The 62,854-nt window shown below is 31.6% G+C and overlaps 7 protein-coding genes, 1 long non-coding RNA gene and 1 other non-coding gene across 9 annotated transcripts; 5 read left to right on the forward strand and 4 right to left on the reverse strand.

The window, feature by feature from the left end:
• The first annotated feature begins 1,138 nt into the window (after positions 1-1,138).
• On the forward strand, positions 1,139-4,074 carry LOC105781322 (putative disease resistance protein RGA4). The gene is made up of 3 exons (XM_052627161.1): positions 1,139-1,780; positions 1,843-3,709; positions 3,889-4,074. Exons 1-2 carry the CDS (start codon positions 1,139-1,141, stop codon positions 3,706-3,708), a joined length of 2,508 nt encoding a protein of 835 aa, XP_052483121.1. The 3' UTR covers position 3,709; positions 3,889-4,074.
• Positions 4,075-6,742: 2,668 nt separating this feature from the next.
• Positions 6,743-6,814, forward strand: TRNAG-UCC (transfer RNA glycine (anticodon UCC)). The gene has a single exon. It is a non-coding gene; the product is annotated as a tRNA-Gly (tRNA).
• A 1,187-nt stretch (positions 6,815-8,001) lies between these two features.
• Positions 8,002-11,091, forward strand: LOC105781323 (putative disease resistance protein RGA4). The gene is made up of 2 exons (XM_052627221.1): positions 8,002-10,720; positions 10,896-11,091. The coding sequence occupies exon 1, from the start codon at positions 8,109-8,111 to the stop codon at positions 10,611-10,613; it is 2,505 nt and encodes an 834-aa protein (XP_052483181.1). The 5' UTR covers positions 8,002-8,108; the 3' UTR covers positions 10,614-10,720; positions 10,896-11,091.
• A 261-nt stretch (positions 11,092-11,352) lies between these two features.
• Positions 11,353-13,049, reverse strand: LOC105781331 (GDP-fucose transporter 1). The gene has a single exon (XM_052627223.1). It carries the CDS (start codon positions 12,659-12,661, stop codon positions 11,624-11,626), a length of 1,038 nt encoding a protein of 345 aa, XP_052483183.1. The 5' UTR covers positions 12,662-13,049; the 3' UTR covers positions 11,353-11,623.
• A 513-nt stretch (positions 13,050-13,562) lies between these two features.
• On the reverse strand, positions 13,563-14,962 carry LOC105781332 (probable histone H2A variant 3). Its single transcript, XM_012605872.2, has 2 exons — positions 14,695-14,962; positions 13,563-14,001 (listed from the first exon to the last, which is right to left on the reverse strand). The coding sequence occupies exons 1-2, from the start codon at positions 14,800-14,802 to the stop codon at positions 13,705-13,707; spliced, it is 405 nt and encodes a 134-aa protein (XP_012461326.1). The 5' UTR covers positions 14,803-14,962; the 3' UTR covers positions 13,563-13,704.
• A 1,579-nt stretch (positions 14,963-16,541) lies between these two features.
• On the forward strand, positions 16,542-20,575 carry LOC105781328 (26S proteasome regulatory subunit 8 homolog A). Its single transcript, XM_012605867.2, has 9 exons — positions 16,542-16,843; positions 17,721-17,818; positions 18,047-18,271; positions 18,417-18,479; positions 18,575-18,738; positions 19,078-19,234; positions 19,348-19,446; positions 20,024-20,134; positions 20,251-20,575. Exons 1-9 carry the CDS (start codon positions 16,648-16,650, stop codon positions 20,389-20,391), a joined length of 1,254 nt encoding a protein of 417 aa, XP_012461321.1. The 5' UTR covers positions 16,542-16,647; the 3' UTR covers positions 20,392-20,575.
• Positions 20,576-24,263: 3,688 nt separating this feature from the next.
• Positions 24,264-26,347, reverse strand: LOC105781123 (uncharacterized). Its single transcript, XR_001129506.2, has 3 exons — positions 25,960-26,347; positions 24,573-24,725; positions 24,264-24,493 (listed from the first exon to the last, which is right to left on the reverse strand). It is a non-coding gene; the product is annotated as an uncharacterized LOC105781123 (long non-coding RNA).
• Positions 26,348-33,961: 7,614 nt separating this feature from the next.
• LOC105783146 (uncharacterized) lies at positions 33,962-37,183 on the forward strand. The gene is made up of 7 exons (XM_012608394.2): positions 33,962-34,006; positions 34,207-34,416; positions 34,672-34,757; positions 34,876-35,022; positions 35,857-35,980; positions 36,146-36,432; positions 36,674-37,183. The coding sequence occupies exons 2-7, from the start codon at positions 34,236-34,238 to the stop codon at positions 36,764-36,766; spliced, it is 918 nt and encodes a 305-aa protein (XP_012463848.2). The 5' UTR covers positions 33,962-34,006; positions 34,207-34,235; the 3' UTR covers positions 36,767-37,183.
• A 359-nt stretch (positions 37,184-37,542) lies between these two features.
• On the reverse strand, positions 37,543-42,890 carry LOC105783145 (potassium channel AKT1). Its single transcript, XM_012608393.2, has 11 exons — positions 42,545-42,890; positions 40,959-41,324; positions 40,803-40,860; positions 40,390-40,710; positions 40,056-40,301; positions 39,869-39,967; positions 39,756-39,788; positions 39,484-39,669; positions 39,098-39,292; positions 38,870-38,945; positions 37,543-38,604 (listed from the first exon to the last, which is right to left on the reverse strand). Exons 1-11 carry the CDS (start codon positions 42,706-42,708, stop codon positions 37,721-37,723), a joined length of 2,628 nt encoding a protein of 875 aa, XP_012463847.1. The 5' UTR covers positions 42,709-42,890; the 3' UTR covers positions 37,543-37,720.
• Between the last annotated feature and the right edge of the window lie 19,964 nt (positions 42,891-62,854).

The following is a 62,854-nucleotide window of genomic DNA, read 5'->3' on the forward strand; positions in this document are numbered from 1 at the left end:
CTCACAAAATTATATTGACATCAAGTTAAAAAGAATTTGTTGATTCAGTATTGATAAGCATACAGTTGGAAATATCGAGTTGATCTTTTATCGTATTCAATCTACTCAAGAACACATTGGCATGTCCAATATTAAGTAGTTAGTTAGATTTTGTTAGGAGGAAATTGCAATCAGTTTTGAAACGGTTGGGCCATTTTAGTTCGCAAGGTTATCGGAGTTAAATCGTAGACTCGTGTTTCGTAGTTATTCATTCAATAAAGGTTAGTTGTTGGACATTCTTGCAATAAATTTACACATAAAAAGGTTAATAGTCCAATATATCCTCGATTATTATAATTGACTTATCGATTAAAGAAGAAAACTTGCTATTAAAATACTTATCGTAAATTTAGTTATATATGAACCCTAAATAAAATACTTCTTATACCCATTAAAACCAAACCATTTATTTATCTAACTTATATTTATTTTGGTAAAAGAAGACTTATATTTATTTACTTTATTCCTAAAACTTCAAACAAACCCATCTTTATCTTTTAAGTTTCAAAAGAGGCTTGAATTTTATTTTTCAACCATTTAATCTAAAAAGATATTTTCTCAATCCAAAACAAAGATTTAAATTATATTACCATATATAATTTATGAATTTAATTTAAATAATATTTTTAATCTATATATACCTTTTAATGGGTAAACTATCAAAATAATTACTTTTGTTTACCTCAAGTTACATTTTAGTCACTATTACTTGAAATGTTACCATTAACATTTTTTTGAAATAATTACTCTACCGTTAAGATTTGTTATTTCTCAAACAATAGTCCAATATGACAATTAAAATGGGTTTTAAATGTAACAATAGAGTGATTGTTTTCTTTATAAAATGATAACAAAAGTAACCAAAATAATATTTTAAACATAATAATTAAAATCTACCTAAATCAAATAAAAATGTTTATTTTGATAGTTTACTTCTTTCTTTCTTTAATTTATCAACACAGCGTAGTTAAGTTCCAGCCAAGTCAACAATCAAAAGCAGATATTTGGTTGAAAAAAATAAAATCATTATTGAATGCCTCAATCATTCATTTGCCTTCCTTCCCCTCAATCATTCTAGCTTTGCTCTAGAAATTCAATTATGGCGGAAACGTTTCTGTTCAATATTGCAGAAAGGGTTCTCGCCAAAATTGGCAATCTCTCTGTAGACGAAGTTCGCTTGGCGTTTAATGTCAAAACCGATCTGAAAAAGCTGGAGGACACCATGATCAGCATTAAAGCTGTGCTCTTGGATGCCGAGCGGCAACAGCACCAAAATGAAAAGCTGCGCCTCTGTATGTGGAAGCTCAGAGACATCTTTTACGATGCTGAGAACGTTATTGACGATTTCAAGTGTGAAGCTCTCCGGAAACAGGACGCCATCAATCATCCCGACATCAACAACTTAAAGGTGCGACTTTTAGGTTCCTGTTGTTTGCCTCTTTCATTCTCTTTAAAAATGAGTCATAAAATCAAAGACATCAATGGGAGACTAGGCGAACTTGCCACTGAGTGGAAAAGCTTTGATCTAAGACAGTGTAGCGACAACCGACATGTTTTTCGCAGAGAGACCATCTCTTTTGTGGATTCTTCTGATGTTATTGGTAGAGATGAGGATAAAGAGAACATTATTAGTATGTTGATGAAACCAAGTGAGGATCGAAATGTCCCTGTCATTCCCATTGTTGGAATTGGGGGTTTAGGAAAAACCACGCTCGCTCAATTAGTTTACAATGATGATCGAGTTACTAGCCTTTTTCCTTTGAAGATATGGATCTGTGTTTCTGAGAAATTTGATCTTTCTAGATTGCTCAGGCTGATTATTCAGTCTGTAAGTACAGGAGAAGATGTGATGATTCAACACTTGACGCCTTGCAAGCTCGTTTGAGAAGCCTTTTGACTGATAAGAAGTTCTTGCTCGTCCTGGATGATGTGTGGAATGAAAATAAAGCAAAATGGGTTGAGTTAAGAAATTTGTTGAGATCGACGAATGGATTTTCTCCAAGCAAAATTATTGTCACCACTCGGAGTTTGAACGTGGTCTCAATAATGAGTTCAATTCCCCCTTATATTTTGGAAGGTCTCCCTCTTGAAGACTGTTTGACCTTGTTTACAAAATGGGCTTTTAATGATGGTGATGAGAGACATTATCCAAATCTCATTAGAATCGGGGAGGAGATTGTGAAAAAATGCAAAGGGGTTCCTTTGGCAGTAAGAACATTGGGAAGGCTACTGTTTCAGAAAACGGATGAATCTGATTGGATCTATATAAGAGAGAGTGAAATATGGAGAGTTGAGCAACATGAAAACGATATTTTACCAGTGTTGAAGTTGAGTTACAATCATTTGCCATCTCATTTGCAACGATGTCTTGCTTTTCTGTCCTTGTACAAGAAAGATGAGATCTATTATAGTGAGAAAGTCATCCGTCTTTGGATGGCAAATGGACTCCTTGAGCATTCAAAGCAAAATCAAGAGCGGGAGGTTGTTGGCAAACGATATTTGAATGAATTACTGTCAAGGTGCCTCATCCAAATGGAGCAGGATTATTTGTTTTTTTTTACCTTCAAAATGCATGATCTGGTACATGATCTTGCATTAGATGTGTCTCAAAAAGAATGTAAAACAGTGAATTCCGAAACAGAAACGGTTGATGAAAATGTTCGACATTTATTATTATGTGATGAGAAGTTGGTTGGAGTTCCACGTGTTTTGGAGGAAATGAAAAATGTTCGAACGGTAATCATCCAAGATGCTTCAAAGAGATCAGAGTTTGTTGATAAATCTCTTCTAAATCTTTGTGTTTCCAATTTCAAGTATCTACGAGCATTAGAATTAAGGAAGTCACCATTGATGGCTTTACCAAATTCCATTGGTACCTTGAAGCACTTACGAGACCTTGACTTGGTCGGATGTAGTAGTATACGTGAACTCCCGAGGTCTTTCGATAAGCTTCGCAGCTTGCAATCGTTAAATTTGGGAGGTACTAGTTTGAAGCAGTTGCCTGACAGCGTGCAAAGGTTGATTGAGCTTAAACATCTAGTAATAACCATTGAAGCTTCGCATTTGAAAGAAATACGAGCAGGATGTTGGACTTCTCTTCAATACTTGGGATTGAGGAGCTGTATGGAATTAGAATGTTTACCTGAAGGAATGCAGTATCTGAAGTCACTTCGGACACTTGTCCTGAGTTATTGTTATGAACTTGTCCCATTGCCACGGAGCCTGAAACTCCTAACCAAGTTAGAACACCTTGCAATAAAGAGTTGCAAGAGCATGAATTTGAAAATGGAACCAGAAGAGGAAGAAGACAATGATCTTCAGTTGAGCCTTAAAACTCTCTCACTCTTGCGATTAGATGCCTTAACAGATTTGCCTCGATTGCTTCTTCAAGGATCTTCTTCCAGTTTGCAGCAATTACGAATTATAAGGTGTCCAAATTTGTCCGTTCTACCAGCATGGCTACTGAATCTCACTTCTCTTCAAAAACTTGATATTGTGGATTGCAGAAAATTGTCAGCTCTACCGGAGGGAATAGACCGCCTCACCAACCTTAGAGAATTGAAAATTCACGGATGTCCGGAGTTGAACAAAAGATACAGAGAAAATGGGGGTGAAGATTGGCACAAAATTGCTCACATCCAAAAGGTTGTTATTACGGATGAAGAATGAGGTATGTGGTAAAATTTTAATTTCTCTATCAGATTCGATTCCATATTAGAGTAGAGTAGAGACGTGGCTTTTGTCCAGAATAGTCCGTTCTACTAGCATGGTTTTGGTTAGAAATTTTGTATGTTTAAAGTTTATTAAGTACTCATTGTGTTTTAAAATTTGCATGTATGAAATGTGAAGATGGTGATGGAAGAATGAAGCAGAGGTTGAGGCAGGGCAGGGAAGACTTTTACTTTATTTGCATTTGGATTTCAGTTGTAATTCTAGTAAGTGAGCTTTTGCTTTGGATATATCAAATGGCTTCATGGGATGTTTATTTGCATATGTATCAACTTTTAGCTTTATGCATTTTTATCTTTTCTCGTCCTTCCGTTTAGCATCAACTCATTGTGTTTGTATTTTTTAGTTTAATTTTATTATTTGTTTATTTTGTGATGTAGAAATGATGCGATTGTTATAAAATTAATATCATAACATATTTAATTTTTAAGAATTACATATTTTATCTATTTGATCATGATTATAAAAATAATTCTAAAGAATTAAAATATATTTATAAAATTACAAAATACAAATTACAAAATAAATAAAAAATAAAAAATGCTATTCTTACATATTAGTAATTTCTTTTAAAATTTTAAAACATAGTTTGTAACTTGAAATTTCTAACCCTAAATATTGACATCAACATTGTTTCTCTTTTTTTTTTTTTTTGCTCAATGCTTGCTTGGTAGACCGGAAAAAATTGAAGTGGTAGGAAAATTGAAAATATAATTTTTCTGGTAGGAAAGAAAATTTGATAGAAGAAGTAATTATCTTTCTAACCATTGCTTAGTAGAGTTGAGAAATGACAAGAAAGAAAATAAAATATTTGAAAAAATTTGTATAATTTTGAACTAGCATACACATATGTCTTTCATTTTTCTCCATTCACCATTCCAATTTGAAAGAATTAATTTTCCAAAAAAAGTACTAAGGATCTAAACACTATGAAAGTATCCTCATTCGCATTGGTTTTTTCTGAAGATTGAACATAATTTAGTTAGTTTATTTGGAACAAATTGTTATTTTGAGATTGTCTTAATCTATAGTATATATAAAAGTAAGAATTTTAATTTTTTTGAATCGACGATAATATCATTTAATGTTCATTTAATTACTAAATAACCATTAATAAATAATTTTTTTTAAAAAGTAATAGAATTTTTCTTCATTTGACCTACATGGTTAAAAATATAGATAAAATCATATCAATAATTTTTTATAATAGAGTTCTTATTGGCTTGAGTTACACAGTTGAGTATATTAATTATTAATTATATATATTATTTTAAATTAATTATCATTTAAATAGTTTTACAATTATATTATCAATTTAATTTAAGATTTATCGTTATAAATAACATTCACATTATGGTTATAAAGTATATTTTCTCTTTTTACCATTAGTTGGTTTGAAGAATGATAATGGCATTAAACCGAATAAGTCTCTGAAACTAATCCGAGATCGAATAATCAATAGCTATACCAATATAGAAACCAAGAAAATGCATATTCCTCAATTGTAAATGATTGATAAATGGTTAGTACATGAAGCAACAAAGAATGTCATGATACTGTCAATGATGTTTACCTGGCATTTTCTTATCTTTGATTGTCTTCATGTTCATCGTTATCACTCGCATCACCGGTTTGCTTGGATGCTGTTGAATCACGAGGTGGTAGTCTGGTAACCGACAGCTGATAAAGAACCCCTACGGACAGCGTAAAGAGGAGGCAAACCAAACCGAAAGGTGTGGCATGCTTATCCCAAATCAATACATTGATCATAACTGTGAGGAACTTGTTAACCACGATGGTCACAGTAAATGCAGTGGCGAAGACGGCCTTCCTAGCCGCGAATCCGAAGAAACTAATGAGCAAAGCGAACAAGCACGACAACGATACAGCAGTCAACAATCTAATTCCTAAGAACAAATTAACAAAATATAAATGTCAATTAAATAATATACAGCAAAGCACAAAATTATATGAATTATTAATATATCTAAAATTTATAAATATGTATTGATTAAGTCTTAATTTGATTGTTGTTAATGTAAGAGGACGTGGATCTGAGGGCGCTAAAGCGCTTTATCTTCTAATCTAAAATTTGGGGAGGGACTCAATGAAGAATTATCCTAATTATAATGTAAAGTATTTAAAAGTTTTAAAAAATATATTTTATTATATTTTTTATTTCAATTTTTTTATAAACTAATTTTTTTCAATAAATAATGCCGAAATTAGTTAAAGTAATAATTTATTATTAATCCAAATAAAATCAAACATATTAAGCTATTTTGTAGCAGCTGCATTTGTTAAGATTTTGGAGGAAATTTTAGAGTTGACAAAAGTTTATATAATTTAAGCTTAATATCTTGTAAATAAATAAAAATCAATTAAGTTTATAGAGAAATTTACCTTATCGAGCTATTAATGGCAAGAAAAAATTTAATTAAACTCTTCTATTAATAGAAATTGTTAGTTGATCGGTTTAACTATTAATGGTAAATATATATATCTGCGTCTAGAATGAACTCGAACAACCAAATTATTGTCCGGTTCATTTAAATCTAGACAACCATTTATTCAAATTCATTCTATATGAGTGTAAAACTATAAAAATTTAAAATAATAAAGATTATAAAAATATTCAAATATGTAAAAGATAAAAAATAAAAATATTAATAATTTATAAAAAATTAATAAAAAACACATTTAAAATGAACTTGAGTCGTCCTCTAGTGTCTTCTTGTAGTGCCATGTATTGCGCCGGGTGAGGGTATAACAACACTAATCAATCAAAATTATATATAATTACCAAAAAAATATTTATTGTAATTAATTGCTTTTATTTTCTGATTTTCAAAATTGATAGAGTATAAATTGCTCAAAAATTTTGAAAAGGACCAATTTTCTCAATATCAAAATTGAAAGGGAGTGGAGAGATGTTTTTACCAATTTATGTTTACTTTGTAAGCTGAAGCACCAGGCGTTTGTAGTCCAACGGTTAGGATAATTGCCTTCCAAGCAATAGACCCGGGTTCGACTCCCGGCAAACGCAAATGAATTTTTCATTTCAAGCAATTTCCTTTTTTCCTTGTTCTACGATGGAATGAAGGTGATAACAACATGAGAGCCATTTGCCTACCAAAAAAACCACACACACAAAAAGAGAAACATTTGTGATATTCAAAAGAGTGTGCTAAAATCTGTAGTAGAACCCCTTACCCCTACCCCTACACATCAAACCTTTAAACAATTTGTCCTTTTTTTAATTCATCAAAGCTTCACCATTTAATTTCTCTAAGAGAGATATGAAAAACAAACAGGGAATGTGATAATTTTCAAATTTAAACATGAAATAATAGTTGCTCTTACTCTTCAGTTTTCTTTAGATATTTATATTAACATTCAATAAATATCCAAATAAATGATAAATCTATAGTAAACTATATGTCATGATTCTAAAGAAGAGTCATGAATCACACATTAACTGTATATTAGAATTGATATTGAGATATAAATGTTTAAATCAACTTGTAAGTTACTTTTGTGGACAAAGTTATAAAACCGAATAGTTTGAAGAAAAATATATCTTCTATCATGACACTATAGCATCTGTTATCTTTAGTATAATTTTTTCTTTATTTCCCATACCTTTTTTCGTAAATTGGCATTGAAAATAAAATGATATTAAATTTTATTTTTGAACATTCCCCATTTAATCTAAAAAAATCCTTCTCAATCCAAAACAAATATTTAAATGATATTACCATATATAATTTATGAATTTAATTTAAATAATATTTTTAATCCATATATTTTTAATAGATAAACTATCAAAATAGTTACTTTTATTTACCTCAAATTACATTTTAGCTATTTTTGTTTGAAATGTTACGTTTTAATTACTTAAGTTATAATTTTTTAATGAAATTATCATTCGCCATTACAAACAACATTCCAAGTATGATAGTTAAAATAAGTTTTAAATGCTAACGGTAGAATGATCATTTTCTTCGTAAAATGATAACATAAGTAATTAAAACATAATATTTTAAATATAAACAACTAAAATGTAACCTAACTAATAAAAATAAAAATGTTTATTTTGATAGTTTACTCTTTTTTCTTTTTTCTAAATTTATCAACACAGCGTAGTTAAGTTACAGCCAAGTCAACTATGAAGCCTAGTCAACTACCAAAAGCAGATATTTGGCTGAACCACAATCACAAAATTTAATGAATGGCTACTTCGATAAGAAAAGAAAAAATAAAATCATTATTGAGTGCCTCAATCATTCATTTGCCTTCCTTCCACTCAATCATTCAAGCTCTGCTCTAGAAATTCAATTATGGCGGAAACGTTTCTGTTCAATATTGCAGAAAGGGTTCTGGAAAAACTAGTCCATCTCTCTGTACAAGAAATTCGCTTGGCGTTTAATGTCAAAACTGAACTGGAAACGCTGGAGGACACCATGAGCAACATTAAAGCTGTGCTCTTGGATGCTGAGCGCCAACAGCACCACAACGAGAAATTGCACCTCTGTATGTGGAAACTCAGAGACATCTTTTATGATGCTGAGGACGTTATTGACGATTTCAAGTGTGAAGCTCTCCGGAAACAGGACGCCATCAATCATCCCGACATCAACAACTTAAAGGTGCGAGTTTTAGGTTCCTGTTGTTTGCCTCTTTCATTCTCTTTAAAACTGAGTCATAAAGTCAAAGACATCAATCGGAGACTAGGTGAACTTGCCACTGAGTGGAACAGCTTTGCTCTAAGTCAGTGTAACGACAGTAGACATGTTTTTCCCAGAGAGACCATCTCTTTTGTGGATTCTTCTGATGTTATTGGTAGAGATGAGGATAAAAAGAACATTATTAGTATGTTGATGAAACCAAGTGAGGATCGAAATGTCCCTGTCATTCCCATTGTTGCAATTGGGGGTTTAGGGAAAACCACGCTCGCTCAATTAGTTTACAATGATGATCGAGTTAATAGCCTTTTTCCTTTGAAGATATGGATCTGTGTTTCTGAGGAATTTGATCTTTCTAGATTGCTCAAGTTGATTATTCAGTCTGTAAATCCAGAAGTAATATGTGATGATTTAACACTTGAAGCCTTGCAAGCTCGTTTGAGAAGCCTTTTGAATGATAAGAAGTTCTTGCTCGTCCTGGATGATGTGTGGAATGAAAATCAAGCAAAATGGGTTGAGTTAAGAAATTTGTTGAGGTCAACCGATGGATTTCTTTCAAGCAAAATCATTGTCACCACTCGGAGTTTGAATGTGGCCTCGATAATGAGTTCGATTCCCCCTTATATATTGAAAGGTCTCTCTCTTGAAGATTGTTTAACATTGTTTATAAAATGGGCTTTTAATGATGGTAATGAGAGACATTATCCAAATCTCCTTAGAATCGGGGAGGAGATTGTGAAAAAATGCAAAGGGGTTCCCTTGGCGGTAAGAACATTGGGAAGCTTATTATTTCAGAAAACTGATGAATCTGATTGGATCTATATAAGAGAGAATGAAATATGGAGACTTCAGCAAAATGAAAACGATATTTTACCAGTGTTGAAATTGAGTTACAATCATTTGCCATCTCATTTGCAACGATGTCTTGCTTTTTTGTCCTTGTACAAAAAGGATGAGATCTATTATAGTGACAAAGTCATCCGTCTCTGGATGGCAAATGGACTCCTTGAGTATCCAAACCAAAATCAAGAGTGGGAGGATGTTGGCAAACGATATTTGAATGAATTACTGTCAAGGTGTCTCATCCAAAAAGAGAAGGATTTTTGCTTGTATTTTACCTTCACAATGCATGATTTGGTACATGATCTGGCATTAGATGTGTCTCAAAAAGAGTGTAAAATTGTGAATCCCGAAACAAAAATGGTTGATGAACATGTTCGACATTTATTATTATGTGATGAGAAGTTGGTTGAAGTTCCATGTGTTTTGGGGGAAATGAAAAATGTTAAAACAGTAGTCATCCAAGATGCTTCAAAGGAATCAAAGACTATTCATGAATCACTTATAAATCTATGTGTCTCCAATTTCAAGTATCTACGAGCATTAGAATTAAGGGATTCACCATTAAGGGCTTTACCGAATTCCATTGGTACCTTGAAGCACTTACGAGACCTTGACTTGGCCAAATGTGAGGGTATACATGAACTTCCGAGGTCTTTCTATAAGCTTCGCAGCTTGCAATCGTTAAATTTGGGAGGTACTGGTTTGAAGCAGTTGCCTGACAGCGTGCAAAGGTTGATTGAGATTAGACATCTAGAAATAACCGTTAAAGCTAAGCGTTTGAAAGAAATACAAGCAGGATGTTGGACTTCTCTTCAATACTTGAAGCTGCATAGCTGTTCCAAATTAGAATGTTTACCTGACGGAATGCAGTATCTCAAGTCACTTCGAACACTTGTTCTGGTTGGTTGTGCTAGACTTGTCTTTTTGCCACGGAGCCTGAAATTCCTATCCAAGTTAGAAAACCTTAAAATAACTAGTTGCCGGAGAATTAATTTAAAAATGGAACCAGAAGAGAAAGAAGATGACCTTCAGTTGAGCCTTAAAACTTTCTCACTCTTCAGATTAGATACCTTAAGAGATTTGCCACGATTGCTTCTTCAAGGATCTTCTTCCACTTTGCAGCAAATAGAAATTACGTGGTGTCAACAATTGTCCTTTCTGCCAGCATGGCTACTGAATCTCACTTCTCTTCAGGAACTTCGGATTGGTGGTTGCAAGAATCTGTCAGCTCTACCAGAAGGAATAGGCCGCCTCACCAACCTTAGACAACTTACAACTGTGGGATGTCCAGTTGAGCAAAAGATACAGACAAAATGAGGGTGAAGTTTGGCACAAAATTGCTCACATCCTAAAGGTTCATATTCATCATGTTTCTGCTGATGAGGAGGCAAGTACAGATGCTGAATTTACTGATGAAGATTGAGGTATGTAGTAAAATTTTAAAATTTCTATAACATTTTATTTCATATTATCTCTCTTTTCCTTTTGAGTAGAGACCTGTTCTTTGCTTCCTTTAAAAAGCTGGGTTTTGGTTAGAAATTTTGCATGTTTCTTGTTTGTGAAGTACTTGATCAAATTTTGAAACATTACATGTATTAGATGTGAAGATGGATGAATCAATCAAAGCTTGAGGCAGGCCACAGAAGAGTTTCTACTTTATTTGCATTTAGATTTCAAGTTGTGAGTTGTAATTCTAATAAGTGAGCGTTTGCTTCAGAGATTTCAAAGTTTTGCTTTATAACTTTTTATATGTAATATTTATTTGATATGTATTTTCATGGTTTGTTTGTGTTTATTATCACTTGTCTTTCATTTATTTTTCAATCTATTACCTTATTTTAACTTCAATGAGTGATCTGAAAATACTCATATCCAACACTCATACTATAGTCCAAATGACATAGCTAATTAGAGCATGAACTAATGTTCTCTATGCCATTACAAATCAAGCTTGCCTGAATTCAAGTTACAAAATAAGTCCAGAGTTGACTTTCTTTTCTCCTTTTTCCATTAGTTAGTATGAAGAATGAAAATGCCATTAAATTAGACAAGTCTCTGAAACTAATCTGAGATCGAATATCCAATAGCTATACCAATACAGAAACAAAGAAAATGCATATTCCTCAATTGTCGATGATTGAAAAATGATTAGTACATGAAGCAACAAAGAATGCCATGATACTGTCAGTGATGCTAAATCACCCAAATGCTAAAGGGCTAACCATGTTTTAAATTCTAATATGGGAATTGTGAGATCTACATAAAGGTACATTCAAAATTAGGGAATGCTAGAGATCATAAATCCCAACAGTTTTCTTCAGTGTGGCTCAAATAGAAGCATGTTTACCTGGCATTTTCTTATCTTGATTGTCTTCATGGTCATCATTATCACTCGCATCACCAGTTTGCTTGGATGCTGTTGAATCATGAGGTGGTGGTCCGGTAACTGACTGCTGATAAAGAACCCCTCCAGACAGCGTAAAGAGGAGGCAAACCAAACCGAAAGGTGTGGCATGCTTATCCCAAATCAGTACATTGATCATAACTGTGAGGAACTTGTTAACCACACCAGTCACAGTAAATGCAGTGGCAGAGACCGCCTTCCTAGTCGCGAATCCGAAGAAACTAATGAGCATGCCAAACAAGCATGACAACGATACACCAGTAAATGCCACAGGTTCGAACCAATTCCCACCATTGGCTATCAAAGCTGCAAACACCTCATTGTATTCTCCAGTCAAAACCCAAAATATAGGTGCCATCATCAAGGACAAGAAGTTATTGTACAACACAAAACCCCAAGTATTCAACCCAAGGTTCATCACCATATGCTTAATGTAAACCATTTCAGTAGTGATGGTCACCAAATACGCAAACGCCCATGAATATGCAGTCAAAGTAAAAGCCGAATCAGTAGCTACATACCCAACAGCCCCACCCAAAATGATCAAAAGAGACATAAATGTGAGCTTTGAAGGACAAGGTTGCCTCCTAAAGATTGTATCAGCTAAGGCAACCAAAAGGGGTGTCAAGGATCTAAACACTATGAAAGTATCCACATTAGCATGGCGCAAAAGATTCGTGTTTGTGAAGATTGCAAGGTAAAACACAACAGCAGCAGGCAAAAACTTGTTGGCAATATCCAATTTGAAAGGATCATGATGTAAAAATCCAAACTTGCCCAAGACCCAGACCCCTAAAGCAGAAGTTATGTACTCTAATGCAGTCAATAAACCTGGGTAATTGAATTTGGTTATTGCAAATTTGTTTATAACAGCAAGAAAGCTTGAACAAAGCGCATATCCAACTACTAAACTGGTTGTAGCATAGTATTGTTTAGTGGGTTCAAATCTAATGGCTGACATTTTGATAACCCAGAAAGATTATAAATTTATTCTCAAAAAATAACAAACACCTAAAGTTAAAAGCAACAGATCTTCAACGAAATTGACAACGGCAAATGCATTAATGGGAATTATAATAGGATGTGGATAGTGGAGAATTTTATATCATTTGACGAGGAAAATCAAAGAATAAGCAAATTTGAAAGCATAATGATGAAATTATAAGGGATCTATAATGGAAACAGAGTAGTCACCGACATGGAAACAGAGATCGAAATGAGTGCCTGTTGGAAGAGCTGAAACGAGGTTTTATGGAGAGATGAAAGGTACGGGGTTGGCCATGGAGGCGTACGTGTTTGATTCGGTAATACCGGTAAGAGGGGACAGCTCAGCGATAGTGTTTCGGAGGTTGTTTCTCTACGTCCCACTTTTATAATGTTTTGTGATTAAAATAATATGGGTAAATTCACCACAGGTCACCCAACTATGATTTGTTTTTACAATTAATCACCTAACTAATTGAGTTTTTTTTTTCATTTCCATTAAATGCTAAATTAGCAGTTTAAAAATTGGTATAATAAAAATTTAACCTTTTAACTTTCACATATCATTTCTATTTAGTTATGATTTTTCTAAAATTAACCCTTAAAAATTACAAATGATCTCAATTTGATCCTAATTCTAAAAATTCATAAATATATAAAAATATATAAAACAAATTTATCTCTTTTAATTTTACCCTTAAAATTCTTTGACCCTCAATTTTGACATTAAACAAATTTATTCATCTTAAAAAGTCAAAGCAAATTAATCCGACATTAATGTTATAATTTACTGGTTTCAAAATTTAAAAGGATTAAATTGCATTAATTTTTTTAAAGAGATCAATTTACTCAATTTCAAAAATAGATATTCTAGAAAATAATCCCAAAAAAACAAATCCATTGATATAAACTGTCATAGTTGAACCTAATGAATCCACAATTTCAAATTCACTAAGGCAAGCTCAGAACAGAGACCAGGCAAATCTCAACAAGCAATATATATATACACACTTATATAGTCTACTCCTTGGATGTTTTGTTGATGAGCGACTTATGGATATGAGGGATCACACCACCACCAGCAATGGTTCCCTTGATCAGAGTATCGAGTTCCTCGTCACCACGGATGGCGAGCTGCAAATGCCGGGGAGTAATACGTTTCACCTTGAGATCCTTGCTTGCATTACCGGCCAACTCCAACACCTCTGCAGTCAAGTATTCGAGAATAGCAGCGGAATAAACTGCGGCGGTGGCTCCCACTCGCCCATGTGCAGTGGTCCTTAACTTTAGAAGACGGTGGATACGACCCACCGGAAACTGCAGGTTGCATATTATATAGAATGAAACTCCAACTTCTACTGATGTCCAAATTAGTGATTTATGAACAATAATAGACAGAAGAGTTACTAATCAATTTATGTTACCACGAATCATAATTCTTGAAGTTTTCATATCTAATAATATATCGGACACATATGCTCATGTGCCTACTTATACATATAACATATGCTCGTATTTCACACTTTACCATAACACGGCCAAATATCTTCCAAATCCATGGAAAATTTTAATAAATCTAAACATACTCTGTCAAACACATATATGAGAAATATAGCTACACATCCATCCATCCATCCATACATATGTGTGTGTGTGTGTGTGTGTGTGTGTGTGTGTGTGTGTGTGTGTGTGTGTGTGTAAAACTCCATTGAAGGAGAGGGATAGATATGGTATTAAGACAATACTATTAACAAGCCATCCTAATGTCTATCATGAATGAAGAACACTGAAAATAACAGTGGGGAACATGAACTCAGGTGTTATAATTAACTTGTTCCTTAAAACACTATGAACATTCAAAGTACTTAATAAACCAAACACTAAAACAAAGATCGTATCATATTGATAATGTAGCTTAACTAGATCAACACCAATCTTTCATCAAAGAACAGCCCACAAGTTTTAAAGGCAAAAAATCAACATCCATTAGCAAAAACAGGATATATATACCTGGAGACCAGCTCGAGAAGAACGAGAGATGGGTTTTTTCTTGTCTTTGTCCTTGTTAGAAGCCGAGTTTTTGCCCATTATCAAACCTTTGGCTCCTTTCCCAGACATACTTCCCCGCCAAAAATCGAAACTTACCCTAAATATTACAATTAAAAGAAACAGAGAAGCTTAATGGGGAAAAACAATGGAAGACGAAGCTTTGGGGTCTCTCAGGGATTGGGAAAAAGGAATGCCCTTGTTCGAAGAAACAGGTTACTTTGGAATAAAGGGGTGGAAATATAGATATTTATAGTGAGCTCCTTTACTGAATAAACCCTACTGTTTTTGTAAAATTACGATACTGCTAATTTCTTTCTCTATGATTCTTTTGGAGGATGTTTTTGCAAGTGCTATAAAATGTTTGGGGTATAATCGTATTGAAAACCAAAATATATTCGAAGAAAAAACTAAATCTAGAGAAGAATCGAAACATTGGAAATAATTACAACATATAATGGAATTCGAACTCAAATGATTTAACTTTAACATTAGAATTGCAGTCTAATTGAATTTTTTATAACTACATGTGTCCTGTAATAGTATTTAAATTTTTCTTGTATCATATTGGTATTTAAAATATCTCTTCGTTATAGTTTTTAATCCAAAATTTAAAGCATTAGAAAGAGAGTCAATCAATTGTAACACTCCATAATTAAGAGATACTTTAAGTACAGATTTAGGACCAAAAAATAGGTATTAATATGAAAATGTATAACTCGAGGGTTAAATCGTGATATAAACTTTTAAAAAATATTATCAAACATAATTTAAACCGATCTCTAAACTTAAAAATGTTATAATTGAGTTTTCAAAGTATCCATTTAATAAGTTAATCAAGTCATTCCGTCGACTTAAGGGTCAATTTAGATGTTAAATCTGATTGGGATAAGATATTAAACATATTTAAAAACATGTGGATTAAATTGTGAAGATATTTGTGTTGAATATCTACTATATTAATATCTTGGATTTGCCTTTTGAAAAAAAAGTGTCAATCAAATTTAAGAGAACCATTTTTGTCAATTTTACAATTAGCCCTTATATTATGTGAAAGTTATGGATTTAATCTCGCATTCTACATTCTAATTTTGAAAATTTAATCATAAGTTAAAGATAACCGTTAAGTTTTGTTATTTTTAAAATCTTATGCAGTAAACATATGTTGTTCACAATAAGTCACATTGTTTTAGTTAATGAATTTAACAAGTATTACTTAAGTCAAAATTAAAATTTCAAAACTCGAAAAATATATTAAGAAAATATCAAACTCAATAATAGGTAAGAAATAAAAATTTAATTTACAGCCAGTAAATTTTGTATACATTTTTTGGTTAATAATCAACTAAATTTAATTTATTTTTTTTTACATTGAATTGAGTTTAAACATTAGGTTATAAAATTGCTTTTCGAAATTTGAGAGTTTGGAGATTATTATATTAAATCTAAACGACATTTTATTTAGAAATTATCATCTTAATCATTCACATAAAAATTTCATTTTTATTATAATTATAAAAACTTTTTAATTTTAGGAAATAAATTATGAATTTTCAATTTTTTAGAATTATCACTAAAATTTTAAAATATCAAATTGATATTTACTTATAGGTGAGGTTGAATTAACATGTCAGGTCATCATTTCAATGTAACAAAAGTTAAAGAATGACAACTCGATAACACGAGTAATTAAAAGGTAATTTTTGATAGTTAGATGACCAAAAGTTAATTTTAACTTTTGTTTAGTGACTATTTGTAGAATTAGCCCATTTTGGATACATAGAATAAACACAGCCGAAAACATCTTTTTTATTGGAATCCAAATCAAAACTTGTTGTTAAAGAAAACCTCATTGATAAAGTCCCTGAATGCGATTTTAGTAGCCAAAAAGGAAGAACCAAAAAGAAATCAAGAGTCATGGCGACGGTGGGTGTCGAGAGGAAGCAACCGGCAACGGCGGAAGAGATGTGCACTGCCAAGAGCGGCGCCAAGCAAGGGGAAGGCCTCCGCCAATACTATCTCCAACACATCCACGAGCTCCAGCTCAACCTCCGCCAAAAAACCCACAATCTCAATCGTCTCGAAGCCCAGCGCAATGAGCTCAATTCTCGAGGTCCTTTAACCCTAATATTGTTTTTCTTGCATTGATTTATTGTATTCATTTCCTTTTTCTGTTTTTTTTTTCATTTTTGGGTTTGTTTAGGTTGCCGATTTGGGATCAGGACTTTTATTTATTTGAAGAGATAGTAGTTAGTTCTTTATCTTGGTGTTTTCATGTTTTCATCCGTAAGAAAACATTAATTTAGGCGATGGCGGTGATTACCTCTGCTTATTACTTTGAGAATTGGGCTGTGCAGTTGTTGTTCAAATAGCTGAGTTTGAGTTTTGTTTGGCTTCGTTCTAGATCTGAGAACTTTGTGGTTGATGCAGTGGAAGTAAATTGGGAATTTCATTACATATTGTAATTCAACACTCCTGGAAAACTCTCAACCCAAAGTTAATTGTAGATTGTGCAAAATATTTGTTGAATTTTGAAGGATTCAACTTTTGTAAGTAAAAAGTAGTATCAGAAGTTATCACTTGATCTTGTGAATAGAATGTGCATTGATCAATGTGTTATCTCTTTCTGTATGGGTGGAAGTTTATGTGTGATTTGAATGGAATGGTCATTTGCTCTGTAATCATCTTCTCTTGTTATTGTCGTTATTTACCTGTTTTTGTATTTTTTTTATTAGAGAAAGTGATGGGGGATATTTATTTGAACTTCATTTTACTTTTCTTCTATAGTGCATCTAATGCTTCTCACATGATTGCGCCAATGGTTATGGGCCTTCTGTTTATGATAGTCTTTACTGGGAAACATTTGCATGTATGTAGCTTTAATTTGTAGGGAAGATGCTTTTTGGGAGTGTTATTTTCCATCTTGGAGTATTCTTTATTTTATTCTATTTCTTGTGTAAAGTACTTACTATGTTGCATATTGTGGACAGTGAGAATGCTTAGAGAGGAACTGCAGCTGCTTCAAGAGCCTGGATCCTATGTTGGTGAGGTCGTGAAAGTTATGGGTAAAAACAAAGTTTTAGTCAAGGTATGTGATCTTTTTATCCCTACTTAGTTTGTAGCTCTCTCTTTGACTTTACATTAATGGAAGTAACCTTTTTTTATGGACTAAATATTTGGTAGCTATAAAATGTACATAAAACGTGAGATAGTTCATAATCCTTTTTCTTATTCTGCAATTCATGGTGTTATTTATGGAGTGTGTCTTTCAATCTCACTCTGCTGTTATTTTGCAATTTGGTCATGTCTTCCCCAGGTTCATCCTGAAGGAAAATATGTTGTCGATATTGATAAGAGTATTGATATCACAAAAATCACTCCATCAACAAGAGTTGCTCTTCGCAATGACAGCTATGTCTTGCATCTGATCTTACCAAGCAAAGTTGATCCCTTGGTTAATCTTATGAAAGTTGAAAAAGTTCCAGATTCTACATATGACATGATTGGTGGGCTTGACCAGCAAATTAAAGAGATAAAAGAGGTTTCTCTTGCATTTTCTTAAGTTTTTCATTAACGGCTTATCATTTTTTGGTTTTCCCTTTTCTGGTATGATTCTCCGTTATTAATATCATGTTTGCCTGTGGATTGGTTAATCCTTTACACCTGCTATGTGGTAAAATTTGCAGGTCATAGAACTTCCTATTAAACATCCTGAATTGTTTGAAAGTCTTGGAATAGCCCAGCCTAAGGTACTATCATGCTGGCAATTGATAGCCTTTTGTGGATTTACTTCTCATGTGATAACATCTTAAGGCTAAATCTTGCTCCCTGCTATAAATTATAGGGTGTTCTGCTGTATGGACCACCTGGTACAGGAAAAACTCTGTTGGCTAGAGCTGTGGCCCATCATACTGATTGTACTTTCATCAGGGTTTCTGGTTCTGAATTAGTTCAGAAATACATTGGTGAGGGCTCTCGGATGGTTAGAGAGCTTTTCGTCATGGCCAGGTTTGTTTTTCTTCCTTGCTTGTCCTCGTTCATTTAAATAAATACAAATGCATAGGCATAGTAAACCGTGTTATATATTATAGTGAGGTACTAATATACAAATTTGATTTCAAAGCCCTTTTTGGTTTTGAGTGTATTGAAGAAAAGAATACATATTTTTAATATATATGTGGATAGTTGTGTGTCATCCGTGATTAGTCGTTAGCTAATAGCCAGACATGTAGCCTGAAAGACAAAGTACTTCCACTTCTGTCTGATTATCTACCATGCTGTTATACTTTGGTTTTGTACTTCTTTGTTTGCTTAAGTGGTTCCTTCTCCTTCCTCTCACCTCTCTAGGGAGCATGCTCCATCAATCATATTTATGGATGAGATAGACAGTATTGGATCTGCTCGAATGGAATCTGGAAGTGGCAATGGTGACAGTGAGGTGCAGAGGACCATGTTGGAGCTTCTCAACCAGCTGGATGGATTTGAAGCATCTAACAAGATCAAGGTATTAATTACTTTACTGGATGGTGATTTGTCAAATTAGGAGGCTGTCTTTTAGTTTGCCTGCGGCTAATTTTTTTTTTGCTTCTTTTACCTACTTTGGTGCATCGATGACAGGTTCTGATGGCTACAAATCGGATTGATATCTTGGATCAAGCTCTTCTTAGGCCAGGCCGAATTGACAGGAAGATTGAATTTCCAAACCCGAACGAGGAGGTACATGCTTTTGTGGTCATTTTTATGTTCCTGCTAGCATTCTAGTGCTTTTGTTCATCCTCTCATGTTAGGGGCATATATTGTGACTCCCTCTTTGCCACCTTGTTCTTAATACTTGTTTGAAGAAGAAAAGGTATGCAGGGAATTGTTTTTGAATTGCAAAACCCACAAGCTCATGAATTCTTCTTCTTGATTATGCGGCATTGATTGTTTATGTGCCTATTAAACTAAATTGCGTAGTCAATCTCTCTAGGGGAGACTAATAATCATTTTCATGTTGTGGTATTAAGTAATTCCTGGCGTTTTGATTTGTGAATATCTGTTGTAATGCCATCCTTTTTGTCATTTCTGACTTTGTTGTAAAGGCAACATTTTCTGTAAGGTAGTTTTGTTCAGATTCTACTGCCACTGTTATCAACCCTTTTTGGGTATTATGAAGAACCTGCAATTATAGAGCAATCATTTAATTTCAGTATTTTCCTGCTACACGGTTGTACCATAGTTTCTCTGTTTTCAGAGAGTGTGGTATGCGATGCTACATGGGTACTTATGTCATCTATTATTCAATTGTATGCAGTCTCGTCAGGACATCTTAAAAATACATTCTAGAAGAATGAATTTGATGCGGGGGATTGACCTAAAGAAGATTGCTGAGAAGATGAACGGTGCTTCTGGTGCGGAGCTTAAGGTATGTTTGCCAATAAGTTGTATAATTTGTACGCTCTGCTTTTGCAAGACCATATGGTTTTGATTCATCGAATGTTATGACAACATAGCCATGTTTGTTTGTGCTTGTTTTTGCAGGCGGTTTGCACAGAAGCAGGGATGTTTGCTTTGAGGGAAAGGAGAGTCCACGTAACACAGGAAGATTTTGAGATGGCAGTAGCGAAGGTGATGAAGAAGGAGACCGAGAAAAACATGTCCTTACGAAAGCTGTGGAAGTGATTAAGCTTTATTTTCATTATTGTGCTTTGTTATGGGCAAAAAGTGGATGGAACGTGTAAAACTAGACTTATACAGTGACATTAGAATACCGAACGCCTGTTTTCTTTGACAAAAGCCTGTCCTACAAAATTTGCAGGTAAAGGACTTAGATTTTTATGAAAAAAGCTTGGTTCGGATTTAATCATTTTCGAGTGGAGCATGAGCAATTCTCAAGGTTCTAAATTTTTAATTTGAACTGAGTTTTTCTTTTTTGACCCAACCATAAATGGCAAGAAAAGTTAAGTTCACAACTATTTGCAGGTTAGTTAAAAGACTCAAAAGCCACCAAATTATAGCATAAATCTAATTAACATGGTTTTAAGACACTCTTTGTCACAGACATGACAGCAGTTTCTCCTTCCAAGATCAAGCTGTCATCAAATATGTAGTCTTTCGAGGTATCTTTGAGATCCTTCGATGTTATTATGGGGTTAAAACCCCTATTCTTACTTGGGCCGCAGAACCGCCATTTACCTGTAATAAGTGTCGAGACACGGGTACAGTAAAATTGTTCATGTTCAAAGTTCTTTATTTATGGTTCATATTTTTATATCCACATCCAAATAAGTGTCGAGACACGGGGATATCAAATGATTCCATATAGAAAATGCAAAAATCAAAGCAATAAAAGGAAAGTAGTTTTACCTGTAAATTCCTGGTTATACTTGAGATCAAGCTGACTCTTTACCCTTAATTTGAACTCTGCATATACTTTCTTATTAGATGTTAGACATCCATCTTGCTAACTGGAACTCTTCAATGTTGTCGACTGGAGGTAGGCTCACCATGATCAAATCCGTATCATCCTGCTTGCCCAGGTACTATATGTCGCTATTCGAGGTGCTGGTAACAGCTTGCAATAAAAGAATTCTGTCCAATTTTCTGTGGGGAGGCACTGAAGAGGTGAAGAAGACTCGTTGGGTTAAATGGAGCGAGGTATGCTTGCCTAAGCTACAAGGAGGGCTTGGGTGTGACAATTTCTTGATTAAGAATTGTGCCATGCTTAACAAATGGCTATGGAGGTACGGGAATGAGAACAATAGCTTATGGAGGAGAGTCGTTCATAGGGCTCTTCCCTCCTCTGTATAACCAAAGGAAATTCTCCTCGATGTGGAGCTTCTGATCATACCAGCTTGGCATATACTTCTTCCATTGAGATCAAAGTGGGTAAAGGATAGTAAGGTTCTGGGTTGATAAGTGGGCGAGGCCGTTCTCGTTAAAAAAAGCATTCCCAAGAATTTACGCGCTGGCTCTGTCAAAGAAAGGAAGTGTTGCTAACTTCGGATTCTTTTGACAATGGCTTGTGGAAATGGGGAAGTAAAACTTAGGCGCAATCCTCTCGGGTGGGAAATGCAACAGTGGAATAGGTTCTGCCAACTTTTGGATAGTGTACAAATTCGCTCAGATGCTCATGATTGCCTTGTATGGACCGAAGCAAAATCCGGCATTTACTCTCCTAAAGTTTTCATCGAATGGATTCTTTCAACTAATATGGTTGTCGAAGACATTTGGAAGAGGGTATGGACTGCCCTTGTCCCTCCGAAGGTCGAGTTTTTTGTTTGGCAACTTCTAAAAGGTTGGATCCCCACAAAAGTGGAACTCGCAAAGAGGGGGCATTATCTCGTTGGAATCCACTGCTTGCACCTTGTGTCACGTGGAAATAGAAACAACTGAACATCTATTCTTCACGTGTGAGTTCGCTTGGAAACTATGGATGCATTGGAGCTCACAATAGGAAATCCAATTGGCCCTTCCGAGGGACTCAAGGAGTTCTTTTATGCTCTAGCATCATGCGAGCCGAACTACAGCAATATCCTTGTATGGAGAATGGGTTTCTTTGCTATTTGCTGGTCCTTGTTGCTCTTCAATAAAAAATCTTTTGACTTTTTTGAACAACAAGATATGGTGAAATAGAGAGTGGGGTGGTGGTGCCATGCTAAATGGCCTTCCGTTTATGTTAGTGTGCAGGAGTTGTTCTTATCACCCTCAAATCTTCATCCTCGGGTCAAATCTAAGAAAAACGGAACCAAGTTTAAACGGAACCAAGTTTAAATGGATCCTTTTCTAAACAACAAGCTTATGTAGGTACTGGTAGCCTTTACCGCGACAATCGTGGAGTTGGACTAATCGTTTTCTCTAAATCTGTCAAGGCCAGAAGTGCAATATAAAGGAGGCAACTCTCGTCTTTAAGGCGTCAAGGTGGGCTTCCCCTTCGAGACGAGATTCGTTATCGAATGTGATTGCCTACTATCTATTGACTGGTTTAAACTTTTCAGTTTAAAATTTTAGTAACATTTTTAAAAAAATAAACAAACACACAAAATTTATTAATTTACGTTCAACTTGGTCCTGATTTGGAATTCTAAAGTGATTTATTTTTTTAAGAAAAATTGAATTTTGGAAGTTAAAAACCACTCAACATTGTTAGAAACCCTTCAAAATTATGTGGAAAATAAATTTCTAGGAGAAGAGGAAGCCACGTGCAAAATAAAACTTGACTTTAAGAGGAGATTGAGGCGATGCTATGAATGGCATCACAAACCTGTCCGATGTTGTCCGACATCGCTCTGGTAAGCAAGAACCGGTAGAAGAGTAGATGGGAGGCGGGGCAAATTCAAACAAAGGTGGCCCTTAATGCTTGAATTCAAGGCGGCGACTAGAGTTTCATTGGAGAAGAAAAATTAAAGATAGGAGAGTAAAATTAGAAAGTGAAATAACGAAGGAATAAAAGAATTGTTTTTAGGGAAAAATTATTAAGTTATTTCATGAATGGATCATACAATTCGGAAAAAAAATAATAAACATTCGTCGTTGGCAATAAAGGACAACCATCATCAACACAACAAATGCTTCAGTTTCAGCATCAATAAAACATTATGGCATGCTGACAACTGATTTTGTCACAATTCAAGTACAAGAAATTATCATGATAATTAGAAATTGGTCTTGAATAATCCAAAGCAGTAGGCAAAATCGACAAAAGAATTGAGTATCTACCAAATTAGAGAAAAATGAAGGCTGACTCCGCCACTAACAAAACAAGACAAAAGAAGCAAAAGGCTTGACAGGTAAAAAAAAAAAAAAACTTATAGGGGTTTTAGGAATAAAAGGAAATTGAATTAATAAATAAGTCTAGAAACCATGGGCGAATCCAGGTAGGGTGGCAGGGCCCCGGCCCCCTAATTAAAAAATTTTTCATTTTGGTCCTTTAAAATTTTAATTTAAATTAATAAAAATAAAATTACACTTTGCTCTTCCTTAAAAATGATAAAATTTTGATTTAATCTTTTAAAATTTATATTTTTACTATCATAAAAAATACAATTTAATTTCAACTCCTAATAATTTTTCTAACTTCACCCCTACTAGAAACCCATTAGGGATTCACATGTCAAAGAAAAGGAGGAAGAAAAGGGAATTATCTTTTATGCAATTAATATTTTTATATCTTATTAATAAAATAAGTATCAATATTTTCTCAATGTATAAATTAAATATCTATTTTACATTTGTTTCAACAACCTCATTTATCAATTTTAATAGTTTTATTTTTATTTTAAAAATATTATGTTGAAATCTAATTCAAGATTATAGGATTATCGGATGGGAAATTAAATTACAAAATCTTCCACCTTTTACTATTTGCTTCTATGGTTTTGGACATTTTAAATTTACTCTTATAATCCTTACAAATATAAAATTTTAACCAAAAAACAAAAACATATAAATTCCCGATTATACTCTATATCAAGTTGACGCTTTACCCTTAATTTGAACTCTGCATATACTTTCAGATTAGATGCAAAACATCCATTTTCACAGTAACACTGGTAGACAGCAAGTGCAAAGATTATTCATTCTGGATTATGATTTATAAATAGTTTACCAAACAATCCCTTGTATGGTGAAGCCTAATCCAATACCGAAAACTTTTCGATTTTCCAAATGTAAATATTGTTCAATGACGAAAACTTCTGACCCGGATATGCAACAGTCATCAACGAGATATCCCATAGAACACCCCATTCGGCCTTCGACTCATGATAACGCCTTATAGTTCCATCTGCATTGGGTTTGCAAGTACGATTTATGTAAAAATGTTCATTCATCATATATGCATGCAATTGTGCATAACATTTTACCTTGAATGGTCAAGTATTTGTCACGGAGCTGATCCAACACCAAGAATGAGAGAACTGTGCATTAACTTCCCAACCAAAGGGTAAAGATGTCGTATCAACGACTGATCCTTCCTATCATTTTTCCGGTTTCCATTCGGGTAGAAACACATGTTCCTGTAACAAACACGACATTCATGTTCGATTCTAACAAATGCTACTCATTTTGGATCTAAATGTTTAGATAATTAGAAGTTGCCCAATTAAATGCTTGAAGCCCCATATCAACAAACCAGAACAAATTACCACAAATCTCGAGAATAGACATACTCAAAGAAAATATGGTTTCGAGACTCAGAAACATCAGAACACAACAGACAACAGCAATAAAAAATCATACCATGAATAAACAATCTGTCGCGAGTAAAAAGTCTGTTTAAGATAACCATCCAAGCAATTGTAGAGTGTAAAGATTAATAACTTTACATTTACTGTAGTTTTCTATTCCTATATTAATTTCTATATAAGCATTTCGCTGTTACACAGATTATTGATTTAAGCAAGTTTAATTCTAATTGGTAAATACTAACATTCCATTGTTACGAAAACCTTAATAAGTTTTAACTTATTTACCAACTCATTACTACAAAATTAAAGTTGTTTTGTAATTTCTATTTTCAGTATAAAATTATGTAGACCTATTCAAACCATATCATACACCATTGTTATGGTGTCACAAATCTATGATGAGCAAGAGCTCGGAGGAAGAACCGGTAGAAGAGTTAGATGGGAGGGGGAGCAAGAGGACCACTTTGGCGGTGGATTCAAATAAAGGTGGCCCTTCATGGTTGAATTCAAGGCGGCGACTAGAGTTACATCAGAGAAGAAAAAATAAAGATGGGAGAGAAAAATGAGAAAGTGAAGTAAATAAGGAATAGAAGGATTTTTTAAAGGGGAAATTTATTAATTTATTTATGAATGGATTATACAATTTGAAAAAAAAATAAACATATTTCGATCAAGGACAAAGGCATATTGACAATTAATTTTGTCAAAACTCAAATACAACAAATTTAGAGTAATTGCAAGAAATTATCACGATAAAGAAATTAGTACCAGATAGTCCAAAGCGGCAGGCACAATCAACAAAATAAACGAGCTTTCATCACTAAATTAGAGAGGATGGTGAGAAAACCCCTTAAATTACTTGCAAAAGCAATACTATATGCATAAGCAAGATTAAAAAACTTGTACAAGATCAAACAAAAACTTTTAAAAGTAAAGACTTATTAAATAATAGAAAACAAACTTGAAAATATATAAACCTTAAAAGATAATACGAGTCCAAATCGACTCATGAAATCATTTATTATTTCAAAATAAAATCAAATTAAGAAGTCGGTGAACCTACTTTTCAAGAGAAACTACTGATAGTCGGTGAAGGTTCAACGACGACACCATAATTTGTCCATCACAACTTGGGTTGACAATGAAGATGTCCAGACACATGGGGTGAATGGGGAGCTCGCAAAATAGATCTATAGCAAAATGGGGAAAAAAAAGACACATGAGGTGAATGGGGACCTTACAGAATAATTGAGGTGAATGAGAGCTCACAAAATAAATCTGCAAACTGAAAAGACAATTGAGGTGAAGGAGAGCTCACAAAAAGAAAGAGAGAATTGTGATAGGGAGAAAAAGGCGAACGGTAGCCAGCCCGAAGGCTGACTCCGCCGCTGAGTAAAACAAGAAAAAAGAAGCAAACGACTTGAAGGGAAAAAAAACTTTTAGGGTTTTTAGGAATAAAAGGAAAATTGAATTAATAAAGAAGTCTAGAAACCCATTTGTGGATTCATATGTCAAAGAGAAAAGAGGAAGAAAAGGGGAATTTCTAGAGCGATCCTTATATATTTTGGTGGTAAATTACTTTTCGTCCTGTTTTTATTGTTTATTTTTATTGTTTCCATACAAAATTATCTTTTTATGTATTTAACATTTTTATATTTTACTAATAAATTAAGGATCTTTTGTTTCATTGAAAATGACTTCGAAAAATAATTTTTAGAAAATGACTTTACTTTCTTGAAAAAGTTAATATTTTCTAGTGTTTAGATGAATCTATGTAAAATATTTTCTATTATTTGAGATATCATAAAAATATTTCATAAAATTGTTTTTAATAAAACAAACATACATTTGAGTTTTTATTATCTTTTATTATTTAATTGAGTTTATTTTATATCTATAAATGTTTATTTTACATTGTTTTTGCATATATTAAAAATATTTTGTTAAATTTAGGTTCATTATAACGTCATTTTTTAGTTACATGACCACGAAGTGAGTATTTTTTATTTAAAATATGACATCAACAAAATTGACAAAAACAAGATGTTTTCCATTGACCAATATGTTTTCTATAAAACAAAAAGCGAGCGAACCCTAAGTATCGATATCTTCTCAATGTATAATTGAAATATCTATTTTACATTTGTTTCAATAATATCATTTATGAAATTTAATATTTTATTTTTATTTTAAAATATTATGTTTAAATCTAATTCAAGATTCATATGGACAATGTATAAGATCATCGGATGGGGAAATTAATTTATAAAATCTTTCACCTTTTACTATTTGCTTCTATGGTTTTTGGCATTTAAAATTTACCTATCCTTACAAATATAAATTTTCAATGATTAAAAGTTTCACAATTTTATTTTACAACATTAGTTCAATAATTTTAAAATTTTTAATTTTTTTTCATAATTTACATGAATATAAATACAAACATAACACCTTGTTTTAAATTTTACTTGATCAATACCTCCTACAATACTCTATTCGCGAGGCACAACTAGATTACAGATGATGTCTTCTCAGTAAGCTTTTCTCACTCTACTTGATCTAAATTCTTAGATTTTTTTCCCAATAACGACCTTTATTCAAGCCGGTTTGAACTAGAATTGACATTATCCGAACTTATCACAGAATGAAATTTGTGACACCATTGAACTTCTTAATGTCAAACCTTGTTATTGCCATCTTTGAATGGGTTAATCTACGAAAACTGAACTAGCTTTGATGCCACTTGTTGGGGATCGACCCGAGTAAGCAACGAGCAAGTAAAAAATAACGAAAGAAATTAAGAAATTGAACACACAAATTTAATGTGGAAAAACTACTCCAAAGAGGATAAAAAACCACGGGTAAAGATAAATTTTCTATAATGGCAAAATAATGAAGAGTACAAAAGATAGATATAAAAACTAAACCCCAAAACCCTAAAAGAAAGAACCCTCAAAACGTAAACACAACTTTCTCCAAAAGTGTTATGAGTTCTAATTTTTAATAGATGTATTTTCTAAGGTTATAAAAGAGTCTATTTATAGGCTAAATTGTAGGTTAAATAATAAAAATAATCTAGACTAATTAAAGTTGTACTAAAACAAATAAAGAAGGTTTAACGGGAGATTATCTCAAAATTTGACTGAAATATGAGTCATACTCAACAATTTTAATTGTTTTATATTTCATAAAATAAAAATATTATTAAATAAAATTAATTGATCATGCATTTTAAATAATAATTATTTATATTAATGAAATAAAATAAATAATAAAATTTATTTATTTAAAAATATTCTTTTTGGTATTTTTCATATTCGTTTTACGGTCCATGTTCAGGATTCATCATTGCCCTTCTCAACAATGTTAACTCCAATATTTGAACCAACATCTCTTCTTGAAATACAATGTGCCTTACCATTACATCTAACCGTTGTTAACATTTTATTTAAATAAATACGAAAAAACAGTGAAGCAAAATAAAAGCTAAATAGTCATCTAAAACACATTCAAGGTTAATAAACTTACTTTACATTTATTGTAGTTTTTTATTCTTATATTAATTTCAATATAATCATTTCACTGTTACACAAATTATACTATGAATGTTGATTCAACCAAATTTAATTCTAATTTATAATTACTAACTATTTATATACAATATCAACAGATGTGGAGATGAAGAGGAGACAGAGAAAGAGAAGATAGTAAAAAATGGGATGGTTAGAATGTCGTCTCTTCAAAAGAATTTTTAAATTTTATTATATAAAAGAATTAATGGGGTGAAATTCCGAGTCGAATTATTTTTACTATAATTATACCAAACTATTACTACAAAATTATTGTTTTGTACTTTCTATTTTCAATATAAAATTATGTAGAACTATTCAAATCATATCATACACCATTAATACCACTGAAATCCAAGATATATTTTATATCCTTATGTGAAAATTTTTAAATTGGTCACATTTTTAAAGAGATAAATCTTATTATTCTACATAAACTTTGATTTAATGTGCAATTGTATATATAAACTTTAATTTGGTATAATTATAAACGTGAAACTCTAATTGTGGTTCAAATATATACTTGAAACTTTAATTTTATTTAATCATATATACTTAAAGAAATAATTACATCAATTTATTTTATATTGGATAAATATAATTATTTACGTATGCAATTTATAAACATAAAATGATGTTATATCAATAATTGTGTTAATAATTTCTAAGAACTGAATCAAATTAAAATTTCATTTATAAAATTGCATAAAATCAAAGTTCATTATACAATTACACATTAAACCATAGTTCATATATAGTTTTGTATTTATCTTTTTTTAAACAAAGACTCAAAAAAAATATTAATTTACGTTAAACTTGGTTCTGATTTGGATTTTTTTTTTAAAGTGATCGTCACAATTCAAGCACAACAAAATTGGAGTAATTGCAAGCGATTATCACTATAAGAAAATCAATGTTGAATGGTCCAAAGCGGTAGGCAGAATCAACAAAAGAATCGAGCATCAACCAAATTGAGGAGGATGAACCCCCTAAAATCATTTGCAAAAGTAAGCAAGATTAAAAAAAAATTATACAAGACAGGACAATAACTTTCAACAATGAAGACTTATTAAACAATGAAAAACAAACAAGATAATATATAAACCTTGAAAGACAACACGGGTTTAAATTAACTTGTGAAATCATTTATTATTTCAAAACAGAAACAAATTAGAAAGTCGACAAAGAGCCACTATTCGAGTATCTACAATCAACTTACTTTTCAAGAGAAACTACAGGTGGCCGGTGAAGATTCAACGACGACACCATAATTTGCCTTTAAAAGAGAAAAGACAATTGGAGTGAATGAGAGCTCACAAAAAAGATCTATAAACTGAAAAAAGAGAAACACGGGGCGAATAAGGAGCAAAAAGAAAAAGAAAACTTATGGGATGGAGAAAAAGGCAGATGGTAGCCAGCCCGAAGGCTGACTCCGCCACCGAGCAAAACAAGAAAAAAGAAGCAAGAACCAAAAGAAATTTTAGGGTTTTTAGGAATAAAAGGAAAATTGAATTAATAAAGAAGTCTAGAAACCCATTAGGGGGTTCACGTGTCAAAGAGAAAGGAGGAAGAAAAGGGGAATTTCTAGAGCAGTCCTTGTATATTTTGGTGGCAAATTGCATTTCAGCCTGTTTTTATTGTTTATTTTTATTATTTCTGTACAAAATTATCTGTTTATGTAATTAACATTTCTATATCTTATTAATAAAATAATTATCAATACCTTCTCGATGTATAACTTAAATATCTATTTACAACATCATTTATCAATTTTAATATTTTTAAATATTATGTTCAAATCTAATTCAAGATTCATATGGACAATTTATTGGATTATCGGATGGGAAATTACATTATAAAATCTTCCACCTTTTACTATTTGCTTATATGGTTTTCGATATTTTAAATTTACCCTTATAATCCTTAGAAATATAAAATTTTCAATGATTAAAAGTTTCACAATTTTATTTTACAACATTAGTTCAATAATTTTAAAAAATTATTTTTTTGTTTCATAATTTACATGAATATAAATACAAACATAACAACTTGTTTTAAATTTAAAACTTACAATTAAATAAAAGGATTACTATTTAGTACATTGATAGTATATTTTATTTATTCCATAAAAAGCTTTAGAAAATTAACATGTCTCTTTTAAATTTTTATTTTATTTTTAATATTTTATTATACTATTATAGAATATTTGTTGATCACATTTATAGGACACTTGTCATCTAACTTCCTCGATTCGGATTATACTTTATGGATTATAATCTATAAATAATTTACCAAACAATCCCTTGTACGGTGAAGCCTTGCGAGTAGATACACTAATCCAATGCTGAAAACTTTTCGATTTTCCAAATGTAAACATTGTTCAACGCAGTTGCGAAGCCTGAAATTTTTTTTTGGCGGAATTAAATTGTATATTTTTATGATAGTAAAAATGCAATTTCATCTTTTTAATAGCCGATATTTTTATAATTTTTAAAGGGAGATAAATCAATTTTTTATCATTTGGGGGCTAAAGTGTAATTTTACCATTACTATTTTAAAATTTTGTAAATTATAAAGAACCTAAATTACAAAAATTACCATTTTAGGGGGCATATCCCCCTAGATCTCTACTATGCTCCACCACTTATTCAATGGCTTCTTCACCATGGACAGGCATTCCATTCTACCGCTATGTTTGATGACGAAAACTTCTGCCCCGAATATGCAACTGTCATCAACGAGATATCCCATAGAAACATCGTCGGAAACGTCGAGGGAGAGCAACCGGGACACGCCCCATTCGGTCTTTGACTGATGAAAACGCCGTACACTTCCATCTGCATAGGTTTTGCAAGTACAATTTACATAAAAATGTTCATTCATCATATATGCATGCAATTGTGCATAGTGTGTTACCTTGAATGGTCAAGTATTTGTCACGGAATTTTCATCATGGGTTGGGTCGGGTAAGGTTCAATTCAGATTAAGGTAAAACTTTTAGCCTGTTGTTTTAGGTTCGGGTTTAGCTCGATCCAAAAAATGGACTTAAGATTTTACTCAAGCTCGACTCCAGCAAAAAATGCTAAAACCCGAGCTTGACCCGACCATATTAATTCTTTTATGTAAAAATAAATTTAAAATACAATAGAAATATTAAAATAAATGTTTCCCACCAAATTGAAAATAAATTTAAAAAATCTTTATACTTAAATAATCCTAAGATGAGTGCAACTTAACAAGAAAATGTCTCAAAATAGTACCAAAATTAATAATAAAATAAGAGTTATACAATATGCGAATAATAACAACAAAATAGTAGTAGTATAATAGCGGAATGACAGGACAAAACAATAGAAGTTTTGTTTTGCAACTTCAAATTAGGTCAAGGCTAGGCCAGAAAAACTTAGTCAAGGCGACACATTTAGAAAACAAACTTTATTTTTTTTTGTTCAAACCCATTTTTTTGAGCTTATATTTTTATTTAAACTCTTCCATTTTTCGATACAGGTGGCACTTGATCAAGTCTATCTCAGAAATGTGCATTAACTTTCCAACCAAAGGGTAAAAATGTTGCATCAACCATTTTAAATAAAGCGAGATGCATGTGATCGTTCTCGTCGTTTTTCCATTTCCCCTTCGAGTAGAAACACAGGTTCAATTCTAACATATGCTACTCATTCTGAATCGAAAATGTTGAGATAATTGGATAAACCAGCCATTTATAGCCCCCGACTTCGAAATCTCCAGATTCATATGATTCGGCTCCGGTGTCACACAATTCTTTATCTTAAGTAGGAAGTCTACCAGCCGAAGATCCCTCGTCGACCTTATAGTATTATTATAATGTTAATTTTTTCTAATAAAAACTAAAATTCATATAAACTAATGTAGTAAATATAAAAAAAAAATAGATTAGATTAATTATCACTTACTAATTAAATTAAGACTTAACTTAATAAGTAATATCTTATTACAAAATATTTTAATGATTTTATATTTCATAAAATAAAATATATATTATTAAATAAAAGTAATTGATCATGTATTTTAAATAATAATTATTTATATTAACTAAATTAAATAAAATATATAACTAATTTATTTAAAAAGAAACTAGTTTATATAAATACGTAAATTTGAATTATTAAAATTTTATTTATTACCTATGTTATTTATAAAATAATTGTTAAAATAAATAATAAATAATTACATCAATATTAAAATTAAAGAAAAACATTATGATACATATTATTATTTAGATTAAATTATGGTATTAGTCCTTGTACTTTACAAAAGTTGTAAATTTAGTCATTGTACTTTTATTTGATCAATTTTAATCCTTGTGCCTTTCGAATTGGTCAATTTTAGTCTCTATACTTTTCAAATTTTGGAATTTAGTCCTAACCTATACAATAACAGTTAATTTTTTTTGGTTAAATTGAATTACTAGTCATGTGCTATGCATACAGGTTGTAGATTTAGTCCATTTTCTCCAATTGGATCATTCTAAGTTCCCATACTTTTCAAATTTTGAAATTTTAATATTGATGTAAATGACAATTATTAACCCATTAATTGGATTTTTGTGAGTAATTTATGAAAATAATAAGTTGACATGGCATTACGCATATGATAATATGTTTGACGATTAGATTTTGAAAATAGCATAAGTTTACTTGATGAATTTAACAATTCTTGTATGATTGAAAATTTAAAATTTAGAAAGTGTAGGGAGTTAGGGACTAAAACGACAAAATAAAAGTACAAGAATCAAATCTACAACTTTTGCAACTTATAGGAACTAATAGTAAATTTTAATCTATTATTTAAGCTTATTTTTCAATTTTTGTTCTCAAGTTCTAGCTTGAACTCGATTAAGATCATTCTTATTCGAGCTCGAACTTGTTCATACTTAATATCTTCTTATAGATAAAAATATAATATAATAAAATAAAAAGCTTGATTAGGTTCGCAACTCGTTCCAATTAAGTATTACGGAATTTAAATTCAACTCAATTAATAATTCGAGTTGTTAGAGCTCGGCTCGATAATTATGAAATTAAATTACACCTTGGTTGAGTTTAACTCAAATAACTTAGTAGCAGTGGCGAAGCCAAGGGTCTGGTGGGAGCCCCGACCCCTGTAAAATGAAAAAAATTTCATTTAAGTCCCTTTATGATTTATAAAATTTTAAATTAGTAATGATAAAATTACACTTTGTCCCCATAAATGATAAAAAAATATTTAATCATTTAAAAAATTATAAAAATATAGCTTATTAAAATGATGAAATTACACTTTTAGTATTTATATCCCATTTACATCCTAGGTCCTCACCCTCCAATCTAATAAAAAATGGTTTATTCAAGAAAAAAAAGTGACGACCGGAAATAACAGTTTTGGTTGGACCCGATTTGGCCCATATTGAAACCCATTAATCCGATTTGGCCCATATTGAAACCCATTAATCTATCTTACTATAAAATGAGATAAACATGAAAAAAAAAACCATCAAATTCCCAAAGAAAACGAAAATACAAGGTACGCAAATTTTTTTTTTAATTATCCGCCATTTTTGGACCCTTTCAACAATTATACCTAATTTCAGTTCCTTCAGGGCAAGAAGATGAATTTTTATTTCGCGAAATTCTATATTTTCTTTTTGTTGATTTAAAGCGTTGATTTTTTTTAATGATCGATTCGTTTGATTGCTGAATTTTTGGAATTTGATATTTGGCTAGGTTTGTTTTTGGGTTTTATTATTCGATCAATGTCGGGGGAATTGCAGTTAGAGCCAGCAGGTGCTCGAAACCCTAGTGATTCTGATCCTCTTTTAGGAAACCAGATCGATTCGCCGTCGCCGGCGAGTTCGAGTGAGATTCGGAGTGAAGATATCGAGAATGGTTCGGCTCCTTGTTGCCGCATTTGCCTCGAGTGCGATGGTGAAGAAGGTAGAATTTTTTTCCTTCTTTCCTTTGATTTTCTTTTTTGTTTGTAATTATCGATCTTAAGTTTTTAGCTTGAGTTTGTGAACTATGAATATGATGATATTAAATTATTTTTAAGGTGTAATCAGAGTAGGAAACCAATTCGGACATTGATACTTTGGCAACATATTTCGTGTTGAGTTTTGGCATACTGTTGAATTTAAAAATTTTATGTTATATACAAAACTTGACCTATGTGTTTTTGTTTTGTTTTTGCAGATGATGAATTGATATCTCCATGTATGTGCAAAGGCACCCAACAATTTGTTCATCGTGCTTGCCTTGATCATTGGCGTTCGGTAAAGGTAAATAAACCTGATTTATTCAACCTGAATTCGAAGGCTAAGTTCTAGAGTTTCGTATGGAATTTATGTTTTGGTACTTAGTAATTGATCTAATGTGATCTTCCTTCTGTTTTGATAGGAAGGGTTTGCTTTCTCCCATTGCACGACTTGCAAGGCTCAGTTTCACCTTCGTGTTGAATTGTTCGAGGACAACTCTTGGCGTAAAATAAAGTTCAGACTTTTTGTTGCAAGAGATGTCTTTCTCGTATTCTTGGCCGTACAAACTGTAAGTTTTCTTACTCTTCTATATGTGCGTTCAACTGGCTAATATGATTGTTACATACCTTTTAATTAACAACCTCTTATTCTTTGCATTCATCTGTTATTGCTAACTTTGATATGTGTGTATGGTGCTTACTTGTTGGGTTAAGTTTGCACCTACTCATAGAAGAAATTGCAGCCTTTTATGCATTTGAGTTTGGTCTATTTTTTATGGTTGGATCCATGAAGCCTCATCTCAGCACAAGTGTGTGGATGCTTTAGAACAATTCCATATCTTTTTTGCTGATACATTCATTGTAAAAGAGAACTTTGTCAAAATTCCTAACCCAAGTACGGTTCTAAGGGAAGGAATTGAACTGCCTATTTTGAGCAAGGAGAACAGTTCATTCAACAGGGGGATTCTGAAATAGCAGAGGCTTGGTTTGATCAAGCCACTGACAACCGGCTATAGCGCTTACTCCTGGTAATTAAATTGAAGCGCAGAATTGGCTAAAGATCACGTGGCGTTTCGAATAAGAACAAGGGCTCTCTGTTTAATTTTTTATTATTATTTTATGATTCGAAATTCAAATTAGAAAATTCTATTACTATTAAATTCTATTCTTATTCTATTAAATCCATTTAATATTTCTGTTGCCTTCCTATTTATGGAAAAAAGAAGGGAAAATTTTATTCCAATGAGGGCTCTGGCAGAGTGGAAGAGGCCGATATAAGGATCTTTCTTATCCAAGGCTTTATTCATGCTTAATTAGAAGATTGAGGACCGAAACTAAGCTGATTGATTCATTTTCAATTGCCTTGAGATGGTTATCTTATGATGTATTTATCTGTTCTTCAGGTCATTGCTGCAATGGGAGGCTTTGCATATGTCATGGATAAAGATGGGGCTTTTCGGAAATCATTCAGTGATGGTTGGGATCGCATACTGTCAAACCATCCTATACCGTTTTATTATTGCGTAGGTAAGTTTCCCTGATTTTTTGCTCGTCTTTTTCTATTGTATACTGCAGGTACCTCATCTAAGCATTCTTTGTGCATTGATAGTGTTTAATGCATGAGTTAGCAGCATATGCCAATTTCTGTTGTAGCAAGATGATAAACTCACCCATTTTTTCCATGTTTCTTAGGGGTGCTTGCCTTCTTTGTGTTGCTTGGATTTTTCGGGCTCATATTGCATTGCTCCTCTCTCAATAGCAATGACCCACGAATGGCTGGATGCCAGAATTGCTGTTATGGGTGGGGTATATTGGATTGCTTTCCTGCATCTATGGAAGCATGCTTTGCACTGGTGGTCGTTTTCGTTGTAATCTTTGCCATTCTGGGGATAGCTTATGGTTTCCTTGCTGCCACAATGGCAATTCAGCGGATCTGGCAGAAACACTACCACATTCTTACTAAGAGGGAGCTTACTAAGGTAAATATCGAGAAACACTAGCCTTATAATTATTTCTTTGGGCCAATCATGCCACTGGTTCAGTGGCAAACTTGTGTGTGTTCCATGTTGATTGGCATGAGGTTCAGGGTTTGATCCCTATGTTTGTAAACCCTTTTTCCCTTTCACCATTGTAATGTAATTGTTCACTTGTATGAAAAATAATAATTATTTCTTTGGTCCTATTATCACTGATTAAATCTCTTACATTTGTCTTTCACAGGAGTACATTGTTGAAGACCTTCACGGCTCTTATACCCCACCTAAACTTGATCCGGAACACGAAGAGCGCTTGAAAATGATGAAGCTTTTGTAGTTAGATGAAGTAAAGGAGGTGGTGAGGAAAGCCATAAGAGGTATTTGAGTCTTTCCAAATTATTCAGAATACAAAAAGATAAAATTTGGTCGGCTGCTTGGCCATTTTTGTCAAAAAGAGTTGAGGAGGAGGGGGAGGGGGGAGAGTGATGTCCTTTTGTCCCTAAATCTCACTTTGAAGTCTTTACATCGGTATTGCTGACAGTGAACAAGGTAACCAGCCGTGCTGGGGTGGCGGGGGTGCATAATAATCTGTGCAGTTATATATATATGTATCTTCTTTCTTGATGTTTTGTCTAATAACAAACCATACTTTGCCTACGAAAACCATTGAGTAGGTAAATTGTTCTTATCTCCACATTGTTCTACCAAATATACTTTTGCCTATTAAGATTTTATATAAATCATTACTTCAAAACATTGTTCCAAATTCAGAATTTAAAATAAATAATTCATGCAGGATTCTTCAGAAAGTGATGTATAATAGATCTGAGTTGAAACCCTAACGTACCTTCCATTCTCATTCTATCATCTTTATAAAAAATTTTGATTGATACTTTTGGAATTTGGATGGTTAATTCTTTGGTTAAATTATGATCTACTTTTATTGTAACAAGTTCCTTTGCAGGTTTAAAAGTGCAAAATAGAGGATCAAATTTTAAAAGATGTATGGACATCAAAATCATGCAAAATAGAGGGATTAAATTCTAAAAGATGTATGACATCAAAATCATTAGTTCATCAACCACCTGAAATAACTTAAAAATACTACGAGGGTAATGTAAATGTGCAATTTTTATTGATTTTTCTTTTAACTACTAACGAATAAATATTACACATTTACAATCTGATTAAAATGCTCGAGGTCAGGATCAGCTCAGCTTCTTCTTTTTTTCCCTCTCCCGGATTTCTATTGTAAAAACAGTCAAAGAAAAATGTAAAAGAAAAAAGGGTTTTACCCAATGCAATGGGGTACTTGACTATGTTGTTGATGTACCATTTGACCATCACTAACAAAAACAAGATGGTCACCATCTCTAATCACTTCAATACCATCAATTTCAGCTCCTTCTTTGCTCACCACTTTACCACCAATGATCCCAAATTTTTTAGCACCCATCTCAAGCAATTCCTCAAAGTTCCCTGGAAGTGAAACAAGCTTCCCAATGGTTTGCCCCTTTTCTGGACAACTTATTACAACTCTAGCAGAGTTGACAACACAATCCTTCACACCCTTAGGTTTATGTACTGACAATAGCAAATCTTTCTCCATGTTGTTTGCGGCTGACATTATCCCGAACAGTGAGTTGTGGAAGTTACTTGTCCTACGTCTCTGCCGGGATTGGCTCCATGATCCATCTGTACCATCCGGTGCCACAGGACGGATCACCGGCTCACTTGTAAACCTCCCGAGGTACCGTGTCTCAGCCTTCTCTGGGATTGACATGATAGATTGAGTTTTCATCTCTCTTCTTGATTCAAACATTGTCTTTATTTCTTCGTGTCCTTGTTGCTCAGCTAGCTCCCTGGGTGTCCAACCATGAACATCAGGTTTGTCAATGTCAGCACCTTGATCCACAAGGTACTTGACTATTTCAACGTTGCCTTCACAAACCGCAACATGAAGAGCTGTGGTTCCGTTGTGCCTTGGACGTGTGACATCTCCACCATATCGAATGATTTCTTTCAGCAAGTTTAAGTTGTTCTGCTCAGCGGCAGTGCAAGCATAGTGACCTACATCTCCAACATTAATACTTGCTCCGTTTTCCTTTAGCAGTTTAGCTACTTGATCATGGCCAGCTAACATTGCCTCCCATAATGGTACATTTCCTTCTGAATCTGCATAACATAAAATTAAACAAATCAATTGCATTGTAAATCATGTTCGGGTTAAGATCATAAAAGTATAACAATAAGCCAAGTAGTCGTGTTATATTCATATTATTTTTTCTGTTATAATCATGCTATATAAATCTTTACACATTAATGTATTTGCAATCTTGTTCATGTTATTTTTTTCGTATTGCAGGGTCTAACTTAAATATATGGTAATTTATATATGAGGAAAGATAAAGTGTTATAAACATAAAGGCCTGGAGAATACCTTTAACGTTTGGATCTGCACCATAATCCAGTAAGAGAAGAATGCAGTTCTCACTTCCTTTTGATGCAGCTATATGCTAATTTTTCACAAAAAAAAAAAAAGGAAATAAAAGAAATTGTTATATATACATGTATGTATATATATACATATATAAACAAATTAATAATCACTGAGCAACTCTGGGGTCCTGGCCGAATAAAAAAAAAAACCCTAAAGATTTTGACTAACCAAAGCTGTTCTTCCATTGTTGTCTGATTCATTAGGATCAAGCCCCCTTTTCAATAGCTGATTCAGCAACAAGTCATCTCCCCTGAGTGCGGCGAAGCAAAGGTTGAGAGGTAGGTCCATTCTCCCTCGAGCTAGCATGTTCTCGGTCTCAATTAAAACTCCTTCCATTATTGGGTCATTCATGTCTTTCAAATGCTGCCCCAAACAAAGAACTCCAAGACTAAATATGTATAAAGGCTATAAGCCTATTCTCACATTTTCAGTTGATTTTCTTTCTGCATATTTCATGATATTACTGTGTATATCGCGTGGTAACAAAAAGGTTAAAAGGGTTTCAAGGGATTAAATTAGTCGGTATGTTGTATGGTTAAGTGCAGCATGTATACCTGGAGGAGATTATTCATGATTATGGTCCCATCTCCAACATTGGCCTGAATGATATTAAGGAATGCGGTCCTGTTTAGCCGAAGTAGTTGGCACAATCGTTTTGTACGTACTGTAAAGAGCTGTGGCCTATAACAAAGTACTCCGATCTCACCACAGAGATCACCTGCTTTTGCCTCTCCAACAACCTGAAAACCAGTCCGGATATTAGTTCAGTTAGCATCCTTTCATGGTTATTTATTGCTAAGGCTGGTGTTTGAGTGTTAGAACTTGCCTGCTCAGCTCCATTTTTGAGAACCAATAGATCCTGAAAAGCAATACAAAACATTAGGGACCCAAAACATGAACAAGAGTTGCGGAAACTTGAACAAGAAGTAATGTTTTTACCACGGCGCCAGTGACAAGGATGTAGAAATCCGTAGGTGCTTCATTCTGCAGGATGACATCTTCTTTTGGAGGAAAATATTCGGCTTTCATCTCTGAGACCTTAAATCATTTATCGACAAAGATGTAACTCGGCATGTTTGGAGTTGATTTCAAAATAAAAGCTTTTAGCAAGTTTTGAGTTGATTACCAGCTGAAACAGCAAGTCATTGGAAACACCGCGGAATAAGTAAACTTTATCCATAAGAGAGTAGAAAAGATAATGCGAAATGCTCGACCGAATGGCTTTAGGAAGCGAATCAATAATCTCTTGCTGCTGCAGTCCCTCGGAATCTGTCCTGAACTTCAAACATAAATGTGCAAGCATCTGATCTTGTAGGCGATGAGGCAACTGGTTTCTCAGAGCAAAACTTGAAGCTGCTTGAATGGTATCCCTCTGAGAAATAAACAAAGGGAAGTTGATCAAAAGACTAAATCGAAAACCGGGGCGAACAGAAGCAGTAGGTAATAAGAAATACACTCACAAATCTTCTAGTTCGGCTTGTTCCATGGACAACCAAGTTCGTCATGTTTCCGATCAAGTACGCTGTCAACCCAAGGTTGAAGAGCATGTAGAAAATGGTAAACACCATCTCCCTAGTATTCACAGGATGCAAATCACCATAGCCAACAGTGGTCAGTGTAGTGATAGACCAGTACATCGATGTAACATATCGTATCCACAAGCTCTGTTCGAGGAAATTGTCTCCAAGTGAGAGTGCGATCCATGTTCTTCCCGGATCATGATATCGTGCAGCTATATAATAATAGAAACATCCAGCACAATGAACTGCAAAAAGTGTAACCTACAAAAACACCCAGAGTTCCATGAATGCTGCATCACAAGAAACAGCAAAACTTTCAGGTAAATTTTCCCATTATGTTCTGTTATACTTACACAAATAAGCTTTGCACATCGAACCCAAAAGTAGTTGTAGTTCTTGTCTTTCTCCATTCTGTTGTAATAAAACAATGCCATGTCATAAATATACCGAAAGTCAATTCAAACCAAACCGTTATCACTAGTTGATGAAGGTGAAAACAACTCTTGTACCTGGAAAACAATGCACTAACTCTGCGCAGACGCCAAAGGCGAAGCATATTGAACAAGCCATAGGAACGCAACGGCTTAGGGGAGATTTTCTGAGCGAGTTCCGATGGTATCGTCGATATAATGTCGAAAGCCAGCCACGAACTGCTGTACTTCCAAGCGATCTTCTTGTGATCATCGATGAGTAGATAGGTTGTTTTATCAAGGTATGCAACAAAGAATGTGAGGATAATATCCATGGCAAAGAATCCATTAACAACATTATCAGTAATGGAGAGTGGTGATTCAGGTTTCTTAAGGAACCCAAACTCCAATGGTGAAACCCAAGCTGTATAGATGACTAAAATAACCAGAAAAGTCTCCCATACCCTGCATGAATCAATTCAAATGTATCAATTTCAAGCAACATGTGTTCCTTTTCGTGGACTTAGAATTTGCATAAAACCTTTTCAAATCTATTCAAAGTTCCTTGTATCAGAAGACAATAGGGTCTACACCAACTCACAAGGTATTGACTGCTTTAGTTCATTAGATCTTTACAATTTTATCTCGAAAAAATGTTTCATGTTTTCTAGGACATCTAATTCAAAGCCGGTCTAATACCAAATATCACAGTTCATACCAAGTGCAAGGTATTGCATGCTTCGACCCGTTGTTGTATTGAAAATTAGGGTTTAAAGAAGTCTCTATATATTACCATCCTAGAAGAAAGACAAAAGTAGCAAGGAACTGTAAAAGTCTAAAGTCTCTATATACCATGCGCCCACAAGTTTGATATTATTATCATTATTTTGGAAAACAAACAAAAAGTCTATTTTGAATGCAAAAAACAGAAAGGCAAAAGCTGATACTATTGGAGAAACAGAAACTTTAAAGTGATCCCATGACAGTCAACATTTGGATTCTCAAGCCCTCTAATCAAGAACAGCTTTATAGTCTTTGGGTTCAGACTATTCAACAAACACATTGTAACAAGAATAATAAACATATTACGGAATTAAAAAACACAGTCACACACACTTTTTCTAATATAAACAATAAAAAATGAATAGTTTTAACATATTGCTTCATAACAATAAAGCTAGATATATTCATCAGAGAATTAGCAGAAGAAAGAACAGGGAAACTAAATACCAATAAAAAGATTAAAACAAGGGGAAAATTTTTTTATTAGGTAACAGAAATCTTATGTAAACTAGTCCGATAATTTTAGTGTTATAAATATTATCGTTGAAGGTGTGTTGAACCGATGAGTTTTAAGATTTATATATAAACAAAAAAAAAAAAACACTGGGCTATGAACCGAAGTAAAGAACAAGTTTAACATTAAAGAATACCAAAAAAGGAAAAAATATATTTTACTTTGTCATTTCGAAAAAACAAAATATCTCACGAGATCCAATGGCGTGGGGTTTTCCCCAATACCCACCACCGCCTCATTCATGAGCCTTTGACCATGTTCACAGACAACCCCCAATATGAGGAAAAAGCTTGAGTTAATATTTTTTTTTAGAAAAGCAAAAAAAAAAAAAAGAACCCACAGTTGAAAAACAAGAAAAAAAAAAAGCTACCCTATTGCTCTATTTCACCTGTAACGACGATCATAAGGAGAAACGATGAATCTCTTGAGCTTGACTCTACGGTTACTTCTTGCTCCAAGCGAAGGGAGTATACCAGTTGATAAGCTGTAATGGCTGCTTTCTCTCGATATTTGTTCTATATCTTCTTGCCCACATACTGAAACTCGAAACATTTGGCTATTTTTCTTTCTTATGTTAATACACACACACACTCTCTCTCTCTCTCTCTATTTCTCCCGCCTTCTTTTCCTTCTTTGGCTCTCCATATCTATATATACATGTGTATGTGTGTATGGATGGATGGATGGTGCAAATAGTTCTTTTTTTTTTTTCTTCACTTACATGAAAACTCGTTTGGTTCGGTTCGTTGTGGTTACAGTTAATTTTTAAGAGAAGATTCAATGATGTTGTTTTTTTGGCAATTTTACCCCTATATAACGGAGACCCTTTTTCTCCATTTTTCCCGTTTTGGTCAACGTCTATCTTTGCCGTTTCAATGTTCTTTTCAACTGTACATTTTATAGTATAAATAAAATGTCTCGTTAAGGATACATAAATAAAATTTATTTAGTAAAAATAGTTATATTGTTGAAATTTGTTTTTCAATATTTACGTTTTTTTAATTTAAATTTTTAATTAAATTTGAAAATTAATATTTCAAATAAAATTATATTATTAAAATAAAATTTTAACTAAAATATTAATTATCTAGTGATGTTGGCATGACAATCCGCATGGTAATCAATATGTACTTCGTGTTAACATGATAATATTTATCTTATATGTCACTGTCAACAAATAATTTAAAATTATACAAATATTCATAAAATAAAAATTGAAAAATTATAAATTGTTCATAAATTCAAAACTATTAAAATGAAGTACACGTGAATTGTCATGTCGATTGATATACTTAAAATTTAATGCTTTTAGTTTTTTTTTAATGTTAGATTTAAGTTCACTCTTTTAAAAAGTTGAGAGTCAAGTTTAACTAAAAAAGTAAGAATTTTGATAAAAATATGAACATTAAAAGTTAAATTTAACATTATGCCATAAAATATTATATTAATAGAATCATATAAGTAATTTATTTTTTAAAATAAAAGAAAATTACACTAAGCATTTAATAGTATATTTCATTAATAATTTATTTTTAAAATAAAAGAAAATTACCCTAAGCATTTAATAGTATATTGCATTAATTAGTATCTAAAGTGCATCTAGGGTAAGTGGGCACCAAGTAACATGTAGCCTATATAAGTCACCTTAGAGCCATCGAGATTAGTGTGTGAGTTAAACTTAGATGCAGAAAATAACACGATTAAGAGAGAATTATGTGTTTCAGTTTGAAGGGTTTTTCATTCAGGATTTCAATTTTTCTTTCTTCTGATCTCTCCATCTTGTATTTTTATCTTATTAATGAAATCTTCTTTTACCCATAATTTTTTACCCTCTTTGAAGAGTCTTTTTCATGTAAAGTTTGTTTGTTCGATTTTTTTTTTATTTTTTCATTATTTTATTTATTTGTTGCTTACAATTTATCCTCAACAATTAACAACGCAATAATTAAATGGATCCTAAATAAATTATGTTTCACATTCTATCTTAATTTTGTTATTTCTTTTAGATGCATTACTATCAATTACTTATCTTTATCATTTAATTATGAAATTTCCAAAATAAAAAATTATATATGTTGAAAATAATTTTATATAAAAAAAGAAAATAGTATATACATAAGGATCATATATTCCATTGTCTTGATTTTATTATTCAAACCAAAATATATTTAATTTTTATAAATTTTTAAATATTTTAATACACAATGGATGTAATTTAATAACTTAAAGAAAAGGGATAAATCTCAAAATTATACATCAACTTTGATTCAATATGTAATTTGATACATGAACTTTAACTCGGTGTAATTATACCCATGAAACTTTGATCGTGGTTTAAATGTATACATTATACTTTAATTTTGATTTAATCATGCACATTTAAAGAAATAAATATATTTTTTATATTAAATAAATATAATTATATATGTATGCAATATATAAACATAAAATTAAGTTATATCAATAATTATATTAATAATTTATAAAAATTAAATTAAATTATAATTTTATAAATCAAATTACACAAAATTAAAAAAATATAATTATATATTAAATTAAAATTCACTTATAATTTTAAAACTTAGTCGTAAAGAAAAAGAAAGAGAAACTTGTGGGATGTTGTTTTCAATTTCAAAGTTCAAACTCACCCACTGTGCGTGACGCCATTTTCGTGTGTATGTTAGATTGGAACTTTCAAAGGATCACGTGCATGGTCACGTGAAAGGAAAATACGAGTAAGCTATGTGGCTCATATTTCTATTTTAAGCCGCACACGTTTTGATGTTAAAAGATTATGTATTTATCTTATAGATTAAATTAAATTTTATTTTTATTTTAAGACTAAATTAGAAATATTTAAACTTAAAATTTTGTTTAAAGGAAATTAAACTTTGTACCACTTGATTCCATAAGGAATTAGAATTCCTTTTACAGACCAAAATTAATTTTATATTTTTATGATTGTAAGATTGTAATTTTACTATTTTAATAATCTATATATTTATAATTTTAAATGATTAAATTAATTTTTTATTATTTTTGGTGGTTGAAGTATAATTTTACTATTATTAATTTAAAATTCTATAAATTATAAAAAGTTTAAATAGAAATTTTTATTTTAGCTTGATTCCGTCGTTGAATTAGCATTTGGTTACATGATAAAATTTAAAAGAGAATTTACGTATGATATTTATACATGTTAAGATTCAATTCCGGATCATCAAAATCTTAAAACCTCAATCTTACAAATAAATTTAGACATCATTGATGATCTAATCAAATTAGTTTTTAGTTGAATGTGTCTTTATCTTTCATTCACCGTCGCCGGAGTGCAAAGCCGACACATATAACGATTGTGGAATGCACCCTTAATGACAGACTGCACAGGGAAAGAGATGGAAACATGTCTCGTTGTTTTCATGCATGATTGCTAAGTGGGACCATAATTATTTCCAATTTGTTGTTAATATTAGCAACACATTTTTAATTACATTTATTTATTTATTTATTCATTTTGTTATATTTTCTCTGAATTTAAATGCGAGTCTTAATGATAGGCTATTTGAGAAGTGTCTATAGCCAGTTTTTGGATCCTATCTAGGCGCTTTGATGATTAGTCATCCCGAGTCTTTCGATCTCAAAATGGGACTATACTACTCATCAACTATCTACCTACCTAGCTATACACTCACTTTTTGGGTGTGAACACACCTCGATCATTGGACCGCATCTAGGCATAACAACATTATATTGTCATAATAGAATAGGGCCCACGATATACGTCTTTCACTCACCTGCATGTACTCCTTGATAGCAACCTTTTACAATGACATGTTATGTCACGCTGGTAGACAAAAGAACCTCCACTATATATACCAACCCAGACAATGAAGAATGGATCATTTTGCCTCTCCAGCAACCTTATAAAATCTATCTTCATAATATTTTCCCTTGAAATCCTCCGCTTATCCTCCTTTTCTTTTTCCGGCTCTCTGCTTTAATAAGTGAATTGACCTTTTTGTCAACCACTACTCCCTCCTCTTTAACCCACCCTTTATTGTACACTAGAGGTGCTCATGGGCCGGGTGGCCCGGCCCGGCCCGACAGCCCGCTCGAAATATGGAAGGATTTGGGTAAAAATATAGGCCCGAAATATGGGCTTGGGCAAAAAAATGAGGCCCGATTTAAAAACGGGTCGGGCCTTGGGCACAACTTTTTTGGCCCGGGCCCAGTCCGGCCCGACTCGAATATAATAAATATTTTTATTATTTTTTATTTTTTTAATTTTAAAATACTTTTATTAAATTTTTTTAATTTTAAAATATTTTTAAAATACTTTTTAAATTTTTTTAATTTTAAAATATTTTTAAAATACTTTTTTTAATTTTTATTTTAAGTTTTTAAAAAAAATTTTGGTATTTATTTAAAAAACGGGCCGGGCCTGGGCTTATGAATTTTTTCCCGGGTCGGGCCTGGGCAAAATTCTAGGCCCATATTTCGGGCCGGGCCGAAATTTTTTTTGGCCCGGCCCGGCCCATGAGCACCTCTATTGTACACTATACCAACACATTTAAATAACTTTAATTACATGTTAATTAAATATATTTATAGTTAAATAAAATCCAGTAAATAAATTTGTACTTCCCCCTTGTGTTTAAACACAAAAGGATACTAGTATTCTACCATTAATGTGGACCCTAAAAATTTCAATTGAAAGTGATTTGCAAGATTAATTATTCAATTCAACTTTGATTGTTTAATTAAAATATAAACTAATTTATTTTATTTGACTCATTACATCAGTTCCATTGAATTTTGTGATCATGGTAGATATATAATAGTAACAAATAATTCTTTTTATTTTATTTTATTATTTTGATCCGTGTTTTCAAAATCAAAATAGTTGATTTAACCGATTAATATATCAATTTAAAATAATAAAAAACTTGTACAATAATTAAATTTTATAATTTTATAATAATTTATTTAATTTAAACCGAACATATTAATCAAATCAAAATTTAATAACTTCAACTAATTCAATTCCAAAAACATTAAATTTCATTCATATAATGATGCACCAACTTAAATTAAATAATGCCACGTTTTGGCACAGAATCTAATAAAGTTGAAAGTGAATCTTAAAATGTGTAGAATGCACTCATTTTTGTCAACGGTTGGAACATCAATGTATACCCTACCATCAACCATATCTTAAAATCATCATAATTATGCTGATGAAGTATTAATTAACCTTAGGATTCAATTTTCATCCAAAAAACAGAAAGCCCTTAGGATTCAATTATTATCTAAAAAATGATTATTTTTATTTAATTCAAAAATTATATTTTAAATATTATCGTTGCATGGAGAGTGAAATGAATGTTGTAAAGTCTCAACCAACCATGGACGTAGACTTTTGCTTTGCATTAACTACCACCTCGTGCTTGCAATTTGACCCCTTCCCTTTAATTTTGTCTCAATTTGGTAATAGACGCTTGTTTTGAATCTGCCTCGGTTTCCATGTCCCCGTCCCCTTCCATTATTACATTTTTTAAAAGTAAAAGATTGGCCTAATTTTGTCAAAATTTTTGAGCTACAAATGGCAATTTTGCCTTATGTACTTCAAACGTTCACTAATTTTGGAGTGGACTTTTAACGTATAAACAAAGTTATGGATTAATTTAATATTTGATGTGGGAAAATTTTAGATTAGGAAAAAGTTTTAACGTATAAATTTTAATATAATGTCTTAAATTATTTATAAATATAATTCCTTTTTAATTCATAAATAGGAAGAAAAAATACATTTCAGCACGCTCGAATTCACGTCTTTTTCCGCTAGCAATAATATCAATACCAATCAAATTAAGACTCAATCAACAATTCTACAAATAGTTACTACAAATAAAGTATACGCATGAATATAATATAAAATGTAAATACATGTCTTAGTAATTTTAACGTAGAATCAATTCAAGATAAAGCACAACGAATAATTTTTTAAAAAAAACTAAACAAAATCTATACATGACACATGCACATAATAAAATTAAGAGACCCGTATAATTTTTAATGTTAAAATTTTAAATTGTAATTAAATAATTTTATATTCAATTAAATGATTACAAATTTATGACTATTATAATATCGATAATTCCCAATTAAAATCATGTAAAATAAATCAAATCTTAAATTTATACATTATTAATATATAAAATACAATGCATAATAAAATTTGTTTTTATTTACTTATAGACCAAATTTATTATTATATTATATAATTAGAACCTACATGTTGAGGTCAAAAATCACCAAAGGGCACACTTTATTTATTTATTCGTTTGTCTGTTTAGACTAAGCTACAGAATATTTATATAATTTATGTTCCCTTTTTCCTAACAATGACTGGTTTCTCTTCGCACAATCCAACCTAATTGTTTTAATGAATAATAATGCCTTAGAAAGCCATTTCATATATTTGTATTTAAATAAAATAATTAATCATCTAAATTAAGTTCAACCATTTTAATCACAAAAATCTTTGTGGCGCACATATATTACTCATTTAAAACTTATTAAATAACCCTTATTTATTTAAACTTGGAGAATAATTAATTAAGAAAAGAGAGGAAAATTACCGGCAAAGACAATTATTAATAAGTTCACACTTTGGTGACTCAATTTCAAAAAACTACAAATTAAAAAAAATTTTAGGGTTTTAGAGACCTCTTTCATAGTTGTATTTCAGTAATTTCGTCATCGTTTAACCTCCTCCTCTAGCAAAGAAACACACCCAAAGCTTGTGCCCTACTATTTCAACTTTATGGTTTAATTCTCCTTGAAATGGCCTAAAACTCTATTGATTTAAACCTAAAGCCTTAACGAAGAAGCTCTTTGATCTTCGTCCACTGCCATTGGATGGTCATTGACTTTGATATGTTCCTCTTTTAAGTGAGACTTTCTCCTTAACCTTTTGGATTAAGTCTTTTTTTATTATATATTTTTATTCATTTTTTTCTGATTTTATACCATCGTTTTACTTTTGTAAGTCTTATTTGGGGCTCATTGAATCATTAGACTTTCTTCCCTTTTTTTATATATGTTTTTATTGTAATTGTGATGATATTTGATTATCAATTTAAGGTAAAAGCGTGTCATGGATTTTGACCGAATGTAAAATATGAGTGGATTAAAATTAAAGAGTTGCTAAATTGGTTGGATTAAAGGGTATGGAGTTAACAATGGTTTTACTAGGGTTTGGGGCTTTACCTTAAAAACGCAAGATATGTAAAGCATAAAAACATGAATTAGTGGAAGATTTTAATGTTAAACCGCCACCTAGCAAAACTATACTATTTGAGTTAAATAATCATGTAATTGACTTTTGTGAGCCAAACTCTCCATCCCTCCAAAGCTTTACCGACTTTTGACTAATTGCCTTACCCCTTACCTTCCCATCACATCTTTACTTCATTTTGCTTTTGTAGTTGATAAAATAATTTATTTTGTCTCTGTTTTCTAATCATTTTGACTTTCCCTTTAAATTTAGTGTAATTTTAGATACACGTTCTATTTATTTCCACACCGCATCGTAGTTATTGTTCATCTAAAGACACATTTACTCGTATTATTAATTTTTAAATAGCAAGGCCGACTAAATTTTTAAATTTTTGTACTTTATAAATGAAGTTTTAAACATGCATAAAATTACTAAAATTAAAAACAAAAATCATTAAAAGTTTTAAAAATAATAAAGTGCATTGTATTATCATGTGAGCTATCACATGAGTATCGTTAAACAATTTAGTCAATTCTTTTATCCAAAAATCAACAATTTGGTTCAATTTTAAAATGGTTGGGTCGCAGTGATAAAAACTCAAAATAATAAAAATAATAAACGTTAGAAATTAAATTTATCATTAAACTATTTAAATATAATGAATGAAGCTTATTTTATCATTTTATAATTAATTCAATAATTAAATTGCACAAAAATAATAAGGCATTTGGGTCACAATGATAAATATTTGAATTTGAGTTCATTGGGAATGCAACACGTCATGATTTTATATTAAAAAAATTATATTTGAAAATAAAATAAAATCCTAAAACTTGGGCCATGGCATTGGCATAATGATTTTGATACCAACTTTATTTTTTTGTGAAGCAAAATCAACTGTCGTAGCCTTCAATGAACTTAGAATCAATGTTTCTCACCATTGATAGAGCTACAATAAAAGAGCAAAAAGTTGGAAGGAAGGAACCAGTTTAGTTTACCACTAAATGTGAAAGAAGGAATCATAATACATATGAAGTGCAAAAGAAAAAAGAATTAAAAAGATAATAAAGATTATTAACTATGGTCTATATAGTATTTTACCACTTAATCAACAAAAAACATGTGAATCTTAACTTAAGCCAAAAGTGTCGCAAAACAAAATCATCATATCCTCACTTTCATTCTGCATAAAATAGTCTTTCACTTTATCATTTATATGTTTTATCTTCATTTCTTCTATATAATTATTCTCAAATTTTAAAATATTCATATTTGTCAATATTTATTTATACTCAAAAATTTGTTCGAAAAGTGAAAGGGTTTGAGTAAAAATATATCCTCGAAAATGGGCTTAAATAGAAAAATAAGGCTCATTTTCTAAACAGATCAAGCCTCAAGTAAGCTTTTTTCGACCCGGACCCGACTCAGACTGAATTTGCAAAAGAAAAAATTGCTACTGTTTTGCCAATGTTTTTTTTTATTGCTTATTATTTCGCTATCATATTGCTACTATTTTGTTGTTATTTTGTTTGGATATTGTATAACTCTTGTTTTATTATTAATTTTGTTACTATTTAGAGATATTTGCTTACTAAGTTGCATTTATGTTAGTGTTATTAAATATATTTTTTAAAATTTGTTTTCCATTTGTCGAGAAACATTTATTTTAATGTTTGTAATATATTTGATGTGTTATATTTTTAAATTTATTTTATATAAAAATTTTAATACGGGCGGGCCGAGTCGGTCTCTTGTTTTAGCATTTTTATCTGAGTCGGGCTTGGGCAAATTTTTTGCCCAATTTTTGGATTAAGCCTAAAAAACAGACTTAAAATGTTTACTTGATCCAACCTGAAACCGACCCAACCTATGGGCAACTAATTTATAGTAATGATTAAAGTTTTTGTCTGACACTTAGGGTGCGTTTGGATGGTGGTGCGGTGCGTTTAGCTTACTTTTTGTCTCACACTACAGTATCTAATCTCACCATCATCGTTGTTTTTATACTAACAGCAGATAAATATACCGTCCATCTAAACCCACCCTTAGATTACACATATTCAAATTTTATATTCATTTTCTTCTCTCATATATATATATATATATATATATATATTCGATAAAAAAATGAATGTGAGATGAAAGTGTAAGGTAAATGAGATGAAAGAGAAAAAGTAAAAGTGGGGGAGTCGGCTAGTGGATGAGCAGGAGAGGGTTTCCTGATTGTTGGAAAACAGTGGTAGGGACATCTAAAATTAAAGGAGGTAATGATTGCTTTGGTCTCCAAACTATTAAAAGCATTATCGGATACTTGTCCACATCTTTTTCAATTTATGTCGTCGGAAATTCTGGGTTTCATTTGAATTTCTTAAAAAAGGAACTCTAGTGTTTTCTTTTACCTCTCTTTGTTTCCTTTCTATGAAAATGGAATCTTATATTTTTTTTCTTCTTCATTTTCATTTCTTTTCTTGTATTCTCTTACGTCTTGATTCCCTTTTTTAAGGGCTTCAGACTTTCTTCTTTTATCTTTAATATAATTGTTAGTGTTATCTTTTCGAACATTTTAAGTAGTAATATTTAAGATTATAGTTGAAGAAAATACTGAATTAAGTAAAGATGATCTATTTGAAGAAGTTAAGTCTAAAAATATCTTTTTTACTTTATTTCATAATAAGTGATTTGATTGGAGAAAATTTTAGAGATTTGTTATGACCACACTTGCTCATTTACCAAGTATTATAATGCTTGTATAAGAATTTGGCTCTAGAATTTTGGAGAAAAAACATGAGAGCACTTATTTGTTCAATGTTTGAAACTTGTTTTTAATGCAATTACTTTGTAAACAAATTGTTCTTCATATTCAGTTTATAATTAATCTTTCAAGGGAAAGTCTTACTGGAGAGAGTGATATTAGATTGATGTGTAGAAGTGTAACTTGGTGAGCAAGTTGAACTTAGGTCACATCTTGTATTGCATATTGATAGTGGATCTCTTTTTGGGTAAGCCCTGTAGACATAGAAAGTTTTTCTAAGTTGCATAACCAACTTCTGTGTCTATCTTTAATTTTACTCTTTTAGTTGTTAAAGCTGTGGGGATTAATTTATTTCCTTAGTGTAGTTATTTCGTCATTTATGTTTATATTTATTTGAACAAATTAGTTAATAAAATTTCATAATTAAATTACTAACTTTCATATTTTCTCCTTACTGGTTTTAGCACAAAAAGCAAAATGAATAAAACAAATATATTCTCACTGATTACCAGGTTTAACTATTATTAAATTGCATCATAGGGTCAGATTATGATGCAAGAAGACAACTTACTAATACTAAGCTGCATCATAAAGTCAAATTATGATGTAAGAAGACAACTTATATTAGTGGGTAATCTAAATGGTCCATAGCCTAAGGGATCAAAATTGAGCAATTGATTCAAGAGACTATTATGTTGTTTATCAAATTCAATTGGAGGAGATACATTATCTTGGGTATCATAGTGCATGTCCCCATAAATATAGAGAAATAGGTGTGATTGTTTGATCTAACAATGTAACAGACATTACCCAAGTTTAATTAATCATTATCCGTTTATGGATAAATTCACTTGTGACTAGTGTGGCTTACCTCAATCTAGAGTAAGTAATTGACTATGTGTATGTAACTCATATACTTTGATCACACAAGATGAGTAAAATTACGACCAATAGGAAGAACTTCGTCATGCCCCAAAATATAAGGGGTTTAATTGTAATGGATAAACAAGCAATAAGACATAGGTTGGATGGTTAAATGATAGTGCATTCATCTTAAAAGTCCTAGGTTTGAACCCCATTCCTCCCATTCTTTTTCCTTTTAATTTTTAGCAACCTAGGATAAAAGTTACACTAAAAAAAATACAGTTGGGAATAGAAATTTAGTAAGAAATGGGCAATAGCCCAATGGTTAAGAGTTAGTCCCTTTCCCTTGTGTTCCTAAGTTTGAACTATTCTTTCCCTAAGTGCATTTTTTTCCAGTCGAAGTTTTAGGTTATCTCCTAAAGGGTTTTCACTTTCCCCTTTTTTTTCAATTTCTATTAGAATTTATTTTTTTTTCTCTTTATTTCTTCTCCCTTTCTTTTCTTCTCATCTTCTTTTCTTTCAAAATTACAACATATTTCCTACGTAATTACTGATTAATTATATTGCTATCCCGAATTACATCATCCCCCGTTCAATTGTCTTCCTATCAGTTTTGGGTAATTGTCGTCCATAGTATCCGATCTTTTCCAAGAAATAGTAAGTACATCTCGTATTGAAGTTTAGATCTCGAATTTTCGTAGTATTTCTATCCAAAACTAATCTTTCGTTCGATCTAAACGTTTTTTTCGATTCTTGACAAATCTTTTGATAGTCTTAATAAATCTTGAAATCAATCGTTAACTCATATGTAAATGTTGTTTGAAGGACCTAATTTAGGTGAATAAGATCATAATCGGGTGTGAGAAACGTCGATTGGTCTCCTGGTGAAAGGTGTGTGTCTTTTCCCAAGTGAATCGGTGGTGATCGTGTGTAGGAATAGGGTTACACGGCCTACCACATAGTTTGTGTCCCCCTTGTAGGTTAATTTTTACGTTTGCCACACAGCGACAGTTTGTTACACGGCCCGGACACACAACTGTGTACCCTTGCCACACGACCTATAGCCTCTCACACGGTCGTGTGTCCCCTATTTTACAATTTTACCCATAATTTTATGATATGTTCAGTTTAGTCCCTGTGTATGCCCAGAATTGTTTTTAGAGTTTTTATTTGCTCAGTTGAGTCTATGATATTGTGCCATTGTAGAATTTGTGATTTAATGATTGAAGTGTTATGGCTATACCATATGTGAAGTGTATATTACATGCTACTGTTATTGTGAAATAGATAAACTATTAGTGTTAATATTGTCACCACCCTATTGAATACCTCTTTAAGCATGATTACTGCTAGTGTTAATTTATTCTATTACAAAGCATGTCATATTGCATTGTAGGGGGTGGGATGATATGTATGGAAGAAGAGTGGCAGTTTAATAATCTGTAAACTGTGTGGTTCGCTCATGAACCAAGTGGCAGTTTTTTTCTGCCATTATGTTGTGCACCCACAACAAGTGACAGTAACTGCAAATTTGTGGTTTGATCACGAACAAGTGACAACTTGTCTACAAATGTTTTTATCTAAAAATAATAGTGGTTTACCCATAATTTTTACAAAACTCAATGGCAGCTTTTATCTGCAATTATGTTATGTATCCACAACAAGTGGCAATTTATCTGCAAATCAACGGTGGTTAATCCACAACCTGGAGTTAAAAGACTGGATGAGTTCTTAGGAACTCATAGTGTGGTGTATAGCGGTGGGGTAGGACCTTTTTTGATAAACTGAAATTGTATTGCCATTCATAAGCATGTGCATATGAAACTGTGAACTCAAAAATATTATAGCAATGTGTTATGTTGATAAATCGATATAGTGAAATTGTGAATTGCGAATTGCTATACGAATGTGTTTATCCTAAGAATTGTTGTCTTCTATGCTATGCTTACTGTTCCACATTGATTATGTTGTGATTGGACGCACACTAAGCTTCTTAAGCTCACTCCCCCCTTATTTTCATCTTTACAGATAACCCACTAGGTTAGGAAAACCCACCTTATCTACATGGTGCTTTAGCAAGGTTAAGGCTATCCCTTTGTTGAGTTTTGCCTTTCGACATAGGCGTCAAGTGGTTAGGCAACACTCTGCGAGGGGTCAATATCTATCATGTATGAGTTTTCCCTCAAATTTATTTTTGGCTTAAGTATCGCTACATAATTTTGTATATGCAAGGGGTGAATAATTTTGTATATAAAAGGTAAACTATTGTTTAACCATGGTGCAGTGATGCCACTAAGGTATTATGAACAAAGTTTTCCAAGTTCGAATTCCATCGTACATAAATATATATTATGTGTGAGTTTTCTCTCAGATTTATTCTATGTTTAAGTCTTGCTATATATGATCTTGTCAGATTTATTCCAGTTTTTAGTCTGATTGTGCTTTATACCGAGTTAGTTCAATTATAGTCGCTCGATATGTATTATTTGTGATTGTGCTGTATATATAACTATACTCGTAAACTCATTTTAAAAATGTTAAAATATGCTTCAAGTCCATATACTCTTCAGATATTTGAAATTTATTCCTCCTACTTTTATTTTTAGAAATTTAATCCTCTACTTTTCAAATTTAAAAATGCAAGTACAATTGCCAATACTATTAAAATTCAGTTAAATTCAGATATATTATAACCATATTTTTTGTTACATGACTACTAAATCAAATTTTTTATTTCAAAATGTCACACCATAAAATGTTAACGGAACAATTTTAATAATATTAACAATTAATCATAAAATTTTAAATTCAAAAATAGAAAATCTAAAAATCTAAATATACGTAAATATAAAAATTAGGAGCATATTTAAAAAAAAAAAAAGAAAAAGAAAAAGAACCTTTTGAGGTGGTTGGCCGACGGAGAAAGGCATGTGAAATCACAAAAAGAAGGCAGCCAACAAACCCATAATTCATGCACCAAAAAGAATAATAATAACAATAAAGGTAAGCCTACAAAATCTAAAAGCCATATAAAAAATTAGAATGCATGCATTCTGCCGCTGCCGCTGCCGCTGCTCAACACACTCACTCGTGCCTTGTTTAATTATGGACAACCAAATTATTGGAAAATGGATTCCTTCTCCTTCCTGTCCACCATTTTTCTTTTCAAGGGAAATAGGGTTTTAGAGGAGAAAGGAAATCAAAAATTTATTCAAATAGTAATATTCGGTTTGATTCAAATTTAGTTTAGTTAATTTGGGTATTAATCTAATTTTAATTTTAAATAAATTAAAAAACCGTTATCAACTCGAAAGAGAAATGTTTAAAGTGATATGAAAGCATATTATGGCTATGTGTCCATATTTAAGTAGAGGGTGCTAAGGTTGAATTAGCATATTATAGCTAAACCCTAAAATTAATTAAAATAATAAAATGTGTGATCCCCTAGTTCTTGTTTAATTGAAAGTTAAGCTTAAGTCTTAACCATCTAATGTGGAAAAAAGGTATAGCTATTCACATGGGTAAAGATAGGCATGCTTGAAGAATATATATATAGAATTAATACGTACACTGTCATTTACATTATTTCATAACAACAGAAGAATGCTAAAGTAATAGATGCCAATACCCTATCATGGATATCAACCATATATTAAAAAGTGAGTTAGTCTAAATTGAATAAACTTTTATGGAATAAATATTCAGTTAGTATTAATGTTTTATTCAATGTTTGCTCAATTATTCTTTTATCCGCAAATGCAATATAGGTATTGGGTTCAACAATAATAATATCCCTCAACATATAAAATTCGCGGTCACTCCACCGATAGTAGGAGCTGTAAGAATTTCTTATTTGATTGACAATATTATACAGCTGAAGATATTTTAGTCATTTGTATCAAGCTCAAACTTTCTTCTTGCATGCGTGCTCCTCCAGAAGCACACACTAGAATAAAAAGTAAAAAGTTATTGGTAGCGTATTCAATTAAACAGGTGATTTTCTCGCCTACTACAGATCCCATACTCCCATCTTATATAAATAAATTGCAGGGGATGAAGGGGGCAAACAGTAACTTTGACTTTTAAAAATAAAAAATATTTATATAATTCCTTTAATTTTTAGAAATTCACAACTTAATATAATAATAAATTGCTTTTTGTCTTCTAAAAATCCTTTATCCATTTTTGATCTTTCAATATTTGTAATGATCGACGTTTACCATGTTTGCATTTGATGGTAAGGTATTCTATACGTACATGTAATTAACCAAAGCTGCAGTCCGTAATTTAGGGATAGAACCATAAAGGCAAGGATTACATATGCATTGAATGTCATCGTTTAAGGATATATAATCATACAAACGTGTAATGATTAATTTAGTTCTCTAAGTTTAGATTTTTAATCAATTATTCAAATCGATTTTTAACGAAACAATAATTGAAACATTAATTTTTAACAATATTGGCATGACAATCCATGTGGATTGCATACCGACGTGATACTATTTTCTTATATGTAAACAAATAATATAAAATCAAATTTTAGAAAAAAATTATATAAAGTTCAGTAAAAATTATAAAAAAATGAAATACACATAGATTGCTATGTAGGATGTCATGTTTAAAAGTTTAATGTTTTAATTAGTATTTCCATTAAAAACACAACAATTCAACTCTTTTGAAAGATTTGTCAAATTTAACTTTTTTTTAATTGAAGGTCAAATTTAGCTCAATAAAAAATAAAACCAGTTTAACAAAAATATAAATATTAAAAACTAAATTGATCATTACCCCTTATACCAAACAACCGAATCAAATTCCACATTCATATATGACATAATACTAACCTACCCGAGCAGTGTGTAAAAATGTTGGATATTGGCTAATTGAGTCTTAGCTCGATTGGCATGTAATGCTCATGCAAGAGAACGTGGGTTCGAATGTTCTGAAACGCATTATCCTCCTATTTATGGGTTAGGGAGGGGTTTGGGTAGTCTTAGATATCGTGTCAAAAAAAATGAATATGATGAAAACTTATAATAAAATTGTTTAAAAAAATGTTGGATATTGGTGCTTGAATTGATGCTCATGGCTTTGATGGAGTGATGGTACCACAATAATTAGGCCCACTCTCATTGCATTTAACACTAGTCGGGGACCTTATGACTTTCAATTGCAGATTATATATACATATAGCTTATCGATTCTATACTATCTTCTTCTTTTTTAGCAGTTTGAGATAATATAATTGTAGATGTTGAAATTCGTGTCTAACGCATCTTAGATGTAACTTCATCATAAGAATGAATGATGGTCCCAACAAAGAGATTAATAAATTGTATGAACGAAATAAAGAGATGATAGAATGTTGTAAGTTTTGAGATTGGAATCCTAAATATGCTTAATGTTATTTTGTATTAACAGAATGAAGGAATAAGAGAATGATTGTAAAGTTTGGGATTCGGATTCTGTAATTATTGGATGTCACTTTATAAAATGATTGTATGAATCAAATGAAGAGATAAGGAAAAGTTATAAATTTTAATATTCAAATCACGAATCCGTTGGATGTCGACCTCTTAAGAATTATTGCCTGAAGATAACATAATATTCTAGATTTTGAGATTGTAATTTCAAACACATTTCATATGAATAATTGTATGAACTCATTGAAGAAATATGAGAAAAAAATGCCACTTTCTAAAAATTATTCTTAATGGTATAATAAGCTCTTGAAGTATTTTCATAAATTCAATTAAGTCTCTTCTAATTTTTTGCACTAATTTGAGATTTTTCACTCACAAAGTTCATCAATTAAGACCTTTAGCCGTTAATGTGATAATTAACGACTGCTGAATCAACCATTATAACAATGTCATGATGATCCACGTCAACAAAAATAAAAAATAAAAATCCAAATGAACTTGGAAGGAAGTTACGTTTTCATCTTTCCCCCTTTGTTTTTAGATCGATGAAATTTGAAAATTTTCAATACTCGCGCAGAGCATTTTAGGTTTTTTATGTGCTTGTGCTTTCATCTATAAAAAGAACAACGCTTTCAACAATTTTCTCAAGCTTATAATTAAAATTTTGTGTTTTATATATAATATATAAAGAAATAAAAGAAACATATAATTAAGAAAACTAGATACGCTAAACTAGATTATGAAAATCGACGTTAATGGGAGTTGATAGAGAGAGTAAAGTTAAATCCGACAAACTTATCAACTGACATTTTCTTTCTTTGTCTCCTCTCCAATTCTGAAAAGATTCAATAATGAAAACCTAATACTAAACTCGACACCTGCAAATATCGAACTACTCCTAAAAAATGTATTTCAAAAAATAAATTTTGAAGGAAGAAATAGTATACAATTTTCCCAAGTCAAAACACCTATTTAATACAATACAATTGAATTTCATTTAACTTATTTAAAATACAAACAAAAATTTGATCATCGGGTCCACTTACTAGTTTGTCCATATATGGAGGGCCAATCAAGCAATTGTCTTTAATTACAGGGTTCAAACTTCAAATACATAGCTGCCATGGCATGTGGCATTGTAATGTGGGGGCAAAAATGGTGAAGGACAGGAGTGGACCTATATGGGTTATTGCTGCTTGATGCTCACTCCTAGTTGCCCATGTGTAATTTAATGTAATTCAACTATCCAACATACTACCTTTCTCAAAGTCAAATAACTATCCAACACAAATTTCCTATTACATATATAGGTGTTAAGTGGTTGGGTTGGATTTGACTCGAGTTGAGCTTAAAGTCATGTTTATTTTATTAAAGAAATTATATTTTTTTGATATTTGGATGATTTTTCGTTAAATACTTTTTATTTTTGAAAAATTTTCCTGAAATTAAGTTTCAATGAAACAAATACAACACAAATTATATTTGTTAGAAAATATTATAGAAACGTTGCTTGTTGATAATCGAGATTTATCTTATAATATTTATGTTATTTTATTAGATTTAATAGTACTAAATGTCTAGTTAAAACTTAATTTGAAGTTACATGTATAAGGGATAAATGAAGTTAAGTAGGATTTAAGCAAAATATTTGTATTTATATTATTAAAATAATCATATTTTCTATAAAATTATTTTAACGTTAAAATTTATTAATAAAACAAAGTTTCTAATATTAAATGATTTTATTAATATTATATTAATAATTTATTATGTATTATTAAATATAAATATGTATGTTTAATAATATATTGGGATCAATATTCTATTTTATAATATTATTATTTAATTCAAATAATTAAATATTACAACTAAAATGCCGACTTTCAAATATATATAATATGGTTGCAAGTCAAACAACATATTTTAATCTTATAATATTGTATTAAAACTTTCAAAATATAAATTTGAGATATTATCCTTCTCTTTTCAATATTCACAAAAATCAAAACATCCAAATCATATTCATAAATTTCAATTCCATCAATTGATTCCAAAAGTTTTAATTTTGGAATTAAGAGCAATATATTCTAGAGTTTCACCCTGGATTAATCATAATTATATAGCCTTTTATATATATATTATTTTTAAAATTATGTTTTTATGGTATTATTATTAAAATTATCATTTTTTGGTATTTTCCATATCTGTTTTGTTCATGTTCGGGGTTCCTGACTATCCCTCATAACAATATCGTTTTCAATGTTTGAACATACATTTTTTTTTAAAAATATAATGTGTCTTACCAGTTACCACTGCACCCAACACTTTTTGATTTAAAGTTATTATTTTAAAATAATATAGAATAATTATATCACCATTCCCAAAAATGATTCTCTCCCTTTATATTTTTTATCCTAAGTTGTTGTTGTTGCTACATTTTCTAATTATATTTATATAGAGAGAGAGAGAGAGAGATTTGCATTTCATAGTGTTGAATTGTAGTGATTCGAAAAGTTCTATGCTGCATGTTTGAATTTGGGATGGGCTCATATTTCTTACCTAATCCCAAGGAATTTATGCATACAATATTCAATAAATATATACAAAAATAAATTTAAGATTTGTAACATGTAACATCACAAATAAATTTAAATTTGATGCAAATTATATATTTAATTTTCATATGCCATTTTCGTTTAATTATTTCGCAATGTGAAATAGAAAATAAGTATAATTATTTGTTTTTCTTCAAAATAAGAACTTTTAAATTAAAACTTAAATTTAAATAAATAATAATTCACATATCATTTTATTTAAAAAAATTATCTTCAAATAAGTTATCTTAAATTAATAATTAAATATCTATAAAGCCTAGCATGGGACTAAGAAGCCTAAATCCAGTTTTTATTGGGCCTATTCTGGCCCAGATTTTTGGTCCATTTAAGTAGGCTTTTATTGTCATTCATCATCATGTATAAATTAGGCTTAATTTACAAATCTTTTCTCCTCTTATTTGAAAATTTGTAGTTATCTAAACAAATGAAAATAAAATAAATTCCCGTTGATATTATTCACGTTGCTATCATATTTAAACTACTAAATTTACAAAAAATTCCCTTTTTACTTTGTTAGATAATATATTTGATTATTATTTATTTATTTATAAATGCATATATATATATATATATATATATATATATATTGAACTCAAATAATTAGAATATCTCAGCACACAATTTAATTTAAACTTTTTTTTATTTGGCGTTAAATCAAATTTATGTGACCATTGACAGAACAATTTGGCATGATAATTGATTTCTTTAATATTGCAAGCATAATTGTAATGAAGCACATGATAGTGTCTACCTCGTATGTATATAAATGGGTTATATTCATGGGTAAAGCATGAACATAAGGGAGTATGTCACATTGTTTCTTACACAAAGCTTATATAAACTCTATCTCATGCAATGCAAAACAATCATCAATAAATTTATCTATCTTTTTGTTGTAAAGAAAAGTGGAATTAAAGATATACATAATGGGGGAGAAAATAGGAGTTTTCGTCTCAAGGGTGTTGATGTTTTGTTTGGTGTTGAGGTTCTCGTTAGTCTCTCACATCAATTTCTTCCCACACTCGTCTCGATTAGGTTTCAGTTGGGAAAATATGAGATTTGCTTGACACTATTGAATAAGTGTCCCCTCCAGTCCAGGCCAATTATCCCTTCAAAAGTCCACTTTGCTACCATTTCCTACATTCCATACAATACCCCGTTTCACTTCCAAATTCTACAAATCCCCTTCCATAATTTTGAACAGTTATTGCTTCTAAACGTTGATGGAATATTACCTTCCCACATGTATTTCGCTTTTAATACATTCGCCCAAAGTTGGTCCCCCTTGAGAATAAGATTGGAACCCAATTTAATAAGAAATGCTCCATTTTGGTAGTCCATCCGTTTGACACCAAGCCCTCCTTGTGATAACGGCCGGCAAACCTCCTCCCATTTCAGAAGACTCACTCCATGTTTACCTTCTGACGAACCTCACACAAACTGACGGATTATCTTCTCCATCTCATGACATTCTCCCTTAGGTAATAAGGTTGACTGCATCGTATACATAGGCAAGGAGGCTAAAACCGATTTAGCTGAAGTAATACGACACGCAAGCGAAAGAGTTTTAGCTTTCCACCCTACTAATTTCGACTTCAACTTCTCAATCAGGTATTGATATGTCGCCGTCATAATCCTTTTGAAGTAATGAGACCCCTAAATATTTACCTAAGTTCATCATAAAACTAAACCTAAGGCCCCCACTAATGTTCCTTTTATCATGTGGTGAAACATTTGCAGAGAAAAACACTTCGAGTTT

This window comes from Gossypium raimondii, chromosome 13, assembly GCF_025698545.1.
Source record: "Gossypium raimondii isolate GPD5lz chromosome 13, ASM2569854v1, whole genome shotgun sequence".
NCBI lineage: Eukaryota > Viridiplantae > Streptophyta > Magnoliopsida > Malvales > Malvaceae > Gossypium > Gossypium raimondii.

What these genes read in the sequence shown, in the direction of transcription:
- LOC105781323 (XM_052627221.1), top strand. Translation starts at nt 8,109, where the DNA reads ATGGCGGAAACGTTTCTGTTCAATATTGCAGAAAGGGTTCTGGAAAAA.
- LOC105781331 (XM_052627223.1), bottom strand. Translation starts at nt 12,661, where the DNA reads ATGTCAGCCATTAGATTTGAACCCACTAAACAATACTATGCTACAACC.
- LOC105781332 (XM_012605872.2), bottom strand. Translation starts at nt 14,802, where the DNA reads ATGTCTGGGAAAGGAGCCAAAGGTTTGATAATGGGCAAAAACTCGGCT. An exon ending in CTTCTCGAGCTGGTCTCCAG is followed by an intron (nt 14,002 to 14,694) that starts GTATATATATCC and finishes TGCAACCTGCAG; the next exon opens with TTTCCGGTGGGTCGTATCCA.
- LOC105781322 (XM_052627161.1), top strand. Translation starts at nt 1,139, where the DNA reads ATGGCGGAAACGTTTCTGTTCAATATTGCAGAAAGGGTTCTCGCCAAA. An exon ending in TAGTTTACAATGATGATCGA is followed by an intron (nt 1,781 to 1,842) that starts GTTACTAGCCTT and finishes TGATCTTTCTAG; the next exon opens with ATTGCTCAGGCTGATTATTC.
- LOC105781328 (XM_012605867.2), top strand. Translation starts at nt 16,648, where the DNA reads ATGGCGACGGTGGGTGTCGAGAGGAAGCAACCGGCAACGGCGGAAGAG. An exon ending in CAATGAGCTCAATTCTCGAG is followed by an intron (nt 16,844 to 17,720) that starts GTCCTTTAACCC and finishes TATTGTGGACAG; the next exon opens with TGAGAATGCTTAGAGAGGAA. An exon ending in CTTCTGGTGCGGAGCTTAAG is followed by an intron (nt 20,135 to 20,250) that starts GTATGTTTGCCA and finishes TTGTTTTTGCAG; the next exon opens with GCGGTTTGCACAGAAGCAGG.
- LOC105783145 (XM_012608393.2), bottom strand. Translation starts at nt 42,708, where the DNA reads ATGTTTCGAGTTTCAGTATGTGGGCAAGAAGATATAGAACAAATATCG. An exon ending in CAAGCCGAACTAGAAGATTT is followed by an intron (nt 40,302 to 40,389) that starts GTGAGTGTATTT and finishes TTTATTTCTCAG; the next exon opens with AGGGATACCATTCAAGCAGC. An exon ending in ACAATGGAAGAACAGCTTTG is followed by an intron (nt 38,946 to 39,097) that starts GTTAGTCAAAAT and finishes GTGAAAAATTAG; the next exon opens with CATATAGCTGCATCAAAAGG.
- LOC105783146 (XM_012608394.2), top strand. Translation starts at nt 34,236, where the DNA reads ATGTCGGGGGAATTGCAGTTAGAGCCAGCAGGTGCTCGAAACCCTAGT. An exon ending in CGAGTGCGATGGTGAAGAAG is followed by an intron (nt 34,417 to 34,671) that starts GTAGAATTTTTT and finishes TTGTTTTTGCAG; the next exon opens with ATGATGAATTGATATCTCCA. An exon ending in CTAAGAGGGAGCTTACTAAG is followed by an intron (nt 36,433 to 36,673) that starts GTAAATATCGAG and finishes TGTCTTTCACAG; the next exon opens with GAGTACATTGTTGAAGACCT.